At 44.4% G+C, this 63163-nt stretch overlaps 2 protein-coding genes across 4 annotated transcripts; both read left to right on the forward strand.

Annotated features, from left to right (window-relative positions):
* Window positions 1–1112: 1112 nt before the first annotated feature.
* Window positions 1113–7116, forward strand: LOC110485944 (uncharacterized). Of its 3 annotated transcripts, XM_090196008.1 has the most exons (5): window positions 1128–1373; window positions 1725–1886; window positions 4770–4859; window positions 5226–5561; window positions 5972–7116. In XM_090196008.1, exons 2-5 carry the CDS (start codon window positions 1844–1846, stop codon window positions 6349–6351), a joined length of 849 nt encoding a protein of 282 aa, XP_090052134.1. In that variant the 5' UTR covers window positions 1128–1373; window positions 1725–1843; the 3' UTR covers window positions 6352–7116. The 3 variants fall into 3 exon arrangements, with proteins under 3 accessions (XP_021412876.3, XP_090052134.1, XP_090052135.1); XM_021557201.3 differs by lacking the exon at window positions 1725–1886 and having other exon boundaries at window positions 1113–1373; XM_090196009.1 differs by lacking the exons at window positions 1128–1373; window positions 1725–1886 and adding an exon at window positions 2263–3779.
* A 42575-nt stretch (window positions 7117–49691) lies between these two features.
* Window positions 49692–60544, forward strand: LOC110485943 (E3 ubiquitin-protein ligase TRIM21). Its single transcript, XM_021557200.3, has 3 exons — window positions 49692–49858; window positions 53393–53477; window positions 56910–60544. The coding sequence occupies exon 3, from the start codon at window positions 56912–56914 to the stop codon at window positions 58586–58588; it is 1677 nt and encodes a 558-aa protein (XP_021412875.3). The 5' UTR covers window positions 49692–49858; window positions 53393–53477; window positions 56910–56911; the 3' UTR covers window positions 58589–60544.
* Window positions 60545–63163: the final 2619 nt, after the last annotated feature.

Raw genomic sequence — 63163 nt, forward strand, 5'->3', positions numbered from 1 at the left:
CTGACGGGCACTTTGGAGTGATGAGCGTAGGTGTGTGTCACGCTAACGAAGAGGGTGATTGTTTTTTTTTAAACTCAGGAAACAATGTGGCATGAACATTCGCTAATGAAATCTCATCTGTCTAGCTGTGTGATAAAAGATGATTCAAGCTAAAAGGGTTCAAATGTGTTTTTGAACTTCGCAAACTCTCGAAAAACGTTTAGAACACACAATCTCAAAAGGTTCTGTTACTGCAGGATCATTTGCAGAACATCTGTGTTTTCACCCTTGTTCTACAACATTAATAAGTGTATGAGTTACTTGAATATGCTGGCTGTAAAGATTCAGACAAAACACCGTCATAAACTTTTTGTCAGGATTTGGCCAGGGTTGTTCCGGTTTTGGTCACTAGATGCCCCCATTGTGCTTTTTGACCCTTTTGTTTTCCCTTGTTTCCAGTTATTATTTGCACCTGTGCCTCGTTTCCCTTGATTGTATTTAAACCCTTAGTTTTCCTCAGTTCTTTGCTCTGTGTTTGAATGTTGGCACCCAGCCCCAGTGATGCTGTGAACATGTGTTACTCCTGTTGGACTCTCTTGTGGTACTCTGTTTTTGTTCTTGTTTATTTCTTTTTGATTATCTTTTGAGTCTTTTTTCTGCTGTACCTACCACCTTGTGGATGTACCCTTTTTGACTTGGAGGATTACCTTTGTTCTCTTGGAATTACTTTTGATGTTGTGGATTTATATTTTTGCCTGAACTTTCCTTTTTACTTTATTAAAACACCGTCTCAAGTACTGCTGTGTCTGCCTCATCTTCTGGGTTATGCCGACTATTAGTGGCTCAGTTTGCTAAGTGACTGTTTCTCACACCGGAGACCCGAGTTCGTAACCGGGTCCTGACACTTTTATTACCTAGTATACAGAAACATTCTATCCATTTGACCACGTCTAAGCGATGACATTAAAAAAAGTTAATACTGAAACCTATCAAGTGAAATCACTTCATTCTCATGAATAAGCCAATCACGTGAGTGGGAGTGATATCTGCAACAACACTCTCACCCCTTGATGTTGGCACCCAATCAGAGGAACAGCTCCCATTACAACTTCATATGCTAGTTTCTCTTGACTTAGCATTAACTTATCACACTCTCTGCTACACACACACGTTCTCTCACTCTCTTTCAGAAGAGCTGCAAGAGGTAGTTATGAGACACACCTTTCTCAGAGATAAGTACAGCAGCCACACAAAGCCTCCTTACTTAATCATTAACGACCTTGGTATGTAAAGAAACCTACAAGGAAATGGGAGGACTAATTTTAGCAGGGGCTCAGAAGGTATCAGACAGAGTTACTCAAAGAAGCAAGGGACAAGCACGTCTTCATATTGGGGTGAGTCAAGTTATGCTACTGTATCTGTCAGACCTATGTCACCAGCAATATAACTTATCTAGCTGTACTTTTAATGGCCCAGTGCCCTCAAAAACTTGATTGTCCTGTGTTCTATATAGACTGAGTGCACGAAACACCTGTTCTTTCCATGACAAACTGACCAGGTGAAAGCTATGATCCCTTCCTGATGTCACTTGTTAATTAAATCCACTTCAAATCAGTGTAGATGAAGGGGAGGAGACAGGTTAAATAAGGATTTTTAAGCCTTGAGACAATTGAGACATGGATTTTGTATATGTGCCATTCAGAGAGTAAATGGCCAAGACAAAATATTTAAGTGCCTTTGAACAGGGTAGGTGGCAAGCACACCGGTTTGTGTCAAGAACTGCAACGCTGCTGGGATTTTCACGCTCAACAGTTTCACAGTCTACCACCCAAAGGACATTCAGCCAACTTGTCAAAACTATGGAATGGGATGGAGTTTTGGCCTTTCCATGGTGACATCAACATGTGGTAAATTAGTTAATAGACCAATAAGAAAGACTGTTCCAAACCTCTCTGCCAATAACAGCTAGTTTTCAGTTTCCCACTCAGACCACTCCCAGACAGTCCTAACAACATTTTTGCTTGAGAAATTGCTTTTTGCTAAGAAGCTATTTTTGTTTATTGCTTTGAACTGAACAAATTGGAAGGACACATTTTACATAAAGTATTTCATGGAAATGATAAATGAGCCCCATTGAGCACAAATTAAGGCCAGTCTACACACCACATGAGGAACAGAGTTTTACTGTGTGTGTGTTGCAAATGTATTTCTTGCACTTGATGCATATGTACTGTGTCTTCCTGTCCTTCTTGGGTTCATACGCATTGCAGCACTTCTTCTTGTTGCTACAGGCTGCAATCTAGAATGATAAACACTTAGTTCAGGAATTTTACAAACATCTCACTCACTCACATATAGTTGCAGCAGGCCAAGTCAGACACACAGGCAACAACATCACTCACAGTAACTTCCGGTATTGGAGTTGTTGGTTCTGTGGGTCGGGTGGATCGGGCATCAGCATCCTCCTCCTGAATCTTCCTCACGATGGCTGCATAAGCTGGGGTCCTTGGGATATGTTGCCTCCTCTGGATTTGAGGTCTTACCAATGCCTTACTCTTCGAGAAAGAGCCGTCTCTGCACATTCCCTCTGTTCCAATCTGGGTTTAAAGCGATCCAGATGACAAAGGCGTTGTACGCCGAGATGTCCAAGATGTTGAAGAATATTACAAGTGTCCAGCGTAGGGTTCTTCTTTTTCAGCTGTGGCCACAGATTCTCCCATCCCTATGCAGCGTACTCATGAGTACCAGATTTTTGCCTTTCTTTGTCACATAGGACACTAGGGACGTGTCGGCCGTGAACACAAACTTAGAGGAATTGATAGGACTGCTCCGTGTATTAAACAGCTGAGGTGGGAGCCCTGGCTTGTTTTTTCGTATTGTTCCTACCATCGCACGCTACCTCTTGAAGCTCCTGTCCCAGCTTGTGCAAAGTAAAAAAGTTATTGCATGTGATGTTGTGGCCCGCATCCCTTGGCTCTTCTCAGGGGCTCCTCCATCCGGCTTCCCGGGTACACTTGCAAGTTCCACGCATATGATGAAGCAGCATCACAGGCAGCCCAGATCTTGATTCCATATTTTGGGGGTTTAGGCAGTGTGTATTGCCTGAAGGGCAGTAACGTTGGGCCCAGGGTTGTAAAACAGGGGAAGGCGGTCCACCCACTTGTCCCACACTGACCTGATTGCAGCTAGCTTTTCTCTCTGCCGCCGAGCTGGTCTGATGTCTCAGTTATCAAAGCAGATAATCCTGGAATTTATGTGGAAGTTTTCCGGAGACATTGTTGCACTGAAAAGTTCTCCGGCAGTTTCTGCATCCCACAGGGATTCTGTGGATTCCCCATTGGATCTGAAAACACCAGCAACGTTAAGAAACCCAAAGTATGCATGTAAATTAGTTTGGTCCATCTTCCATCTCTCTCCAAAAACACGCCTTCCCTTCAAATGAGTGCAGTCCAGAATGATTTCCTGGATGGTGTCTGGGATGAGCAGTTCAAAAGAAGACTTTATGTTCTGCACATGAGTAACCACCATCCGTGTCGGCCCTGGTTGCATCCATTTGCAGCCGTGCGGGGTGGCTCATTCCTTGGGCTAGAAGAGCATCCAATTTCATCCATATTTCTCCTCCTGCTGGCTGCTGGTTGCTGACGGGCTGGCTGAGGGTCAATCTCATCCTCTTCTTCCAACTCACTGTCAGATTCCGAAGTGAATTCTTCATCTTCCAAAGTGGAAGACGGTCCTTCCACACTAGCTTCTCTCTCTGCAAAAATTATTTCTAAGGCCCTCTGCCATACTGATTGATTGTGGTAAGGAGCCCCACATGCAAAGCTATTTATTTGTGTCCCTTCCCCAATTTGCACCTGGCTGGGGTAGATTGTGGGAAAATACTGCATTTTTCCAATGTAATGAAATGTATTGTAATAGCACTGTGCATGTTCCCACAAGACATTGTAGTTGCACACCCTACAAAGGGTAAAGAGTGTGGGACAAGTGGGAGACAGCATCAATAACCTATCTGTCTCCCTGCCGATGTTGAAACAGCAGGCCCAGGGAGGAGGAAGACCGAGTGAAGGCACACAGTATTTTCTACATGTTTTCACCTACACACACTTTTATTAGCCTCGGGTCCAGTGGTCCCAAACACCACATATGTAATATACACTACCAGTCAAAAGTTTGGACACACCTACTCATTCCAGGGTTTCTTTTTTTTGCTATTTTCTACATTGTAATAATAGTGAAGACATTAAAACGATGAAATAACACACATGGAATCATGTAGTAGCCAAAAAAAAGTGTTAAACAAATCAAAACAGATTTTATATTTGAGATTCTTCAAAGTAGCCACCCTTTGCCTTGACAACAGCTTAGTAGACATTGAAAATGGGTCCCACAGACCCGAGCGATACTGAGATCAACATGGGCTGCATTGGACCTTTAAGTAAAAACTATCGGTCTGTGAAGCAAAATATTACACAGTGCACTCCGCTTATAAGAACGATTTAAGACTCCGTAGGACAGAAACATTCTGATACAATGTACAGGTATTGGATCTTAATTTGAACCAGTTTGCTACAGCAGGAAAATGATCAAATACACTATGTTTTACATTTCTTGCAATGCAGGAAAGTTCTCCTGCAACAGGATCCTACATCTGTACGTCTCTTGAAAGGATCAATCAGTTAAATGAATAAGTGCACTGTGTTTGCAACAGGTGAAGGTGAATATCAGGTAGACTGGGTGAGAGTGACATACTAGTGTAACATGACCAATGTGTAACTTGTGTGCGTCTATAGGAGATCAAGTCAAGAGAAACAAGATGGACCTGCTAACCCAGCAAACGGTGATGCTTTGGCTCTCTGTTGCTCGCACACTCACAACAGCAGGTAAGCAACTATAGGCACCCTGGTCCTCGAGTACCCCCAACAGTACACATTCTCATTGTAGCCCTGGACCAGCACAACCAGTCAATCAACAAGTTATCTTTACAAGCTGAAGTTTGTAACTTGCAGTACTAATACACAGCTGACCATAACTACACAGTTTCTGAAATTATATACTGTAGATGATTTGTATTTCATGTGGATGGGTCTTTGGTACTTGCCAATACAACAATGTAGCTTGGGCCCCCACACTAGTAGGCTCATAACACAAAATGGAATGGCTCGAGTCAGGAACGAACATTAGTTGAGCACAGTCATTCCAAGAGAGCTAAGTGAAGAAACTAACTCCAATATCTCCTTAATCCACAGAGCTGGTGAAGCTAAGCACTGTTGACTCTGTCATTGTGCCATGTCACCAGCGTGTAACCCTCCGATGTGGCATCACCACATTACAGGAGGGGCTGTCGATCAAACATCTGGCCTGGGTCCGCCAGGACGGCATGCACCTGTGTGACGTTAACGGAACTGGAGTGACCGGGACCCACTCAGGGAGCACACCTAGTACCATGGAGTGTAGTTATACCCCGCAGACACAGCTGACCCTGACTCTGCTGCAGGTACAGCCACTGGAGCGGGGAAAGTACTTGTGCAAGCTACGCTCCAATCACGGAGTAAAGGAGGCCACTACAACGGTGGAGCTGCAAGGCGAGTGTCCTAGCCCATTCTCACTCGTGTAATACTGTCATAACCTAGACATCTGTCATGCATGTAGTCTAATGCCATTGACCAGAGGATGGTGGGAGGAGCTATAGGAAGACTGGCTCATTGTAATGGCTGGAATGGGATAAATGGAACGGTAGTCATGTTTGATTCTGTTCCATTAATTCCATTCCAGCCATTACGTTACAATGAGCCAGTCCTCCTATAGTGGACATAGCTAATGGACATTGCCAAACCACCAGGAAGTACAAGGGACTTTACTGTGCCTCAACTGAGCAAAATGTATGACTAATGGTGTCAGGGGGCTTACGGAATTGTATTGCACCATTTCAAGAACTCTCCAACCTCAGCCATATACTTTGTGTTTAATTTTGTTTTAATCTGTTTCCATTCAGAGTGCTACAGGGAGGCCCAGCCCAGTGTCAGTGATGAGGGCCCAACCTGCCGCTTCACTGGGGTCTACCCTGATGGAGAGGTGCACTGGTTCCAGGGACCCAACAACGTGACTGGGGACTCTACAATCAACACTAAACAAGTGGAAGATGGAGCGTCATTGACTATAACTAGTTCCCTGAAAAGAAAGACTGTCTCTGGGGAAGGGGCCTACAACTGCTCCCTGTGGATCCCCAGTACCGGAGCCTACCTGACCAGCAGCTTAGTGGTACCAGAGCATAGTAAAGCCAAGGTTGTGCAGCCCAATGCCAGTGGGGCAGGGTCCATTGGTCCTTTGTGGAAACCTTTTCTATTCCTCCTGAGTACTCTCTTCCTGGTGTGATGTCTTGAAAACAAACATTGACAAGCAAGTGGATCATTTAATAAGAATATAGAAGAGCCATTGTGTGAGGTTCCTTTCATGGTCCAAAGGTTTCCTTGGCTGCGTAGAACAAGGAAATGATAACCTGAGGCTGGTAACCTGCTGCAAATCAACCTATTGTGAACGCACCCTTGTTGGTCTGCCAGTGCCCGATGTTAATTAGATTGTTAATTAAAAACAGCAAATGGCAGTAGAAACAATAACAAAGCTTACTTCCTTCCCGTTTCGGTGAAAAGCTGAGGGATGGGGCCGGAGAAATGTAACCACTCTCAAATTCATAGACAGTGCTTTGGATGCATGGCCTGACCATCCATGATATCAAAATAATTAGTTTTAACAATGTTTTGAGGCTATATAGTGTTTTATTAAATTGGAGTTAAACAAGCTTCTGATGGTGTAAGACAGTTGCACTAAGCTCATGAGGCATTTGTAAGTTATATTCTTCAAGAATGAATGTGTACATATATAACATTTAAAAAATGATGTAACAACTACTGATTGCCCCTTTAAGGGCGTGACCTTTTGTAGAAAAGCATTCCTGTTTGCGTTAATCAGAGATCCCCTTACTGTTCGGCGTGCTTTGGGCGGACAGGAGCGGTGGTTTAATTGGGTTGATTTTCTACGTTTGATTGAATGTGAGTTGTGCGAGAAACGTATTGTTAGTAATGATGTCTGTGAGGTGATATTCCTGCTTAGGATGGATGTAAATAAATGGCTGCGTCCTGATTATTGTCTGAGTCCCATGCTCCACTCCTTGATACAAAGAACCGGTGTATTTTAGATTTAGTCCTGAGGACCTCCTCTCGCCAATAACAAAAAAAAAGTGATGTAGGACTTGCTACAGGAATTGAACATTTGTGTAAACTCTCCCGCACTACATGTGGCGTAGTCCGGTATCCCTAGTTGGGAGGTGTTACATCTCGGCGGATAGTCTGCAGCGATGGACATGGCTCTACCTGTTCAGCGGTTGCGCTGTTACAATGTGCAAGAGGGCCGTTTCTCTTTTGTGTATCCCCTGTGTTCTGCTGGCAAGGTGGTCCCAGGTTCTCAGCCGTTGCTGGAGTGCAAGAGCCCAAGATGGTTCCAACGGGGGGGCAAGGTGCACCAGGGCCATCGCACGTTAAGTAGACATTTTAGAATGTTTGGGCATTACTGCTTTTAAAACATTAGTCACAGGAGCTCCAATGATGTCATAGGGGGGATTTTTAGCTCTTCTATGAATTGATTTCTCACTGATCTTTGCATGCTCTCACAAATGCCTTGCCTTAATGGATTGCTAATTGCCCTTTATTGATTGGGTGTGTGTGCTGTGACTTGGGAATTTGCTGTACTTAATTGTATCAACTTTTTAACCACCCTTCCTGTGATTGGAGCTTCCCTGAACTAGGCTCTTTCATTGCAGTTCACGCCCTCTGCCTCCTTTTATAACCTGTGGTGCACCTGTGTTCAGTGGCAAGCACCTCTGGCAGTGTGGAGAGCAGAGGGTACAAGATTCAAGCTGTAGTACAATGTCTGAAGCTAGCTCACAGTGGAGTCCATCCTGAACATAGTTTGCCCTGCATTCATTGTTGTCGGCTATCTTTTTTTTGCTAGTAGGGCCACTCCCTCTCCAGATAGATTCCTTATGAGGATGAAATGATGTAACCTATTGCTCTTAAAGAGACAGTGATGTGATTGTAGTCCTAGGTATTATAATTGTCTTGTCGTGCACAAGTCACCATCCGGGTATTTATTGCTATTTATACTGGTAAACAAAAACTGTAGTTTTTTAAAAATGTATCTTCAAACGGTCCATTACATTTATGACAGGCCACCTATTGAACAATTCCCCCTCATTAACAGGAACTTTAGTCTGGTAGTTGTGCCATTTTAGATATCCCTAGTCAGCATGTGTTCAATATACACTGGGTGTACTAAACATTAGGAGCACCTGCTCTTTCCATGACATGGACTGAACAGGTGAAAGCTGTACACATGTATCGATGTCACTTGTTACATCCACTTCAATCCATGTAGGTGAAGGGAAGGAGACGGGTTAAAGGGTGTTTAAGCCTTGACCCATGGATTGGGAATGTGTGCCATTCAGAGGGTGAATGGGCAAGACAAAATGTTTAAGCGTCTTTGAATAGGGTATGGTAGTTAGGTGCCTGTCGCACCGGTTTGTGTCAAGAAGTGCAACACTGTAGGGTTTTTTCATGCTTAGCAGTTTCCCGTGTGTATCAAGAATGGTCCTCCACCCACCAGAACATCCAGCCAACTTGACACAACTGTGGAATGTTTCTGACACCTTGTCGAGTCCATGCCCTGATGAATTGAGTCTGCTCTGAGGGCAAAAAGGGAGTGCTACTCAATATTAGGAAGCTGTTCTTATTGTTTAGTACACAGTATACTGCACGGCTAATATCTGAGCAAGGCTGGCTGTGCGTGCATATGATAAATTACCTTGTTTGCATCTTAGATCTAAAACACAATAATGTTTAGGAGATACAGAATGCAAAATATTTTATAATTAAAGAAATACAGGGAATACCCCTGGGCAAACCAGACAACTGTGTTGAATGTTGATCTGTCTCTTGTTGCCAAATGCTGCCCTCTGCTGGAGTTTGTCTGCTGCTGCAATTGTGGCCAACCTCACTCTCAGTATGTGTGATCAAAATACGCTGACCAAATAAGAGTTTACTGTAAGAAGGGAAATAGATGGTCTGGGATATACCCCTAAATAAGAACCTCTCTCCATATCTCATCTGGCCCTTATGCCATGTTCACGTGCTAGTCGGAACTAGGAAACAAAAAAATGTCAAATTGCTAACGGGTTGGATTTATACAAGTGCCTCGATCATCCAGTTAGCATGTTGAAAATGTCTGTGAACGTGCCATTAGTATGGTGTCCAAAAGTTATCTACACACAGTGACCCATCTCACCCTCTTGGGCTAAGTGCATTGTTTCTCCTAACCTTTGGAGCCAAACATTTTAAACAAGGTTTTTTGTGAGGCTTTTCCAGTCTGCCCACTTTGCTCAAATGGTCCAGTTAAAGTCAGCGCTAGACGGGGTCTGTGCTTTTAGTGAGACAGGTTAAAAATGCCATCTGTCAAGACTGGAATATTACACACACCACACCTTATAGTCACTGAGGAACCTAATAGTTCCTCATGACAGGTGTACTTGGTTATAATTGGGGCTCCTGAGTGGCCGTGATTGGGAGTCCCGTCAGTCTGAAGTACATGTCAGCTATCAGTGTAATCCTCATATAGACATTAACACTCTGCATGCTAAAGGCTTAAGTGGTTCCTGTATGTGGTTAATATTTGAAAGTCCACCTGATTTTAAAATGTACAGTCATTTTTTAAATTGTATGTATTGAACCTTTTATTTAACTAGGCAAGTCAGTTATTAAGAATAAATTATTATTTACAATGACGGCCTACACCGGCCAAACCCGGGCGACACTGGGCCAATTGTGGAACCAGGGTTTCTGTCGTGACGCGTCTAGCACTGAGAGGAAGTGCCTGAGCTTGCGCCACACGGGAGCCCCATAAATAACAACAATCATCATCCAATTCCGTTAGTAAGCGATGTTATCAATGTACATTTAATGTCTGTGTGTTTTCATTCTCAACTGTCGGAAAGACTTGGTGCTATCGAATTCAATGTTCCACATGCAAAAAAAACAACCGAGGCTATTCAAATCAAGACATCATCATCATGATAAATTATGATTTACACTGCTGACTAAACTCTGGCGTGGAGCTGAGACCAGGCTTTGTGGAATCCAGCTCCGTCAATACTTCAAAACATTTCAATTAGGAAACGCCCACCTCCGTACCTATGTTTGTCGTCTTTGGTTGCTGAAATCTATACTTTTTCGATAAACGTTAATCAAATACCACCAACTGTTTCCTTGTTGAGATTCAATTGGCACATGCATTTGCCCTGAGTTGCCATCTCAGAGTAAAAGCAATGTGCAAACAGTCAGTGGCTGTATTTGATGTGCGTTGCGTCATTTAAGTATTGACCTTGTGCGAATCGATAGTCCGAGCTAGATTCCACAAAGCCTGGTCTCGGCTCCACACCGTTGGTGATGTTCATAAACTTCCTTCACCATGGAGTGGAGTTCAGTCCACTACTACTGAAATGTTTCTTTGTGGTTAATTTCTGTTCAGAGTAAGAGCAGCATTTCAACCACTTCCCCTTTCCACCACAAGAGGGGGAGAGTGACACACCAACTATGAGAGATCGTGAGTATCGGTTTGCCGGAGAAAATTCAACCACACAGTGTACCAGGACTGCAATCCTCTTACATATAGTGTGCGTACCAAATGGCACCTATTCCCTATGTAGTGCACTAGTGAATATTCACCATATCATCTCTTAGCCGTGATTAGAAAATGCCTCAGGAGTGCAAGGAGAGATGGAAACGAACATACCACAGAGGAATCATTTCAGTCAGCGTGTCACACACCCACATAATGGGCCCCTCACCAGTGGTGGCTGGTGGGAGGAGCTATAGGAGGACCGGCTCATTGTAATGGCTGGAATGGAATTATTGGAACCGTGTCAAACACATCAAATGTATGGAAACCACATTTGACTCCGTTCCATTCCAGCCATTACAATAAGCCTGTCCTGCTATAGGTCCTCCCACCAGCCTCCACTGATCCACCACAGTACCATGGGGGGCCTATTCAATCAAAACTAATAACTGGTTTCCAGGTTTAAAAATAACGTATTTTCTTTTCGTGCGTGAAAACACCTTTGCAGCATGCTGTAAGAAGAATGACGTGTTTGACTGGAAAGAGCTCCTGTGGATGCCTGTCATCCTACAGTCCGTTACCATGACAAACCACTCACTGTGATTTGACACTGGATAACCCCCTTCCTAACTATCTGAAACGTCTTGCTCGTCTTGTTACATCACCACACTAGCGTTTGTTTGAAGATGTTCCGGATCCCTCTCTTGAAAACGCTACAAACCCAAGCCAGCAGAAAAAAAGGTGGAGTGAGAGAGTTCAGAAGTGAAGTGGTTAGCCATAGGAACTCTGTCTCAAAACACACACGCATACACACGTGTTTTATCTCCATCCCACACACACCCAACCCAGGGAACACAGTGGGGAATGCAGCCCCGTTGCCATGGGGACCAGAAGCCCTCTGATGGCTCTCTGCCACACGCACAAACACACAGAGAGGGGCCGTGTGTTCCTCTCCCTGGCCAATTAGTCTAGCCACTGTTATCTCCCCTCAGAGTGGTTTACATTACAGCCTTGACAGCCTGCTGGCCGATGGTCAGGTGATCTGTCCTATCCACAGCTGGCCATATCAACATGGTGAGGACGGCCATTCTGTCAACACAGGCCTGGGATTTATGTAAAGAACAGGTAAGTGGGTTACCTAACGCTAAAATGGCAGTTGGCTTTGGGACTAATTGCTTTGGGAATAAATAAAAGAGAGAAGTGACATTGATTTGTTATTGTAAATGGGCCTACAATTATCATGACACAGTTTCTCTCCAGATTATTATGGCCTTCAAAGAGCAAAGAAAAATAAGTCAAAGTTCAATGAAAGGGCATAATGGAAATGGGGAAGGTTTTATGTTGTGAACCTCATAGGGATAGCTAGACTTTATTATGTGTACTCTATGCAGACCGAAGGAGAATTCATATATTCTGTGCTTGTATAACGCTATAGCTCTGGAAATCAATAATGTGAATAACATCGCAGAACGGAGTCGTGCTGGAGCTACTTTGATGTGAACAGCAAGGCGTTGAGACTCTAGCTCTGCTTGACACCGGAGGTTGCAGTGTAAGAATAGGGAAGAAAATCTTCCATCCAACCAAAAAGCTTCATTGTACTGAACCCTCCGTGCTCTGTTGACACCATCCTCCTTCGTACCGTTTGACATAATTCAAGACGAGCAAGATCGCAAAGGCAAAAGTCATTTGTAGATACAGAAACAAGAGCAACACAATTGCGTAAGACTTGTATAACAGACACAGATGGCTATATCTCCCAGCTTCCAGAGTGAGGACAGATGAGAGGCGTGCTCTGTCCTCGAATCCCCATGAGCAGCACACAAATGCATTACTCTTTCAAATCCTCATTTCCGATGGGACAGTGTTTCATTTTACAGAAGACCCATCAGGCACGACAATGTCCGAGCACCATGGAGCTGTACCATAGGGCCAGAAACACGAGGCCTGCCTAATGAATACCACCCAGAGTGACTGTCGACAACATTTGGCACAAGCTGTTCAAAATCCTGAATGTCACCTCAACTCAACTCCCAGAATAAGTGGATGTACCTCAAACCCCCATTCACACCAAGCTGTCTGAGATTGTCCATCTTCTCGTTCCCTCATTGGAACAGAGATGTTTGTCCTAGTCTGGTTGCCACGCCCATTTTAACCCATCTACATCATTTGGATCAGAGTGTTAGGCGATAGAATTAGAACTGGAGTTCCGTGGTGTGAGTGAGCTGTCAGTTAGTACAGTTAGTACAGCATGTACATGTGTGCTTTGTTGCCACGGGAGACAACACACGGTTGGCCAAACTGTAATGCGGGGTTGATGATACTGCTCTGTCTGCATTTTTCATCTGATATGTAACATGCATATCCTTCTATAAGCATTATTTGTCATGTGATTGGTTTAAAGCCCCCATGCAGTCTTTGTAATTGTATTTTTAAATCATTGTATGTGTGTTAATTTAATGAAAATTACTCAAAAACATATTTTGAATCATTTATTTCCCTGAGCTTCCTTTGGCCATTCAAATGCTTTGTCTGCTCGTGTGGGTGTTTGGAAACAAATTTGAAGATATTTACATATGTAGCCCTGATTGGCTGATAGGATGATCTAGAGCCCACCCCCTTACCCAGATGAACAATTCTTCATCTATTATAATCAGATCACTTTGTGGTGTGAGGACAGCTCTTACGCAAAAATGTTTAACTGAACTGCCCCTTTAAGAATGACGCAATTGAGATAACGCCAATGAATTGTCTGACTATTGACAATGTAGTGCATTAGCTCCAGTATAGTTCTAGGATTGTGTTATTATATTGGAGTTTCTTATCTACGGTGACTAACGTGTCACCGCCACAGCCTGCCTTGCAACGTGTTATGATTTATTTCTGCAGCAGCTGGGCACACATGGCATGATTCAGGTTAAGTGCCAGGCTGAAGGATGCCCATCATGCCAGGAGGTCAACACCAGTAGTATCCACACTGGCCACACACTAAAACACGGACAAAGTAGACTAAACACTGTGTCCACAATAACACAAGCGCACCAACACAGTAACACTCCCATGAGTGCAAGTAGGGCAACACCAGTAGTATCCACACTGGCCACACACTAAAACACAGACAAAGTAGACTAAACACTGTGTCCACAATAACACAAGCGCACCAACACAGTAACACTCCCATGAGAACAAGTAGGGCAACACCAGTATACACAGTGTCCACACGGACACTACCACTAACATCACTATGGGTTAGACTAACACTAACCTACTTACACAGTAACACACTGGAACACAGAAGCACAGAATCCACTGCAGTTTACTGGGTTGATATTGGATGGGTTGACAGCTGTCCAGTGTGGATGCCTCTCTGCTATTCTGGGTCATAAACATATGACAATGGGAGCAAGTCATCATTCAAATCTGTTTTTAGTTCAAATAAATAAATAAATAGTTATCTTGTGTAAGGAAATATGTATTTCTAAAAGAAAGGATTTACATCTGTTGTCCTTGGATGCAGACCAAATTGTCATATGCTCAAACCTTCTACGAATCATATCCAAATCTCTTGTTTACAAGTCCAGCTGTAGCATTCCACGTGTACCTCCACCTGCTAATGCACTGAACGATCAGGTCTTTTCTGTTGTCTCTCAAACTGTTTTGATCAATGCGATACAGATCACTGGAGGTTGGTGGCACCTAAACTGGGGAGGACGGGCTCGTGGTAATGACTGGAGAAGAATCAGTGGAAGGCTATCAAATCCATCATTATGAGACGCTCTCCCCTCAGCAGCCTCCACTGGTGCAGATATACGATTTAATATGAATAACGAAGAAGCTTATTGCGTAATTGTGCAGAACGCGCATGGCAATGACTGAGTCCAGTAAACAGCAAGCCTCATGGTTACAATCTCTACGTATGCATTAACCGAGGCTGAACCAAGCGCCATTCAAATCCAATACTTGGGCTGCATTGATCCCGTATGAATCGATACACCTGCTCTGCACAGTAACTGTTGCTGCACACTAACACACAGACCCTTGAGAACACGGGCGCACGCGCTCTTCACAGCAAGATAGACAATTAATGAGCTCATATCAAACAGCATCACTCTACCGCTCCATTGAAGAGCAAACTTCTAGATTCATCTTGCCTCAACAATTCCCCGTTCCAAGAATAATTGACCAAACTATGACGAATCTACAGTCATGTATGTCTGTGGCTTTCTGCTCCTTCTAATCAAAGTCCTCTTCATGTGGGCAGATGAGTCAATAGTCCTGCCGGTGCTGGCTTGAATGGGGACATGTGATCAATGTATACACAGAGTACACAGAGAATAGGGTTGCAGATGGATCTCGTTAGGGGAGACCCCCACACCTTTCCAATGCACCACTGCTTCGGCCATTTCCTCCTCATCGAAGGGGGAGGCGGTAAAGTAACCTATGTTGCTGTGTTTATGTAACACCTGGCAACCCAGCCCTCCTCCCCCTCCTCACATTCTAGGTTGTCTTGCGAGCATTGAGAGCATATGCCTCTGGTATTGTTGTATTTATACTCCAGACTCTCCTCCATTAGGCCTGAGTGCTCTGCAGCACAACATAGGACTTTGAAGGGAGATAGGGTATGCGAGAGAGAGAGAGAGAAAGAGAGAGATGAAGAGTTTACTGTTCATTTTTGATTGTTTACTTCACTTTGGTAAATTATCTATTTCACTTGCTTTGGAAATGTAAAACATATGTATCCCATGACAATAAAGCCCTGAATTGAATTGGAGAGAGAGAGAGAGAGAGAGAGAAAGAGAGAGAGAGAGAGAGAGACAGAGACAGAGGGAGAGAGAGAGAGAGAGAGACAGAGGGAGAGAGAGAGAGAGAGAGAGAGAGAGAGAGACAGAGAGAGAGAGAGAGAGACAGAGAGAGAGAGAGAGAGAGAGAGAGAGAGAGAGAGAGAGAGAGAGAGAGAGAGAGAGAGAGAGAGGACTGTGCCAGTCACTATTATAAAGAGTAAGTGGGACAGGCCTAGATAGATAGACTTCAGCCAGTTTAGTAACAGTCATCTGAGGCTGCAGAGGCAGTAACAGAGTTAGAGTTTCTCAACCTCTGAGTGCTCCAATGGTTGCATCATTTTGATCCAGTCCAGCACCAATGCACATGATTCAATTAATCAAAGGCTTGAAGATTAGTTGAGTAGTATAGCCTACACTAGCAGTCAATGTGTGGTGTTCAATGTAGGCCTAAATTCCATGAGATTTTGAAAATAATATGCAGGACTTGACATTAACCTGTTTATCCACTTGTCCTTCAGACAAGGGAGGTGACAAAAATGTTTTTGTGTTGTTTGATGCAAAAAAACACTTTACAAAATAAAATGCATTATTATTCCCATACCATTATTACAGAGAATCTGACAAATTATGCTACGTTCTGCCTACTGGCTACTTAGCTTATTCAAGCGTGTCTCAAAATACAACACTGCCCCTTTAAGACAAAAAAAGCTCTTTACCTGACTTACTTTTCAAATTTGTCTAGGAAGCAATCACTCCCCTATTGCTGACAACAAATTATCTATAACTGGGATAATAACTCACTAACTAGCAAAGGATATGAACAAAATGTGCACGCATCTATTCAAGACCACAGCTGTAAACACAGTCCAGTTCAAAGTAAATGGCACAGATCCATATCTGGCAATGGTCTATTTGCATATAAGCCTACTGCAGCTCTGATTGGTTTTGCAGCACAGGTCTGTGTAGAGTTGGGGCTGAGTTATGCACAATAGAATTGTAGTTCGATGAGTTCTTTTGTTTTGGTAAGTTGCATTGAAATGTGCTAATATTGCGTTGATTCGATCACATTTGCCACAGTAAAGGGAAACGTTGATAGTGTTAACTAACAGGGAAAACTCTAGAAAGTTGAGGGAAGTTCAATCTCGTGCCTCTCTCAGTGGTCTGATAGTTCTGTTCTCTGTGCAGAGTTGCTTGGCAGTCTCAGGCTACTGCGCGCCCATTGGAAGCAATTTGGCCTTGGCCTGCTATGTAACCCAGAACACGGACACACCGTCTGTTCCTTTTGACACTGGATTTGTGGAAACACAGACACATTAAGCCTTCCGACTGTCTGCAAACACAGACTAGAAACGCACAATGCGTTTGGAAAGAGAGACAACACGAGCCAGCAAGGCGCCAGGAACCCAAATCTGGTTAAATCAATATTCCCACCGGACCATTGAGAACCAATCTAAATATTGATTCATCATTTCGGTTGTTGTCTCCTGTTCCAAATATGTACAGGACCGGGCACAGTGTCAATGCAAATCGACTTCCTCATGATCAAATATCAAACGTTGACATGAGGTAATATTGGTCCGGGGGTGAGATAATACATGGCTTTAGAGAGACCATCAGTCATGAGTCCTCGTTTGATCCATGGAAAGAGTGAACAGCTGAGAGAACAGCTGACGGTCTATATCTCAAGCCTTTGTCTCAACTGTTATTCAGTTCCAATGTTATTTTGTTCTCTCATGTGCTGACTGAGAATAAGTATGCATAAGCATTGTACAGCAAAAGTCACATTTATAAATCAATAAACATGTTAGTCCAAAAGGTGTGAAAATATATAATTGATGGCTGAGCATAAACTGGATTAAAACAGATATCATAGCTAGTGGATGTTGATAATATTAGTACCAAGGGATGAGTAGCTATAGCTTAGCTTGTTAATTAATCATCTGAACTACAGTAACGGGCATTGTACTGGAAGTTAAAATGCAAGCACACAGTCAGGAAAATGAAAGACTGCTTAATCCTGCATTAGACACATTGGGTGTTTTTCAAGTGGCACCCTATTCCCTGTATAGTGCACTACTTTTGACCAGGGCCCATAGGGAATAGGATGCCATTTAGGACCATCAATGTCCTAAAAGGACTCAAAGCAACAAGCCCCAATTGATTTGAACAAATAAGGACATACGGTGCCATTGGGAACATTCAGCCTGCAGGTTGGGCGACAGCTAAGGACAGCTAAAGGACAGCTGAGGGGGTTTCTGGTTATTGGGTTGCAATGACCGTCTTCAAAAACGTTTTAGGCACAATCAATCAATCAGCACCCCGCTCCTCTTCCTCAAAATAGTTTGAAGCAATCAGATTGAATTAGAGAAAGGCATCGGATAGGAGAGCACACTCAAAAGATCGTAGCAATAACAAGCTGTTCTTTCAGCATTTTTTAAGCGAGATCTCAGCAGTGCTCACTATTGAGTTTTATTGACAGTTGACGTTCAGCTCAGCAGTCAAATGTGACTGATGTTTTAGAAAATGCACAGTGGTGGTGGGTGGATAGGGGTGTGTGAGTTTCAAAAGATATATATATTTCACCTTTATTTAACCAGGTAGGTTAGTTGAGAACAAGTTCTAATTTGCAACTGCGACCTGGCCAAGATAAAGCAAAGCAGTTTGACACACACAACAACAAAGAGTTGCACATGGAATAAATAAATATACAATCAATAATACAGTAGAAAAATCTATATACAGAATGTGCAAATGAGGTAGGATAAGAGAGGTAAGGCAATAAATAGGCCATGGGGGTGAAGTAATTGTCAGGAGGTCTATGTGTAGCTGGTGTATAGGAGTCAGGCGCAGGACAGCAGATACAGTGCCTTGCGAAAGTATTCGGCCCCCTTGAACTTTGCGACCTTTTGCCACATTTCAGGCTTCAAACATAAAGATATAAAACTGTATTTTTTTGTGAAGAATCAACAATAAGTGGGACACAATCATGAAGTGGAACGACATTTATTGGATATTTCAAACTTTTTTAACAAATCAAAAACTTTAAAATTGGGCGTGCAAAATTATTCAGCCCCCTTAAGTTAATACTTTGTAGCGCCACCTTTTGCTGCGATTACAGCTGTAAGTCGCTTGGGGTATGTCTCTATCAGTTTTGCACATCGAGAGACTGACATTTTTTCCCATTCCTCCTTGCAAAACAGCTGGAGCTCAGTGAGGTTAGATGGAGAGCATTTGTGAACAGCAGTTTTCAGTTCTTTCCACAGATTCTCGATTGGATTCAGGTCTGGACTTTGACTTGGCCATTCTAACACCTGGATATGTTTATTTTTGAACCATTCCATTGTAGATTTTGCTTTATGTTTTGGATCATTGTCTTGTTGGAAGACAAATCTCCATCCCAGTCTCAGGTCTTTTGCAGACTCCATCAGGTTTTCTTCCAGAATGGTCCTGTATTTGGCTCCATCCATCTTCCCATCAATTTTAACCATCTTCCCTGTCCCTGCTGAAGAAAAGCAGGCCCAAACCATGATGCTGCCATCACCATGTTTGACAGTGGGGATGGTGTGTTCAGCTGTGTTGCTTTTACGCCAAACATAACGTTTTGCATTGTTGCCAAAAAGTTCAATTTTGGTTTCATCTGACCAGAGCACCTTCTTCCACATGTTTGGTGTGTCTCCCAGGTGGCTTGTGGCAAACTTTAAACAACACTTTGTATGGATATCTTTAAGAAATGGCTTTCTTCTTGCCACTCTTCCATAAAGGCCAGATTTGTGCAATATACGACTGATTGTTGTCCTATGGACAGAGTCTCCCACCTCAGCTGTAGATCTCTGCAGTTCATCCAGAGTGATCATGGGCCTCTTGGCTGCATCTCTGATCAGTCTTCTCCTTGTATGAGCTGAAAGTTTAGAGGGACGGCCAGGTCTTGGTAGATTTGCAGTGGTCTGATACTCCTTCCATTTCAATAGTATCGCTTGCACAGTGCTCCTTGGGATGTTTAAAGCTTGGGAAATCTTTTTGTATCCAAATCCGGCTTTAAACTTCTTCACAACAGTATCTCGGACCTGCCTGGTGTGTTCCTTGTTCTTCATGATGCTCTCTGCGCTTTTAACGGACCTCTGAGACTATCACAGTGCAGATGCATTTATACGGAGACTTGATTACACACAGGTGGATTGTATTTATCATCATTAGTCATTTAGGTCAACATTGGATCATTCAGAGATCCTCACTGAACTTCTGGAGAGAGTTTGCTGCACTGAAAGTAAAGGGGCTGAATAATTTTGCACGCCCAATTTTTCAGTTTTTGATTTGTTAAAAAAGTTTGAAATATCCAATAAATGTCGTTCCACTTCATGATTGTGTCCCACTTGTTGTTGATTCTTCACAAAAAATACAGTTTTATATCTTTATGTTTGAAGCCTGAAATGTGGCAAAAGGTCGCAAAGTTCAAGGGGGCCGAATACTTTCGCAAGGCACTGTATGAGTAAATAAACGTATTTACTCAACATATAATAAATACAATTCAAAAACAGAGCCCACAATAACGGACCTTCCTACATAGAAACAATCACTCACAAACAAACATGGGGGAACAGAGGGTTAAATAATGAACAGGTAATTGGGGGATTTAAACCAGGTGTGTAAGACAAAGACAGAACAAATGGAAAATGAAAAGTGGATCGGCGATGGCTAGAAGGCCGGTGACGTCGACCGCCGAACGCCGCCCGAACAAGGAGAGGGACCGACTTCGGCGGAAGTCGTGACAGTAATTACAATATAGTAATTAAACACTGGAATGGTAGAATGTGCAGAAGATGAATGTGCAAGTGGAGATACTGGGGTGCAAAGGCACAAGATAAATAAATAAATACAGTATGGGGATGAGGTAGATTGGATGGGCTAATTACAGATGAGCTATGTACAGGTGCAGTGATCTGTGAGCTGCTCTGAGAGCTGGTGCTTAAAGCTTGTGAGGGAAGTAAGAGTCTCCAGCTTTGTGAGATTTTTGCAGTTCGTTCCCGTCATTGGCAGCAGAGAACTGGAAGGAGAGGCGGCCAAAGGAAGAATTGGCTTTGGGGGTGACCAGTGAGGTATACCTGCTGGAGCGGGTGCTACTATGGTGATCAGTGACCTGAGATAATGCGGGGCTTTACCTAGCCGAGACTTGTAGATGACCTGTAGCCAGTGGGTTTGGCGACGAGTATAAAGCGAGGGCCAGCCAACGAGAGCATACAGGTCGCAGTTGTTCGGGTCTTTGGCATCATTCAACTGAAGACTGTTATTTTATCAAATTAATTCTCTGTAATTATTTTTACATGATTAACCTAATCACGTAAATGTAATTAACTAGGAAGTTGGGACACCAAGGACAATATTCAGATTACAAAGTAATAATTTTCCTAATATAACTTGCAGATATTTTAATATCTGATTAATTAGTCTTCTAATTAATGAATGATTCTTTACCTCACATTAATCTCATTCATTGTTGGCACGAACCCAGTCTTCACTATGAATCATCCATACACCAATTGTCTAAATCATTTATTTATTAACTAACTAAAAAATCACAGAAATGCTTATACAAACAGTAGTACACATGGTTACAAGGAAATGATAGGGGAGGTACCCTAGTGGGATAAACCGATATTATGGCTTGGTGAACAAAAGGGAAGTGGGTGTAGACTGAGAAAGGCGGGAATTACGCAAATGAGTCACCACACACTTGATAATTATATTATTTGAAATGCTAATCCTTTGCACTTGAACGATCACTCATTCGGGAATAATTGCAATCAATATATATATATTTACGCTCAGTGTGTCGTCGTGATCTCTGTTGGAATCGTCCGTCTTTCTGTTGGAAAGTTTGTCCGCCCTCTCTCTGTCTTCCGTGGTTAGATGGATAGTTGAGCGTCCCATTCAGAAATGTTCTTATAGAATAGATGTTTCGGTGGTTGTCGGTCCTCGCATTCACGGGTACATAATTTCTAGCTGCAGACTAGTAATTAGTATCGAAGAGTAGCTCTTATTCTGTCGGATCGATAGTCTCAGAGTTTAACCACGTGGTATGGTTAAAAGATTCAGCAACCATTACAATCTTAGCTCCGTCGATGGTCGAAGTACACATGGTCTCTACTCAAACCTTAGCTCCCTCTGTGATCGAGGTACTGGTCTGCTAGGAAATTCCCAATGTGGGGGTTATATCCAGAACAGTATGAAAGGGTTGTCACATGACGCCAGATCAATGTCTGTGCTCATGGGATGGGCCTATGACTTAGTTAAACTCCAAAGGGAATTGGAGTTTCCTTCATTAACTTCTTTGGGACTGGGGGGCAGTATTGAGTAGCTTGGATAATAAGATGCCCAGAGTAAACTGCCTGCTACTCAGGCCCAAAAGATAGAATATGCATATACTTAGTAGATTTGGATAGAAAACACTCTGAAGTTTCTAAAACTCTTTGAATGATGTATGTGAGTATAACAGAACTCAAATGGTAGGCAAAAACCTGAGAAGAAAATCCAACCAGGAAGTGGGAAATCTAAGTTTTGTAGTTTTTCAAGTCATTGCCTATCGAATATACAGTGTCTATGGGGTACTATTGCACGTCCTAAGGCTTCCAATAGATGCCAACAGTCTTTAGAACCTTGTTTGAGACTTCTACTGAGAAGGGGGAGAGAATGAGAGCTGTTTCAACCAGGTGTCTGGCAGAGTGCAATGAGCTCAGTCTTGCGCGAGCCCGTGAGAGTTAGCTGCATTCCATTGCATTTCTAAAGACAAAGGAATTGTCCGGTTGAAACCTTATTGAAGATTTATGATAAAAACATCCTAAAGATTGATTCTATACATCGTTTGACATGTTTCTACGAACTGTAATACAACTTTCTGAACTTCTGCCTGGACTTGCCCGCGCCTCGTGAGTTTGGATTTGTGAACTAAACGCGCGAACAAAAAGGAGGTATTTGGATATAAATTATGGACTTTATCGAACAAAATGAACATTTATTGTGGAACTGGGATTCCTGGGAGTGCATTCTGATGAAGATCATCAAAGGCAAGTGAATATAATGCTATTTCTGACTTTTGTGACACCTCTCCTTCTTTGGAAAATGGCTGTATGTTTTTCTGTGGCTAGGTGCTGACCTAACATAATTGCAAGGTGTGCTTTCGCCATGAAACCTTTTTGAAATCTGACACAGCGGTTGCATTAACCTCTCTGATCTCCCAAACCCGGATCCGGTATCGTGACTACAGCCTCAAGCTCATTACCATAACACAACGTTAACTATTCATGAAAATCGCAAATGAAATGAAATAAATATGCCATCTCTCAAGCTTAGCCTTTTGTAAACAACACTGTCATCTCAGATTTTCAAAATATGCTTCTCAACCATAGGAAAACAATAATTTGTGTAAAAGTAGCTAGCTAGCGTAGCATTTAGCGTTAGCATTAGCGTTAGCATCCAGCACGCAACATTTCAACAAAAACATAAAAGCCTTCAAATAAAATAATTTACCTTTGAAGAACTTCTGATGTTTTCAATGAGGATACTCTCAGTTAGATAGCAGATGCTCAGTTTTTCCAAAAAGATTCTTTGTGTATTAGAAATAGCTCCGTTTTATACATCACATTTGGCTACCAAAAAAACCAGAAAATTCAGTCCTCAAAACGCGAACTTTTTTCCAAATTAACTCCATAATATCGACTGAAAACATGGCAAACGTTGTTTAGAATCAATCCTCAAGGTGTTTTTCACATATCTCTTCAATGATATATCGTTCATGGAAGCATGGTTTCTCCCCTCAATCAAATGGAAAAGTACAAGCAGCTGGCAATTGCGCACCGAATTCCACGCAGGACACCAGGCGGACACTTGGAAAATGTAGTCTCTTATGGTCAATCTTCCAATGATATGCCTACAAATACGTCACAATGCTGCTAACACCTTGGGGGAACGACAGAAAGTGTAGGCTCATTCCTTGCGCAATCACAGCCATATAAGGAGACAATGGAAAACAGAGCTTCAGAAATTCTGCTCATTTCCTGGTTGACGCATCATCTTGGTTTCGCCTGTAGAATGAGATCTGGGGCACTTACAGACAATATCTTTGCAGATTCTGAAACTTCAGAGTGTTTTCTTTCAAAAACTGTCAAGAATATGCATAGTCGAGCATCTTTTCGTGACAAAATATCGCGCTTAAAACGGGAACGTTTTTTATCCAAAAATGAAATAGCGCCCCTAGAGATCAAAGAGGTTAAGGAGAAGTTTATCTATATTTCCATGAATAACACTTGTATCTTCTATCAATGTTTATTATGAGTATTTCTGTAATTTGATGTGTCTCTCTGCACGGATGTTTGTTGAGACAATGCATTTCTGACCATAACACACCAATTTCAAATGAGGTTTTTGGACATAAAGATTAACTTTATCGAACAAACACACATTCATTGTGTAACATGAAGTCCTGTGAGTGCCATCTGATGAAGATCATCTAAGGTTAGTGATTCATTTAATTGCTATTTCTGACTTTTGTGAGGGCTCTCCTTGGCTAGAAAATGGCTTTATTGTTTCCTGTGACTAGGTGCTGACCTAACATAATCGTTTGGTGTGCTTTCGCCGGTAAGCCTATTTGAGATCTTTAAAATGGTGTACAATACTTGTATTTTACACATATCCCAAAAAAGTTAAACAGTTTAAAATCACATTACATAATTTCACAAATAGTTGCATCTTTACTCATTCATTTTATACAACAATTAGATGCAAGCCTCACAACTGAGACTCTTGTATAAACAGAGTTATGGTAATGTGGCTGTATTGTCTCTCATGAGTTTCACAAACATTAAACGAAATGGACAGGTCGTAGCTAGATTTTCCACTGACCGTGTACATATTCTCCAAAACATGGACATTGTTCAGTTCTCAAGTTCTGTGACGTGGAAGAGGTTCCTTTGTTCTCCTGTGAAACTCTCTCTCTATATACTGCATGGCCATGAGGAGAGAGACTCCTCTAGGAATTTATGACCTGCGATAACAGAGCCGGGGTGTAGGAGAAAGAGAGAGGTGGTGAGAGGGAGAGAGAGAGGGGGATGGTGCTCGCTGTACCCAAAGAGGGCCACGTCCTGACACAGTGGTGGGTAGTATATGGGGCTTTGGTGACAAAATGGATGGCACTGTGATAGACTGCATCCAATTTGTTGAGTAGAGTGTTGGAGGCTATTTTGTAAATGACATCGCCGAAGTTGATGATTGGTAAGATGGTCAGTTTTACGAGGGTATGTTTGGCAGCATGACTGAAGGATGCTTTGTTGCGAAATAGGAAGCTGATTCTAGATTTCATTTTGAATTGGAGATGTTTAATGTGAGTCTGGAAGAAGAGTTTACAGTCTAACCAGACACCTAGGTACATATTCTAAGACAGAACCGTCCAGAGTAGTGATGCTGGACGGGCATGTAGGTGCGGGCAGCGATTTGTTGAAGAGCATGCATTTAGTTTTTCTTGCATGTAAGAGCAGTTGGAGGCCACGGAAGGAGAGTTGTATGGCATTTAAGCTCATCTGGAAGCGAGTTAATTAACACAGTGTCCAAAGAAGGGCCAGAGGTACAGTGGGGCAAAATAGTATTTAGTCAGCCACCAATTGTGCAAGTTCTCCCACTTAAAAATATGAGAGAGGCCTGTAATTTTCATCATAGGTACACTTCAACTATGACAGACAAAATGAGAAAAAAAATCCAGAAAATCACATTGTAGGATTTTTTATTAATTAATTTGCAAATTATGGTGGAAAATAAGTATTTGGTCACCTACAAACAAGCAAGATTTCTGGCTCTCACAGACCTGTAACTTCTTCTTTAAGAGGCTCCTCTGTCCTCCACTCGTTATCTGTATTAATGGCACCTGTTTGAACTTGTTATCAGTATAAAATACACCTGTACACAACCTCAAACAGTCACACTCCAAACTCCACTATGGCCAAGACCAAAGAGGACACCAGAAACTAAATTGTAGACCTGCACCAGGCTGGGAAGACTGAATCTGCAATAGGTAAGCAGCTTGGTTTGAAGAAATCAACTGTGGGAGCAATTATTAGGAAATGGAAGACATACAAGACCAGCATGTGGAGGATGTGGAGGCATGCTGATGACCTTTCACCCTTGAGGAGGGATGGTATGGGGTGGATGATTGGTATGGACCTGCTTCAATACTCCATAAACTAAATCTCCCTTGCATGGCGTTGGGGACAGGTGGTAGAAGGGGAACAGGTGCAGCTACTGTAGATGGGCATGGTAGAGTGGTGGCAGAGGCTTTTGTCTGTCTCCTGGGCCGATGACAAATGTGCAGTGTTTTTGCACAAGGGAAGGGCAGGACAGACGCACTCTGAACCTCAACCCAGACTCACCCCTGACTCACCCCTGATTTAAACACAGATTAGTTCCACAGGGATTACAAACAAGCAGCACTATTACAACTGCTAAAAACTGTAGACACCATTAAGACGCCATTAGGCAACGATAGCATGAATGTGGATGGAAGGAGATGCACAATAAGCTTAAGGTACTGTGTCTCGGCCCAAACTTGGCATTGTAACCTTGGCATTGTAACCTTGGCATTGTAACCTTCTCTTAATGAAGGTTAGTCCCAATGAAGCTCAGTTGGTAGAGCATGGCACTTGCAATGCCAGGGTAGGCTTGATTACCAACAACGACGAGACGGCCTACAGGGAGGAGGTGAGGGCCCTCGGAGTGTGGTACGGCAACTGCTCCGCCCACAACCGTAAGGCTCTCCAGAGGGTAGTGAGGTCTGCACAACGCATCACCGGGGGCAAACTACCTGCCCTCCAGGACACCTACACCACCCGATGTCACAGGAAGGCCATAAAGATCATCAAGGACAACAACCACCCGAGCCACTGCCTGTTCACCCCGCTATCATCCAAAAGGCGAGGTCAGTACAGGTGCATCAAAGCTGGGACCGAGAGACTGAAAAACAGCTTCTATCTCAAGGCCATCAGACTGTTAAACAGCCACCACTAACATTGAGTGGCTGCTGCCAACACACTGACTCAACTCCAGCCACTTTAATAATGGGAATTGATGGGAAATGATGTAAAATATATCACTAGCCACTTTAAACAATGCTACCTAATATAATGTTTACATACCCTACATTATTCATCTCATATGTATACGTATATACTGTACTCTATATCATCTACTGCATCTTTATGTAATACATGTATCACTAGCCACTTTAACTATGCCACTTTGTTTACATACTCATCTCATATGTATATACTGTACTCAATACCATCTACTGTATCTTGCCTATGCCGCTCTGTACCATCACCCATTCATATATCTTTATGTACATATTCTTTATCCCCTTACACTTGTGTCTATTAGGTATAGTTTTGGAATTGTTAGCTAGATTACTTGTTGGTTATTACTGCATTGTCAGAACTAGAAGCACAAGCATTTCGCTACACTCGCATTAACATCTGCTAACCATGTGTATGTGACAAATAAAATTAGATTTGATTTGATTTGTGGGTTCGATTCCCATGGGGGACCGGTATGAAAAGAGAATGAAAATGTATCTGCTCACTACTGTAAGTTGGTCTGGATAAGAACGTCTGCTAAATGACTCAAATGTAAATGAACTGTCAACTGGCTGGAGGTAAAAGTTGCCCCACAACCCTCTAATAGAGATCACTGCTCTCACTGCAGCACAACAACCAGGCAATTACATGCAATTCTGGTAATAACATGGTGTGATGGCACAGCACGAGCAGCAAATGTACAGAACAAATAAATGATAATCATTTGCAAACCCAGGCTGCTTTCAAAGGTCAAGTAAGGGAGGAGGACATATGAAAGTGAAGCACAAGGGTTATTCCCTAGTCCATTTTCAGAGTGGTGCCCCGGTCAGCTTTGCTCTGTACATAGAAACAGTGTTGTTTACCCTGCCTCTGCTCTCTGTTCAATCATCATTTGAGCTAATGAAGGGGATGTACTCCAGGTTGACACAACCTCTCTCTCTCTTGCCAGATGGGTTTGTGTTTCACTCTGCCAATTCACTTGCCCGTTTAAGGAGCTGGCTTGGTGCTTCTGGCATCGCCATGGAGACTGGCGAGAGAGGTGAGATGAAAGGATAAAGGAGGGAGAGTGTGCCAAATGTTGTGTAAAAGCCTGTATCAAAACACACATGGACTTAGACACTATGAGCACAACCAAGACAGTGATGTGAACACTGAATTTTCATTGATTTCAAAACAAATCAAATCAAATGTTATTTGTTACATGCGCCGAATACAATAGTGAAATGCTTACTTACAAGCCCTTAACCAACAATGCAGTTAAGAAAAAAAGTGATAAGAAAGTATTTACTAAAATAAACTGAAGTAAAAAATAAATAAAAAATAATAAAATAACAATTTAGTGAGGGTATATACAGGGAGTACCAGTACAGAGTCAATGTGCGGGGGCACCGGTTAGTCGAGGTCATTGAGGTAATATGTACATGTAGGTAGAGGTAAAGTGACTATGCATAGATAATAACAGAGAGTAGCAGCAGCGTAAAAATGGGGGTGGTGGGGGACAATGCAAATAGTCATTTGATTAGCTGTTCAGGAGTCTTATGGCTTGGGTCTGTATCTCTAAACAAAACATTATTCAAGGATCTCCTGAGTGGCACAGCGGTCTAAGGCACTGCTTCGCAGAGCTTGAGCCGTCACTACAGATCCCGGGCTTTGTCGCAGCCAGCCGCGACTGGGAAACCCATGAGGTGGCGCACAATTGGCCCAGCGTCGTCCAGGTTAAGGGAGGGTTTGGACGGACGGGATATCCTTGTCCCATCGGGCACTAGCTACTCCTGTGGAGGTCCAGGAGCGTGCATGCTGACACGGTCGTCAGTTGTACAGTGTTTCCTCCGACACATTGGTGCGGCTGGTTTCCGGGTTAAGCGAGCAGTGTGTCAAGAAGCAATGATGCTTGCCAGGGTCGTGTTTCAGAGGATGCATTGGATACCACGAAAAAGGGGGAAAAAGTAATAATATATACTCTAGCATATAGTTGGGAATAACAATCCTGCACTTTCAAGTCTGACACAAAACTTCAATCCCATGAACAATTTATTGGATGTATGCCGTGGTGTGCTTTCCAATGACTGTGTAGCTACAATATAGCTGAAATCAGCTATTTCTGAGGCCACAGTTAAAATATCCTCTGGTCAAGGACAGAAAGAGAGCTATTCAAAGTCAACCGACATTCAGTTTGAAATTTCACCAGTATCCTTGAGCATCCACCACCTGCACTCATGACCCTCAGTTCAAAAGCCACTGTAACTCAAAATACAGTTTTGAGTCTACAGCAGAGGGTTTAAATGGGATTTCGCTTTGAAGGTGTCTACTATTTGTCTCAAATCATCCCTGACCTGTTAGGTATGAGTTATATGATATTATAAACTGGGTGAGCCCTGAATGCTGATTGGCTGACAGCCGTGGTATATCAGACCGTATACCACGGGTATGACAAAACATGTATTTTTATAGCTCTAATTGCATTGGTAACCAGTTTATAATATAAATAAGGCACCTCAGAGGTTTGTGGTATATGGCCAATATACAACGGCTAAGGGCTGTATCCAAGCAACCGCTTTGCGTCGTGAATAAAAACAGCCCTTAGCCGTGGTATATTGGTCAAATACCACACCCCCTCGTGCCTTATTGCTTAAATATAAACTATCATTACCAAAGGTATGTGGACACCTGCTTGTCGAGCATCTCATTCCAAAATCATGGGCATTAATATGGAATTGGTCCCCCCCTTTGCTGCTATAACAGCCTCCACTCTTCTGGGAAAGCTTTCCACTGGAACATTGCTGCAGGGACTTGCTTCCATTCAGCCACAAGAGCATTAGTGAGGTTGGGCACTGATGTTGTGCGATTAGGCCTGGCTCGCAGTTAGCGTTCCAATTCATTCCAAAGGTGTTCGATGTGGTTGAGGTCAGGGCCCTCTGCAGGCCAGTCAAGTTATTCCACACCGATCTCGACAAACCATTTCTGTATGGACCTTGCTTTGTGCACAGGGGCATTGTCATGTTGAAACAGGAAAGGGGCACCCCCAAACTGTTGCCACAAAGTTGGAAGCACAGAATCTTCTCGAATGTCATTGTGTGCTGTAGCATTAAGATTTCCCTTCACTGCAACTAAGGGGCCTGAACCATGAAAAACCCCTGACCATTATTCCTCCTCCACCAAACTTTACAGTTCACATTATACATTGGGGCAGGTAGCGTTCTCCTGGAATCCGCCAAACCCAGATTTGGGCCGTCGGACTGTCAGATGGTAGAGCGTGATTCATCACTCCAGGGAACGCATTTCCACTGCTCCAGAGTCCAATGGCGGCGAGCTTTACATCACTCCAGCCGACACTTGGCATTGCGTATAGTGATCTTAGGTTTGTGTGCAGCTGCTCGGCCATAGAAACCCATTTAATGAATCGCTTGTGCTGACATTGCTTCCAGAGGCAGTTTGGAACTCGGTAGTATCATGACACAAGGCGAGACCAAGATGCAGACACAGGAGGCAGATGGTTGGAGTCTTACAGTGTTTATTAATCCAAAAGGAGTATGCAAGAGAATGGTCGTGGACAGGCAAAAGGTCAAAACCAGATCAGAGTCCAGCAGGTACAGAGTGGCAGACAGGCTCGTGGTCAAGGCAGGCAGAATGGTCAGGCAGGCGGGAACGGAGTCCAGAAACAGGCAAGGGTAAAAACCAGATCAGAGTCCAGCAGGTACAGAGTGGCAGACAGGCTCGTGGTCAAGGCAGGCAGAATGGTCAGGCAGGCGGGAACGGAGTCCAGAAACAGGCAAGGGTAAAAACCAGATCAGAGTCCAGCAGGTACAGAGTGGCAGACAGGCTCGTGGTCAAGGCAGGCAGAATGGTCAGGCAGGCGGGTACGGAGTCCAGAAACAGGCAAGGGTCAAAACCGGATCAGAGTCCAGCAGGTACAGAGTGGCAGACAGGCTCGTGGTCAAGGCAGGCAGAATGGTCAGGCAGGCGGGAACGGAGTCCAGAAACAGGCAAGGGTAAAAACCGGGAGGACCAGAAAAAGGAGAATAACAAAAAGCACAAGAACGGGAAAAACGCTGGTTGACTTGGAAAAACATACGAGACGAACTGGCACAGAGAGACAGGAAACACAGGGATAAATACACTGTGGAGACAATCACATGGACAAGTGAAACAGATCAGGGCGTGACTGTTACGGTGAGTGAATGAGGACCCAAAAGCTAATTAACTTAAACAGAGCTTCTTTAATAACCAAACATAGGTAGGCTCAGATAGACCGGCAGATTCCGACAGGACAGGACAAGGTTACAGCAAACATGACGATAGTCTGGTTCAGGCATGAAACACAACAAACAAGAATCCGACAAGGACAGGAACAAAAACAGAGAGAGATATAGGGGACTAATCAGAGGGAAAAGGGGAACAGGTGGGAGAAGGGGTGACGAGGTAGTCAAGAGGAGACAAGGAACAGCTGGGGGAAAGCGGGGGAGAAAAGGTAACCTAATACGACCAGCAGAGGGAGACAGGGTGAAAGGAAAGGACAGAAAGACACAACATGACAATACATGACAGTACCCCCCCACTCACCGAGCGCCTCCTGGCGCACTCGAGGAGGAAACCTGGCGGCAACGGAGGAAATCCTCGATCAGCGCACGGTCCAGCACGTCCCGAGAGGGAACCCAACTCCTCTCCTCAGGACCGTACCCCTCCCAATCAACGAGGTACTGGTGACCACGGCCCCGAGGACGCATGTCCAAAATCCTGCGGACCCTGTAGATGGGTGCGCCCTCGACAAGGATGGGGGGGGGGGGGGGGAAGACGAGCGGGGGCGCGAAGAACGGGCTTGATACAGGAGACATGGAAGACCGGGTGGACGCGACGAAGGTATCGCGGAAGAAGAAGTCGAACTGCGACAGGATTAATGACCCGAGAAATACGGAACGGACCAATGAACCGCGGGGTCAACTTGCGAGAAGCCGTCTTAAGGGGAAGGTTCTGAGTGGAGAGCCAAACTCTCTGACCGCGACAATATCTAGGACTCTTAGTTCTACGCTTATTAGCAGCCCTCACAGTCTGCGTCCTATAACGGCAAAGTGCAGACCTGACCCTCTTCCAGGTGCGCTCGCAACGTTGGACAAAAGCCTGAGCGGAGGGGACGCTGGACTCGGCGAACTGAGATGAGAACAGCGGAGGCTGGTACCCGAGGCTACTCTGAAAAGGAGATAGCCTGGTCGCAGACGAAGGAAGCGAGTTGTGGGCGTATTCTGCCCAGGGGAGCTGTTCTGACCAAGACGCAGGGTTGCGAAAAGAAAGACTGCGTAAGATGCGACCAATAGTCTGATTGGCCCGTTCTGCTTGACCGTTAGACTGGGGGTGAAAGCCGGAAGAGAGACTGACGGAAGCCCCAATCAAACGGCAAAACTCCCTCCAAAATTGAGACGTGAATTGCGGACCTCTGTCCGAAACAACGTCTGACGGAAGGCCATGAATTCTGAAAACATTCTCGATGATGATTTGTGCCGTCTCTTTAGCAGAAGGAAGCTTAGCAAGGGGAATGAAATGAGCCGCCTTAGAGAACCTATCGACAACCGTAAGAATAACAGTCTTCCCCGCTGACGAAGGCAGTCCGGTGACAAAATCTAAGGCGATGTGAGACCACGGTCGAGAGGGAATGGGAAGCGGCCTGAGACGGCCGGCAGGAGGGGAGTTACCGGACTTAGTCTGCGCGCAGACCGAACAAGCAGCCACGAAACGACGCGTGTCATGCTCCCGGGTGGGCCACCAAAAACGCTGGCGAATGGAAGCAAGCGTACCCCGAACGCCAGGGTGGCCGGCTAACTTGGCAGAGTGAGCCCACTGAAGAACGGCCAGACGAGTAGGAACGGGAACGAAAAGAAGGTTCCTAGGACAAGCGCGCGGCGACGAAGTGTGAGTGAGCGCTTGCTTTACCTGCCTCTCAATTCCCCAGACAGTCAACCCGACAACACGCCCCTCAGGGAGAATCCCCTCGGGGTCAGTGGAGGCTACTGAAGAACTGAAGAGACGAGATAAAGCATCAGGCTTGGTGTTCTTAGAGCCCGGACGATAAGAAATCACGAACTCGAAACGAGCGAAAAACAGCGCCCAACGCGCCTGACGCGCATTAAGTCGTTTGGCAGAACGGATGTACTCAAGGTTCCTATGGTCAGTCCAAACGACAAAAGGAACGGTCGCCCCCTCCAACCACTGTCGCCATTCGCCTAGGGCTAACCGGATGGCGAGCAGTTCGCGGTTTCCCACATCATAGTTACGTTCCGACGGCGACAGGCGATGAGAAAAATACGCGCATGGGTGGACCTTGTCGTCAGAGAGGGAGCGCTGAGAAAGAATGGCTCCCACGCCCACCTCTGACGCGTCAACCTCGACAACGAACTGTCTAGAGACGTCAGGTGTAACAAGGATAGGAGCGGATGTAAAACGATTCTTGAGGAGATCAAAAGCTCCCTGGGCGGAAACGGACCACTTAAAGCACGTCTTGACAGAAGTAAGGGCTGTGAGAGGAGCTGCCACCTGACCGAAATTACGGATGAAACGACGATAGAAGTTCGCGAAGCCGAGAAAGCGCTGCAGCTCGACGCGTGACTTAGGGGCGGGCCAATCAATGACAGCTTGGACCTTAGCGGGATCCATCTTAATGCCTTCAGCGGAAATAACAGAACCGAGAAATGTGACGGAGGAGGCATGAAAAGTGCACTTCTCAGCCTTCACAAAAAGACAATTCTCTAAAAGGCGCTGGAGGACACGTCGAACGTGCTGAACATGAATCTGGAGTGACGGTGAAAAAATCAGGATATCGTCAAGGTAAACGAAAACAAAGATGTTCAGCATGTCTCTCAGGACATCATTGACTAATGCCTGAAAGACAGCTGGAGCGTTAGCGAGGCCGAAAGGAAGAACCCGGTATTCAAAGTGCCCTAACGGAGTGTTAAACGCCGTCTTCCACTCGTCCCCCTCCCTGATGCGCACGAGATGGTAAGCGTTACGAAGGTCCAACTTAGTGAAAAACCTGGCTCCCTGCAGGATCTCGAAGGCTGAAGACATAAGAGGAAGCGGATAACGATTCTTAACTGTTATGTCATTCAGCCCTCGATAATCTATGCAGGGGCGCAGAGACCCGTCCTTCTTCTTGACAAAAAAAAACCCCGCTCCGGCGGGAGAGGAGGAGGGGACTATGGTACCGGCGTCAAGAGCTACAGACAAATAATCCTCGAGAGCCTTACGTTCGGGAGCCGACAGAGAGTATAGTCTACCCCGGGGGGGAGTGGTTCCCGGAAGGAGATCAATACTACAATCATACGACCGGTGTGGAGGAAGAGAGGTGGCCCTGGACCGACTGAACACCGTGCGCAGATCGTGATATTCCTCCGGCACCCCTGTCAAATCACCAGGCTCCTCCTGTGAAGAAGAGACAGAGGAAACAGGAGGGATAGCAGACATTAAACATTTCACATGACAAGAGACGTTCCAGGAGAGGATAGAATTACTAGACCAATTAATGGAAGGATTATGACAAACTAGCCAGGGATGGCCCAAAACAACAGGTGTAAAAGGTGAACGAAAAATCAAAAAAGAAATGGTTTCGCTATGATTACCAGAAACAGTGAGGGTTAAAGGTAGCGTCTCACGCTGAATCCTGGGGAGAGGACTACCATCCAGGGCGAACAAGGCCGTGGACTCCCTTAACTGTCTGAGAGGAATGTCATGTTCCCGAGCCCAGGTCTCGTCCATAAAACAGCCCTCCGCCCCAGAGTCTATTAAGGCACTGCAGGAAGCTGACGAACCGGTCCAGCGTAGATGGACCGACAAGGTAGTGCAGGATCTTGAAGGAGAGACAGGAGTAGTAGCGCTCACCAGTAGCCCTCCGCTTACTGATGAGCTCTGGCTTTTACTGGACATGAAGTTACAAAATGACCAGCAGAACCGCAATAGAGACAGAGGCGGTTGGTGATTCTCCGTTCCCTCTCCTTAGTCGAGATGCGGATACCTCCCAGCTGCATAGGCTCAGCTCCCGAGCCGGCAGAGGAAGATGGTAGTGATGCGGAGAGGGGGGCAACGGAGAACGCGAGCTCCTTTCCACGAGCTCGGTGACGAAGATCAACCCGTCGCTCAATGCGAATAGCGAGTTCAATCAAGGAATCCACGCTGGAAGGAACCTCCCGGGAGAGAATCTCATCCTTTACCTCTGCGCGGAGACCCTCCAGAAGACGAGCGAGCAAAGACGGCTCGTTCCAGCCACTGGAGGCAGCAAGAGTGCGAAACTCAATAGAGTAGTCTGTTATGGATCGATTGCCTTGCCATAGGGAAGACAGGGCCCTGGAAGCCTCCTCCCCAAAAACAGATCGATCAAAAACCCGTATCATCTCCTCCTTAAAGTCCTGATACTGGTTAGTACACTCAGCCCTTGCCTCCCAGATTGCTGTGCCCCACTCACGAGCCCGTCCAGTAAGGAGAGATATGACGTAGGCGACACGAGCAGTGCTCCTGGCGTAAGTGTTGGGCTGGAGAGAAAACACAATATCACACTGGGTGAGGAACGAGCGGCATTCAGTGGGCTCCCCAGAGTAACACGGCGGGTTATTGATTCTGGGCTCCGGAGATTCGAAAGCCCTGGAAGTGGCCGGTGGATCGAGGCGGAGATGGTGAACCTGTTCTGTGAGGTTGGAGACTTGGGTGGCCAGGGTCTCAACGGCATGTCGAGCAGCAGACAATTCCTGCTCGTGTCTGCCTAGCATCGCTCCCTGGATCTCGACGGCTGAGTGGAGAGGATCCGAAGTCGCTGGGTCCATTCTTGGTCGGATTCTTCTGTTACGGTGAGTGAATGAGGACCCAAAAGCTAATTAACTTAAACAGAGCTTCTTTAATAACCAAACATAGGTAGGCTCAGATAGACCGGCAGATTCCGACAGGACAGGACAAGGTTACAGCAAACATGACGATAGTCTGGTTCAGGCATGAAACACAACAAACAAGAATCCGACAAGGACAGGAACAAAAACAGAGAGAGATATAGGGGACTAATCAGAGGGAAAAGGGGAACAGGTGGGAGAAGGGGTGACGAGGTAGTCAAGAGGAGACAAGGAACAGCTGGGGGAAAGCGGGGGAGAAAAGGTAACCTAATACGACCAGCAGAGGGAGACAGGGTGAAAGGAAAGGACAGAAAGACACAACATGACAATACATGACAGTGACAGGTAGTCAGTGTTGCAACCGAGGACAGACGATTTTTACGCACTTCAGGAATCGCCGGTCCCATTCTGTGACCTACCACTTCGGGGCTGAGCCATTTTTCTCCAAGATGTTTCCACTTCACAATAACAGCACTTACAGTTGACCGGGGCAGCTCTAGCAGGGCAAACATTTGACGAACTGACTTGTTGGAAAGACGGTGCCACGTTGAAAGTCACTGAGCTCTTCCGTAAAGTCATTCTACTGCCAATGTACATCTATGGAGATCGCATGGCGGCTGAGCCATTGTGTGCTCGGTTTTATACACCTATCAGCAATGTTTGTGGCTGAAATAGCCGAATCCACTCATTTGAAGGGGTGTCCACATACTTTTGTACATATAATGTAAATCATTTGCATATAAATGTGTCTTGGATATGCGGCTGAGAATTATAATTTATCAAATCAATTGTCGTCGCCCAGTGACACCTGCTTTTGTCATAGTGACTTGTTTTATATTCTCTCTCATGCAGAGGATTGGTGTGTGTGCCCGCGCACGCTCACGTTCATGTGTTACGTGAAGTGTGCACCTTCTGTGTGTGTGTTGTATTGATAAGGGGCTGTCCTTGCAGGGCAGGACAATGCAAGGCAGCCACCGTTTGTCTGTATTGGCAGCAGCAGCAAGGACAAAGCTGACCATCTTCGCTACTGTAATCATGTGGAGCAGTACAATATATTTGAATTACTATCGAAGGGGGTTGGGGGGGAAATTACAGACAAACACACATACACACACACACACACACACACACACACACATACATACACATACTCATACACACACACTCATACACACACAGACACACATACACATACACACACACACATACACACACACACACACACACACACACACACACACACACACACACACACATACATACACATACTCATACACACACACACATACACACACAGACACACACACACACACACACACACACATACATACACATACACACACACACATACACACACAGACACACATACACACACACACATACACACACACACACACACACACACATACATACACACACACACACACACACACACACACACACACACACACACACACACACACACACACACACACATACACACACATACACATACACATTCACACACACACACATACACACACACACACACACACACATACACACACATACACATACACACACTAAGGGAAATGATCTTCTACTTCTGAGCACAAAAGCTCTGTCTTATGAAACAACCTCTCTATAATTGGACATATGAATCTCACGCTCATCTCTGTCGTTACTGCATGAGAGATGTGGCAGTCTTATGGTAATTCCCCACTCACCAGTCTAATTATAGAGAGTCTTGTTATACACTCAGCTGTGGACTTTGACAGTGGTGGAAAAAGTACCTAATTGTCATACTCAAGTAAATGTAAAGATACCTTAATAGAAAATGACTCAAGTAAAAGTGATAGTCACCCAGTAAAATACTACTTTAGTAAAACTGTAAAAGTATTTGGTTTTAAATATACTTTAGTATCAAAAGTAAATGTAATTGGTAAAATATACTTAAGTATTGAATGTCAAATTCCCTATATTAAGCAAACCAGATGGCCCCATTTGATTTATTTTGTATTTATTGATAACCAGGGGCATACTCCAACACTGAGACATAATTTACAAAAGAAGCATTTGTGTTTAGTGAGTCCACCAGATCAGACGCATTAGGGATGACCAGGGATGTTCTCTTGATAAGTGCATGAATTTCACAATTTTCTTGTCCTGCTAGCCATTCAAAATGTAACGAGTACTTTGAGTGTCAGGGAAAATGTATGACGTAAAAAGTACATCATATTCTTTAGGAATGTAGTGAAGTAAAAGTAGAAGTTGTCAAAAAATTGAAATAGTAAAGTAAAGGACAGAGACGAACGAAAACTACTTAAGTAGTGCTACACCGCTTGGTGTGTGTGTGTGTGGAAGATGGAGGATATCCTCCCACTCCTCTGCTTCTTGGATCAAAGCCTGTTGAACTTGGAGTGGGCCAAAGTCGTCAGAACCTCAAGTAGGGCACAAGAGCCCTCTCCAGAGAGATAAACAGAAAGTAAGGCACTACGAGGAAGGTAGGGCACACGAGGGCCCACTACAGAGGGAAAGACAGAAAGTAAGGCACTACGAGGAAGGTAGGGCACACGAGGGCACTCTCCAGACAGATAAACAGAAAGTAAGGCACTACGAGGAAGGTAGGGCACACGAGGGCCCACTACAGAGGGAAAGACAGAAAGTAAGGCACTACGAGGAAGGTAGGGCACACGAGGGCCCACTACAGAGGGAAAGACAGAAAGTAAGGCACTACGAGGAAGGTAGGGCACACGAGGGCACTCTCCAGACAGATAAACAGAAAGTAAGGCACTACGAGGAAGGTAGGGCACACGAGGGCCCACTACAGAGGGAAAGACAGAAAGTAAGGCACTACGAGGAAGGTAGGGCACACGAGGGCCCACTACAGAGGGAAAGACAGAAAGTAAGGCACTACGAGGAAGGTAGGGCACACGAGGGCCCACTACAGAGGGAAAGACAGAAAGTAAGGCACTACGAGGAAGGTAGGGCACACGAGGGCCCACTACAGAGGGAAAGACAGAAAGTAAGGCACTACGAGGAAGGTAGGGCACACGAGGGCCCACTACAGAGGGAAAGACAGAATGTAAGGCACTACGAAGAAGGTAGTGCACACGAGGGCCCACTACAGAGGGAAAGACAGAAAGTAAGGCACTACGAGGAAGGTAGGGCACACGAGGGCACTCTCCAGACAGATAAACAGAAAGTAAGGCACTACGAGGAAGGTAGGGCACACGAGGGCCCACTACAGAGGGAAAGACAGAAAGTAAGGCACTACGAGGAAGGTAGGGCACACGAGGGCCCACTACAGAGGGAAAGACAGAAAGTAAGGCACTACGAGGAAGGTAGGGCACACGAGGGCCCACTACAGAGGGAAAGACAGAAAGTAAGGCACTACGAGGAAGGTAGGGCACACGAGGGCCCACTACAGAGGGAAAGACAGAATGTAAGGCACTACGAGGAAGGTAGGGCACATGAGGGCCCACTACAGAGGGAAAGACAGAAAGTAAGGCACTACGAGGAAGGTAGGGCACACGAGGGCCCACTACAGAGGGAAAGACAGAAAGTAAGGCACTACGAGGAAGGTAGGGCACACGAGGGCCCACTACAGAGGGAAAGACAGAAAGTAAGGTACTACGAGGAAGGTAGGGCACACGAGGGCCCACTACAGAGGGAAAGACAGAAAGTAAGGCACTACGAGGAAGGTAGGGCACACGAGGGCCCACTACAGAGGGAAAGACAGAAAGTAAGGCACTGCGAGGAAGGTAGGGCACACGAGGGCCCACTACAGAGGGAAAGACAGAAAGTAAGGCACTACGAGGAAGGTAGGGCACACGAGGGCCCACTACAGAGGGAAAGACAGAAATGGGCCAAAGACATCCACCTATTAACCTTGGATATGCTGCTATCATTCCCTCCCTTTATTTCTCTCTCCCTCTCTCTTTTACTCCTGTGCTCATGCAATAAACCGTAATGCTTGGGTAGCAATTAGATATATTTTATCGAACAGATTTAATTAGAAATGATATGGTAGAATGTAATACATAGTGATAACCTATTAAAATTACTTGATGGTTTATTTAAGATTCACTAAAACAGAAGAAAAAAATGTCAATGTTAAGATTTAATGAATGGCCTCTTACGACTAATAGTGCATTTTATGAAGGCTTCATAAAGCATTTATGTAGGCTTCATAAGCACTACAAAATGGGTCACAAATGATCTAGAACTGTATTCCATGCTCTATAAAATATTAATACATGTGAACAAATAAATGGATGGTTATGTCACACAGTTGAGCCGCATTGTGAATCTTTATAGAGCGTGATATACGGTTATTGTTGTGCTTATGACGTCTATATGAAGGCATCATAAGACACCCTTCAAATAAAGTGGGTGTCCCTGCTTTGTTTGTCATATAGTCATATAGTCACTACATGGTCTAGGAACACCCGCAATAACATCTGCTAAATATGTCTATGTGACCAATACAATTTGATTTGATTTGATTTGACACATCATGCATTATTATTTTGAGTTAGAAGCTCTGTTATCGTTCATATCCAGTCTTAATGCTAACCTGTATTGAGTGAAGGAGAGTTCTGTGGTTCTCTGTTTGACATGCAAATGTGGAGGCTCTCATTGGACCTGTGTAGAACAGTGAATCGATGTGGCAATTAGTTTGTGTTGTAATACTCTTGAAAAGCCATGGAAACCAGTCCCTGCACAGTCCCTGCACAGTAGAGCTCAATATCCGTGTCAGAGATTGGGGAGAAGGAGAGAGAGAAAGAGGGGGATATACAAATCAAATCAAAGTTAATTGGTTTACGTACACAGTTTAGCAGATGTTATAGCGGGTGCTGTGAAATGCTTATGTTACTTGTTCCTAACAATGCAGTAAAATGTCAGTCCAGTACACAAATAATCATAACTTATTGCAAAAAAGTAGACAAAAATTACACCTAGGAGAGGAGGAGTGAAGGGAATGTGATGATGAATTTTTGAGCTGCCATGGGTTTCTCGCTAATGTCTTTCTGAGATAAGACATTCCAGGGTTATCAAAGCCACGGGGGGGGGGGGATGAGGTTTAGGAGGGAGATGTATTCTAATGTGAGTGACATGCACACGGATGCTCTCCTGTTGATCAGAGCTAGGGCCACGACTGAAATGGCATCCTATTGCCACTTCAGAAACACCCCTGGCCTTTTGATGGCAGTAAGGGATCAAGAGGTGCTTTCAAGGGGATACGTGAACAACAGGAGGATGCATCCCTTCAATAAAGAAAAGGGTGATTACAGTTTCTCTCAGTCACTTTGGTGCATTTCTTAGATCAAAAGTGCAATTCTTGATACTACTTGTACAAATTCCAAATCATCTAGTCACTTGTGCACATCATTAAAGCAATTTCTTATTCCTTTGAACAAATTGCAATTGATAATGTACAAGTGTCAGCTTTTTTCCACATTATCAATTGCTCATGTCATGTTGATCAAAATATAGTAGATGGTTCTCTGTTGAATAGTCTTACCCCTCAAAACATCCAGGCATTGGTTCCTTGCATAAGCCATTACATGCAAAATTGTTGAACTATTTGTCATAAACTGTCAAGCATAGTTTTACACATTTCTATTAGACCTTTTGTACAAAAACGTGAATTGATGAATCGTGCAGGTGAAATTGACCCTTATTCATGAAGGAATGTAAAGTGTTAGTTCAACCAACAATCAACCAGTTGTCTAAATTGCTCAAAGGTGCATCTCATGAAGAATCAATTGGCAAGCATATATAGACAGACACAGGGTTGCAATTTTCCAATAATGGATGGACCAGGAAACGAACAGGGTCAACAGCCAAGAGGAGGAAGAAGAGGAGCAAGGATGCGTGGTAGAAGGCAAAACAGAGAAAGAGGCAGAAGAGGACATAAGGGCCACTATTGTAGACCATGTTGTCAATCATGGCCTTACAATGGCTGAGGCGGGTCGAAGGGTGCAGCTGAATATTGGGAGATCAACCGTGTCCTCAATAGTTCAAACGTTTCGAAGAGAGAACAGGTATGTCCACCAATGTACAGTGCACTGTTACTGTATATAAGCAGTATACTGTATACTTCCTACAGGCTTCATATTACAGTAGTCCACTTGTATTTCACAGCATACAGAAATATACTCTATACAGATACATACTGCACCTTACATGCACCCACCTGTATGTTTTACAGTAAAATGTGTGTTCGCATAGTTTTTGTCTTTGAAAGTGTGCGATGCATCACTGCATTTTTCCCCACATAGGACTGCAAGATTACCTCAACCCGGTGGCAGAGGACGCCTTTTCACACCTCAACAGGAGGAGGCTATTTGCACCATGGTCCGAGCAAACAATGCCATGAGACTCAGGGAAATACAAAGGACCATTATAGAAGACAATGATGTCTTTGAAAACATCTATACGGTTAGCATCTCAACCATCGACAGGGTGCTGCATAGAAACCAGATGAGTATGAAACAGCTGTATCGTGTACCATTCCAAAGGAATGAGGACAAAGTTAAGGAGCAACGGTACCAGTATGTACAGTTAAAACATATCTATGTAACTACTTTACAACAACATTTTATAGTGATACATAGTACAGTAAGCATAAACTGCACACATTTCCATTGCTGTGGAAGGAACATGCAATATATGTACATTTTGTCACTCTTCCTTACCAAAACAAATTCAACTGTGTGTTCTGGGATATAGCTTATAATGGAGTTTGAATCAAGTGAACCCTCTCACAACTTTGTATACGTGGATGAGGCTGGCTTCAACCTGACCAAATGCAGAAGGCGGGGTCGGAATATCATCGGTCACAGAGCTACTGTGGATTTGCCAGGCCAACGGGGAGGAAATATCACCATGTGTGCTGCTATTTCATGGCATGGTGTCCTAACCCATATCCCTCTTATAGGGCCATACAACACCCAGCATCTACTCAACTTTTTAGAGACTCTCTACAGGGCTCTCATCCCTGATGATGAGAGGGGTCTGTTTAGAGAGGATTTGCCAAAGTATGTGGTCATTTGTGACAATGTGAGTTTCCATCGATCAAACATCATAATTCAATGGTTTGTGTCCCACCCGAGGATGCTCATAGAATTCCTCCCACTTTATTCACCATTCCTTAACCCAATTGAGTTATTTTCAGCATGGAGGTGGAAGGTGTACGATCGTCAGCCACACACACCGATGACCCTGCTGGCTGCAATGGATGCAGCATGTGAGGACATCACAGTAGACGCCTGCAGAGGATGGATAAGGCATTCCAAAAGATTCTTTCCACGTTGCATTGGAAGGGAAAATATCCGGTGTGATGTGGATGAGCATATGTGGGCCGACAGACAGGAACGTCTGGATGTGTAGAGACAGCACAACAGTGTTGCGGGAAATGTTGTGCCTTAGGGGTGGTTTCCTGTGTTTCTTTCTAATTTAGTTTTTTTTCCTTTGTGCCCTTGGGTTGTCCAGTCTCTTTCAATCAATAACCCACATACAGTAATATGTAAATAGTACTGTTGAAATTGATATATGCCATAGAAGTGCAGCCTTGTGCATTTTCAATGCAGTAACTGTCATCCAAACTGTAGCCTAAGTTTACATTAGGTAATACTGTCAAAGTACACAGTTACATTGACAACATGCCTAAACATTTTAACGGCCTTGTTCGTGAACAATGACTTATCATTCTGATGACACTGACATGATCATTGGCTTGAATATTTACTTTTGAGAGATGTACTAAGGATTTTTAGTGACTGACTAGCTTTAGAAACATATCTATTGTATATTGCAGTTTGTACAAATTGTTCTGAGAAATGCACTTATTATTTTGCACATGTTAGGGATGATGTGAAAAATGCACCAAAGCGACTGAGAAACTGTAATTAATTTAATCTTGTAGAATACCTGACTGGTTTGTCTAATTATTCCATGACGGAGCATGCAGAAATAAAGTCCACTAGAGAAGGGAGATAATATGGTAATTGGTAATTGGTTAACCGAGAACTATATTGCAGTGATTATATCCGCAGGGGTTACCTTTTCCCTATGTAGTGCACTACTTTTGACCAGGGCCCTATGTTAAAGAGAATACTGTGCCATTTGGGACGTAACCCGTGACTCAAGCCCATACATGAAGATAGCCCTGTGTCACAGCAGGCAGCTGAGCTATCACTTCCCCTGGCTCCTTCTGAAGTCTTTACACCACCATGTTCACACCCAGATCACGTTCCCCTGAACCAATTGAAAAGCAATCCGCTCACAGGTCTTAGCAGCCTACTCTGTCTCTTTACAAATTAGATCTACATTTTCCACAGACACCCCTAGTTCCTCTCCAAAGGATGCCTTCCTAGCGCAAAGGTAAGAAAGGTCATTCCAGAGCCGGCTCACAAGTGGATGTACAGCTATTACTGTTATCTCTCAGATTGATTTCCATCTGTGTATTGGCACATGGGGCCTGATTGCTTCTATTTGCGTAGGGACAAATGGAGTGACATGAGGGATGGGGCCTTCATTGTCGCACGGATCCGCTGTGGCTTTTTGCCAATCATTGAAATGCCATAGTGAAGCTCTTCATCACGTTGTGACAGGTGGAGGGACAGGTGTGATTGGAGAATGAGTGAAGGGCTGATGAAGAGGATTGTAATAAACACGGAACTAGAATGATTAGATTTCTATGGTAACTTTGAGAGGGATGGAGGGAGAGATACAGTAAGATACAGCATACAGTTGGCTAATTCAACTTTAATTTGTCTGAGGTGCTCACAGAGACAGGTGGGATTGATGAATAAGTAAAGGGCTGTAAGAACTTTGAGATGGAGGTGGGTTGGACCGCAATAGAGCAAACAGTTGACTAATTCAATCCTCCGCCAGGCATTTTTCCCTCTTAGGCCTTAACCACATGATGGAGAGAAGTCTCACAAAGCCCTGATCAGAGCCACAGTGGAGAGCAATGTTGGTGAGAGGGAGGAGGGATGGGGGAGCAACAGCAGCACTCATAGATAAGACAGAGGGAGACAGATACTGTATGTAGGTGAGGGGAAGCAGGTAGATGGATGAGAATGATTTACTGGGACTGTGAGATAGATAGATAGATAGATAGATAGATAGATAGATAGATAGATAGATAGATAGATAGATAGATAGATAGATAGATAGATAGATAGATAGATAGATAGATAGATAGATAGATAGATAGATAGATAGATAGATAGATAGATAGATAGATAGATAGATAGATAGATAGATAGATAGATAGATAGATAGATAGATAGATAGATAGATAGATAGATAGATAGATAGATAGATAGATAGATAGATAGATAGATAGATAGATAGATAGATAGATAGATAGATAGATAGATAGATAGATAGATATAGATAGATAGATAGATAGATAGATAGATAGATAGATAGATAGATAGATAGATAGATATAATAGTATTTGTCATGTGTGCTGAACACGACAGATGTAGACCTTACAGTGAAATGTTTACTTACAAGCCTTAACCAACAGTGCAATTTTTAAGTCAGGGACACAATGCAGATAGTCCGGGTAGCCATTTGATTACCTGTTCAGGAGTCTTATAGCTTGGGGGTAAAAGCTGTTGAGAAGCCTTTTGGTCCTAGACTTGGCGCTCTGGTACCACTTGCCATGTGGTAGTAGAGAGAACAGTCTATAACTGGGGTGGCTGGGGTCTTTGACAATTTTATGGCCTTCCTCTGACACCGCCTGGTGTAGAGGTCCTGGATGGCAAGCAGCTTAGCCCCAGTGATGTTCTGGGCCATACTCACTACCCACTACCCTCTGTAGTGCCAGTCAGGATGCTCTCGATGTTGCAGCTGTAGAACCTTTTGAGGATCTGAAGACCCATGCCAAATCTTTTCCGTCTCCTGAGAGGGAATAGGTTTTGTCGTGCCCTCTTCACGACTGTCTTGGTGTGTTTGGACCACTCTAGTTTGTTGGTGATGTGGACACCAAGGAACTTGAAGCTCTCAACCTGCTCCACCACAGAAGAGAATGGGGGTGTGCTCGGTCCCCCTTTTCCTGTAGTCCACAATCATCTCCTTTGTCTTGATACCATTGAGGGACAGGTTGTTGTTCTGGCACCACCCGGCCAGATCTCTGACCTCTTCCATATAGACTGTCTCGTCGTTGTCGGTGACCAGGCCAACCACTGTTGTGTCGTCTGCAAACTTAATGGTGGTGTTGGAGTCATGCCTGGCTATGCAGTCGTGGGTGAACAGGGAGGATAGGAGGGGACTGAACAAACGCCCCTGAGGGGCTCCAGGGTTGAGGATCAGCGTGGCAGATGTGTTGCTACCTACCCTCACCACCTGGGGGTGGCCCGTCAGGAAGTCCAGGATCCAGTTGCAGAGGGAGGTGTTTAGTCCCACGATCATTAGCTTATTGATGAGCTTTGAGGGCACTATGGTGTTAAACGCTGAGCTGTAGTCAATGAATAACATTCTCACGTAGGTGTTACTTTTGTACAGGTGGGAAAGGGCACTGTGGAGTGCAATAGAGATTGCATCATCTGTGGATCTGTTGGGGCGTTATGCAAATTGGAGTGGGTCTAGGGTTTCTGAGATAATGGTGTTAATGTGAGCCATTACCAGCCTTTCAAAGAACTTTATGGCTACGGATGTGAGTGGGTCTGTAGTCATTTAGGCAGGTTGACTTAGTGTTCTTGGGCACAGGGACTATGGTGATCTGCTTGAAACATTGGTATTGCAGACTCAATCAGGGACATGTTGAAAATGTCAGTGAAGACACCTGCCAGTTGGTCAGCACATGCCCGGAGCACAAGTCCTGGTAATCCGTCTGGCCCAGCAGCCTTGTGAATGTTGATCTGTTTAAAGGTCTTACTCACGTCAGCTACGGAGAGAGTGATCACACAGTCAACCGGAACAGCTGATGCTCTCATGCATGCCTCAGTGTTGCTTGCCTCGAAGCGAGCATAGAAGTGATTTAGCTCGTCTGGTAGGCTTGTGTCACTGGGCAGCTCACGGCTGTGCTTCCCTTTGTAGTCTGTAATAGTTTGCAGGCCCTGACACATTCGATGAGCGTCAGAGCCGGTGTAGTACGATTCAATCTTAGTCCTGTATTGGCGCTTTGCCTGTTTGATGGTTCATCATAGCATGTTGTCTTCTAAGCTTCCGGGTTAGAGACTTTGAAAGCAGCAGCTCTACCCTTTAGCTCAGTGCGAATGCTGCCTGTAATCCATGGCTTCTGGTTGGGGTACATACGTACAGTCACTGTGGGGACGGCGTCCTCAAAGCACTTATTGATGAAGCCAGTGACTGATGTGGTGTACTCCTCAATGCCATTGGAAGAATCCCAGAACATATTCCTGTCTGTGCTAGCAAAACAGTCCTGTAGTTTAGCATCTGCTTCACCTGACCACTTTTTTTATAGACCGAGTCACTGGTGCTTTGTGCTTGAATTTTTGCTTGTAAGTAGGAATCAGGAGCAGAGAATTATGGTCAGATTTGCCAAATGGAGGGCGAGGGAGAGATTTGTACGCGTCTATGTGTGTGGAGTAAAAGTGATCTAGAATTTTTTTCCCCTTTGGTTGCGTATTTAAGATGCTGGTAGAAATTATTTAAGTTTCCCTACATTAAAGTCCCTGGCCGCTAGGAGCACCGCCTCTAGGTGAGCGGTTTCCTGTTTGCTTATTTCCTTATACAGCTGACTGAGTGCCGTCTTAGTGCCAGCATCCGTCTGTGGTGGTAAAAAACAGCCACGAAAAGTATAGCTGAGAACTCTCTTTGCAAATAGTGTGGTCTACAGCTTATCATGAGATACTCTACTTCAGGAGAGCAAAATCTAGAGACTTCCTTAGATTTTGTGCACCAGCTGTTGTTTACAAATATACACAGACCCCCCCCCCCCCCCCCCCCCTTACCGGAGTGTGCTGTTCTATCTAGCCGGTGAAGTGTATATCCCGTCAGCTGAGTGTTATCCATGTCGTCATTCAGCCACGATTCAGTAAAACATAAAATATTACAGTTTTTGATGTCCTGTTGGTAGGATATTTGTGATCGTACCTCGTCTAATTTATTGTCCAATGATTGTACATTGGCAAGTAAGATTGATGGCAAGGGCAGACTTGCAGACTTCCCACTCGCCGGTCGGCGGATCCTTACGAGGCACCCCGCCCTGTGTCCTCTATACATGCGTCTCTGTTTGATCTGGTACCCAGCATGGTGCCTGTTAACCCTCTTCCCCCGCTGTGAGGACACACAGCCGCTGGTCGGCCAACCCTGTGGGGAGTGCAGAAAATCGTTCTAGATGTTTAATCTCTTTTTAAGCTTGGTTTAAGGCGTGCTGTTGGTGAACCTTGTTGTCAAAGACGATATGTTTCATAAGAGAAAATGCTGTGTGACTTGAGTCTTATTCCCAATGGTGGTCCAAATTCGTCAGTATTTTGCAATCTATCTCACCTCTTTTGGGTTAGATCATTGGTTGCCAGTTGCATAATTCAGAATGCATTTACCTATGTATTTTCTTTCATCTAATTTGTGAAGCCAATGCACATATTTACAGTGCAATTCCATACAGCTGTAGTGTAAACTATGGGAACATTGAAAATGGGTCAAGAAGGAATTAAATTGTACTTCATACAAATCATTCTGATTTTTTATTCCTTCCTGACAAATTATTCAATGGCACAAAGTCTGCCTCATGTGAAAGCCAGCTGAGTGTTGAGTACTGAGTGTGGGGGCGCATTTAGTCAGCAGCATGCTTTCATTAGCATTCATTACTCTGGGAATGGGTTGACTAGTCAAGCTGCTTTCTGGGTAAGAGGACACCTCTGCTCCACTTGGCATCCTCTTACCAAGTCTCTTCAGTCAGTGTGCCACCTACACACACACACGTGCGTGTGCACACACACACACAACCTTAGCACACCTCTATGTTCAAGGTGCACAAACTGTGGTTGGACACCACGCCCTTTATGTGATTGAGACCATTCACCTGACTTTCTTTTTGCCATTTTCTGATACCACAGGGTTAATAAAGTGGCCCTGAAGAAGGAGGTGGGAGTCACTAATGACTTTTCAACCTGGCAGGTCCCATTTCTCATCCTAACATATCAACAATAGGATATTTACAGATTTTTGGCCTAAAATAATAAGCAGTCATTTTGACAATGTGGATTTTACTATGGCATGTGGCCAGTTGACAGTAATGATGGTGAGACAAGGCATCTGGCTGTGTCTTTTGGTTCAACTCCAAAACTTTCAGTGGGAATGGATAAGGCTCTGGGCTATTGGAGAAGAACAATGAAGGAGGAATGAAGGTAATAGAATAGCGCAGTGTTCAGAGAAACACAACTGTTGCCTTCTTAACAGCCATTGGACGAGTCAAAAATCCAACTTCGTCAGTGACCTGCTGACCTAACAGTGGTTCAACTCGTGGTCCAGTGAACCAGACTAAGACCAGCACAGTACGACCAGAGCGAAAGAGACACAGCAGCATAGATTAGCATACACACACAACCCATATTTTCCATTTGCTGTGCAAGCCTGAGTCACAAGAACTGACGTTAGTTCCGAAGCAACAGAGGGTTGTGTGTGTGAGATACCTTGGCCATTAGGCACCACTCATGTAATAAAATATGAACTACAGTCTGCATGTTCCATACCAGTACATTTGAAAAAATGGATTACTATCCTATGATTGATTGTTGGTAGAATGTCTTTGGATTGAAAAAAACGAGTAATTCACTCCTCAAAGACTGAGTATAGCCAGTGCTCAACTTAGGTTCCGGTACTCATTTTGGGTGCCAGTACTGTTTCAAATCAAATCAAATCAAATCCAATCCAATCATCATCATTTCCATAGACCTGCATGGGGTTCTTGGTCAAGAACACCAGTTCACAGGCATGTTCCAGTCATTGCTTAGACTGCCCCATCCTTGTCAGCTAATTATTTTCCTCTTCTACCTCCTCTACCTGAACTCTTCATCGTGTTGTCTCTGCCCAACAGAACTATGTCATTAAACCTTGTTCTTTAGGTCCTTTGCTGTTTTCTTTTTACATTTAAAATGCTGTTGTTTAACCAGATTTTCCCCCCTATATTACAGTTTTGGTGTAAAAGGGTAGGCCTTCCCTCATCGTTTAAAGCTGCTTTTCATACCTGAAAGGGGAAGCCATATTGTGACTGGTGCAAAAGGGTTTTTAAAGAACCGGTACATTGATATGGCAGAATGGCATGAGATATGAATGGTTAACTTCACTAGCAGGAAATACAGACTTAAAGTAAAGCATTGCAATGCAGGTATTCTGTCACTTGACTGACGGTACGGAAGATCAGAGAGTTGATAGAAGTGGAATGTAACACATCTTGTCTCATTTTGTCTTATCTTCAGAGGTTTCCTACACAGCTGCACTACTAGGACTCAGAGTTGCGGAGAGAGCAGTGTCTACACAGACACATTCATACACACAAGCGAAGGTGAGTAAAGAGTTAGTCACAGCCCTTTCTGTGTCCTCACCTGTTTTAACTTGTTTGTCTTTAGTATTTCTTTGTATACATTTTGTATACAAAAATGCGGAAACATACCCTACAGTTTCAATATGTTCCATTTCAGCTCAATGTGACTAACTACTCTAAATCTGAATTAATTTACAGTTGTTACTACTTTATATACAGTGACTTCAGAAATAATTCACACCCCTTGACTTTTTCCAAATGTTGTTGTGTTACAGACAGAATTTTAAATGGATGTCAAAGTGGAATAATGTTTATAGAATGTTTTACAAATTAATAAAAACTGAAAAGCTGAAATGTCTTGAGTCAATAAGCATTCAGCCCCTTTGTTATGGCAAGCCTAAATAAGTTCACAAGTTGAAATGTGCTTAACAAGTCACATAATAAGTTACATGGACTCACTCCGTGTGCAATAATTGATTTTGATTGATTTTTGAACGACTACCTCATCTCTGTACCCCACACATACATTTAGGTTTTAGACATTTAGTAGAGCGACTGACTAGTGCATTCGATAGCTAAGGGAGACAACCACATTACCAGTCATAGTAAGTCAATTTTTCTAGATTTTTTTTGCAGATCAGCAATGTCTCCAGATAGGTAGGTGAGTGAGACATGGTCACCATTTCCATTGATACAGGGTGTCTTTGGGTAAATAATATTTACCCCTTTCTCACCTGGGCACACCAGCCATTAGGGAGCCTGGTTCACAACAGCACAGTGTTGTGTTGACCCTCTGTTCTGCTGATCCACTGACCACTGCTCTTTTCACAGCATTAACACAGGGGGCTGCCTTCTATTCAGTGCAGCCGTAGTGTTAATTCCTGGTTAAATGAGGCGGTGTTGGAGGGCCTGTGTTGTGGCGGTATTGAGAGTGGGTTCACCGTTCTCTGCCCTTGTACATCGCGTTCATATTGTTGTGGCTTTTTCAGGCCAGTATTGAGGTTTGGGAGTCAGGAATCAGGGATGCAGAGAACAAGTTGGAGCAGTTATTGAGTTATTTTATTTTATTTATTAGGATTAGTTGTCATGTCTGCTTTTAGTGGATTTTTACAGAGAATTTCAGAAGTGGGGCCAACAACCATACACGCACGCAAACACACACACACACACTCGCATTTTTTGACGAAACTTCTTTAATGAATTTTTATGTGCATGCCAATTGTGATCACTTTCCCCCATAAGTACAACAATCTGACTGGTATGATTAATACATTACAGTGTGAAGGACAACATATGACATCTGACAACATATGACATCTGTTCACTGAGAAAAACATATATTAATACACTGCAATGCCAATGGACTGCAAGAGTAACTCTATTCAAATGTCTCCTTTGACCGACTATTATATTACTTCAATTCGTTATCAGTAAACGGCCATCTATTGTATGGAAATCCACTTTAACTTGGTGGTTCTGACTGCATAAAGGACTCCTGACAGCCTCACCAAAATACATCAAGCACCTGTCAGTTTAAAGGCAAACTGACAAAGTCGTGCTGAAATACATCAGACTGTATGGTGATGGTAGAGTATAAAGGGGAAGGAGACTGGAGACTGTAGGTTTTATTATCTGAGGTGATGTCAAACTGTGCATGAGCAGCAAACAAAGGAGAATTTCTTACAACCAGGTTAGGACAGTGTTCAAGCATTCCCACGACGGGGGAGGCCTACTGCAGAAAAAAACATTGTTCTTGCACCTTTCATGAGGTAATCAAAACAGGCTTAGCCAGAATATTTGAACTGACAATTGTAGCTATGTGGATCCTGTACAGCGTTGTAAAACTCAACTAACTGAAAAAACATTTTTGCATAATAGCTACAAATGCAAAGAGGAAGTGTTTTCCACTAAGCTGCGAAAAAAAAAATCAAAAACAGAATACTTCCTCCCTCAGCACTCAACCTTCTTTCCCCTTATTGATCAGGATCTTCACTCCTTCACCTTCAACCATGCTTCACCTCCAACTTCACCTCCAGCCACATGGGTTACATGTTCAAGCCTGGAGTGAAACTCTGGACAACCTTTACTCCACACACAGAGACGCATACAAAGCTCTCCCTCGCCCTCCATTTGGCAAATCTGACCATAATTCTATCCTCCTGATTCCTGCTTACAAGCAAATATTCAAGCAGGAAGCCCCAGTGACTAGATCAATTTAAAAAAGTGGTCAGATGAAGCAGATGCTTAGCTACAGGACTGTTTTGCTTGCACAGACTGGAATATGTTCCGGGATTCCTTCGATAGCATTGAAGAGTACACCACATCAGTCATTGGCTTCATCAATAAGTGCATCAAGGATGTCATCCCCACAGTGACAGTACATACAGTGGAGAGTATTTGATACACTGCCAATTTTGCAGGTTTTCCTACTTACAAAGCATGTAGAGGTCTGTCATTTTTATCATAGGTACACTTCAACTGTGAGAGACGGAATCTAAAACAAAAATGCAGAAAATCACATTGTATGAATTTTAAGTAATTAATTTGCATTAATTACTACCTCAAAGGAGATTATTGTGGAGTACTGGAAAAAGAGGACTGAGCACGCCCCCATTCTCATTGACAGGGTTGCAGATGAGCAGGTTTAGAGCTTCAAGTTCCTTGGTATCCACATCACCAACAAACTAACATGGTCCAAGCACACCAAGACAGTCGTGAAGAGGGCACAACAAAACCTATTCCCCCTCAGGAGACTGAAAAGATTTGGCATGGGTCTTCAGATCCTCAAAAGCTTCTACAGCTGCACCATCGAGAGCATTCTGACTGGTTGCATCACTGCCTGGTATGGCAACTTCTCGGCCTCCGACCGCAAGGCACTACAGAGGGTAGTGCAAACCTCTATACCAGGTGGTGTCAAAGAAAGGCCCTAAAAATGGTCAAAGACTCCAGCCACCCTATTCATAGACTGTTCTCTCTGCGGCAAGCGGTGCCGGATCGCCAAGTCTAGGTCCAAGAGACTTCTAAACAGCTTCTACTCCCAAGCCATAAGACTCCTTAATATCTAATCAAAAGGCTACCGATACTATTTGCAATGCCCCCCCCCCCCCTCCTTACACCGCTGCTAATCTCTGTTATTGTCATCTATGCATAGTCACTTCAATAACTCTACCTATATGTACATACTACCTCGACTAACCGGTGCCCGCACACATTGACTCTGTACTGTTACCCCTCTGTATATAGTCTCACTATTGTTATTTTACTGCTGCTCTTTATTTACTTGTTACGTTTATCTCTTATTCTTGTCCATATTTTTTGAAACTGCATTGTAAGTAAGCATTTCACTGTGAGGTCTACACCTGTTGTATTCGGCGCATGTGACTAATAAAGTTTGAATTGATTGAAATTACATAAGGGTGTGATCTATGAATGGTTACCTTCGCTAGCAGGAAATACAGACTTAAGCATTGCAATGCAGGTATTCTGTCACTCGACTGATGGTAAGGAGAAAGAGTTGATAGAAGTGGAATGTAACACATCTTGTCTTATCTTCAGACGTTTCCTACACAGCTGCACTTCTAGGACCAGAGTGGCGGAGAGAGCAGTGTCTACACAAACACATTCATACACACAAGCGAAGGTGAGTAAAGAGATAATCTCACATCCCTTTCTGTTTTCCAAACCTGTGTTTACTTGTTTGTCTTTAGCAAAAAAACGAATTTCTATATAAAATCCTAAAACATACCCTACCGTTTCAATATGTTCCACATCAGCTCAATGTGACTAACTACTCTAAATGGGAATGAATGTACAGTTATTACTACTTTATATACAGTCCCTTCAGAAAGTATTCACACCCCTTGACTTTTAAGTTGTGTTGCAGACAGAAGTGTATGTTTTTAGAATTGTTTTACAAATCAATTACATATGAAAAGCTGAAATTATTATTCGTATCCCACAGCTGTTCGCTTCGCTAGTTAAATCAAATCAAATCAAATGTATTTGTCACATACACATGGTTAGCAGATGTTAATGCGAGTGTAGCGAACTGCCTGTGCTTCTAGTTCCGACAATGCAGTAATAACCAACGAGTAATCTAACTAACAATTCCAAAACTACTACCTTATACACACAAGTGTAAAGGGATAAAGAATATGTACATAAAGATATATGAATGAGTGATGGTACAGAGCGGCATAGGCAAGATGCAGTAGATGGTATCGAGTACAGTATATACATATGAGATGAGTAATGTAGGGTATGTAAACAAAGTGGCATAGTTTAAAGTGGCTAGTGATACATGTATTACATAAAGATGCAGTAGATGATATAGAGTACAGTATATACGTATACATATGAGATGAATAATGTAGGGTATGTAAACATTATATTAAGTAGCATTGTTTAAAGTGGCTAGTGATATATTTTACATCAATTCCCATCAATTCCCATTATTAAAGTGGCTGGAGTTGAGTCAGTGTTGGCAGCAGCCACTCAATGTTAGTGGTGGCTGTTTAACAGTCTGATGGCCTTGAGATAGAAGCTGTTTTTCAGTCTCTCGGTCCCAGCTTTGATGCACCTGTACTGACCTCGCCTTCTGGATGATAGTGGGGTGAACAGGCAGTGGCTCGGGTGGTTGTTGTCCTTGATGATCTTTATGGCCTTCCTGTGACATCGGGTGGTGTAGGTGTCCTTGAGGGCAGGTAGTTTGCCCCCGGTGATGCGTTGTGCAGACCTCACTACCCTCTGGAGAGCCTTACGGTTTTGGGCGGAGCAGTTGCCGTACCAGGCGGTGATACAGCCCGACAGGGTGCTCTCGATTGTGCATCTGTAGAAGTTTGTGAGTGCTTTTGGTGACAAGCCGAATTTCTTCAGCCTCCTGAGGTTGAAGAGGCGCTGCTGCGCCTTCTTCACGATGCTGTCTGTGTGGGTGGACCAATTCAGTTTGTCTGTGATGTGTACGCCGAGGAACTTAAAACTTACTACCCTCTCCACTACTGTCCCGTCGATGTGGATAGGGGGGTGTTCCCTCTGCTGTTTCCTGAAGTCCACAATCATCTCCTTAGTTTTGTTGACGTTGAGTGTGAGGTTATTTTCCTGACACCACACTCCGAGGGCCCTCACCTCCTCCCTATAGGCCGTCTCGTCGTTGTTGGTAATCAAGCCTACCACTGTTGTGTCGTCCGCAAACTTGATGATTGAGTTGGAGGCGTGCGTGGCCATGCAGTCGTGGGTGAACAGGGAGTACAAGAGAGGGCTCAGAACGCACCCTTGTGGGGCCCCAGTGTTGAGGATCAGCGGGGTGGAGATGTTGTTACCTACCCTCACCACCTGGGGGCAGCCCGTCAGGAAGTCCAGTACCCAGTTGCACAGAGCGGGGTTGAGACCCAGGGTCTCGAGCTTGATGACGAGTTTGGAGGGTACTATGGTGTTGAATGCTGAGCTGTAGTCGATGAACAGCATTCTCACATAGGTATTCCTCTTGTCCTGATGGGTTAGGGCAGTGTGCAGTGTGGTTGAGATTGAATCATCTGGAGTGGGTCTAGGGTGTCAGGTAGGGTGGAGGTGATATGGTCCTTGACTAGTCTCTCAAAGTACTTCATGATGATGGAAGTGAGTGCTACGGGCGGTAGTCGTTTAGCTCAGTAACCTTAGCTTTCTTGGGAACAGGAACAATGGTGGCCCTCTTGAAGCATGTAGGAACAGCAGACTGGGATAAGGATTGATTGAATATGTCCGTAATCACATCAGCCAGCTGTTCTGCGAATGCTCTGAGGGCGCGGCTGGGGATGCTGTCTGGGCCTGCATCCTTGCGAGGGTTAACACGTTTAAATGTTTTACTCACCTCGGCTGCAGTGAAGGAGAGTCCGCATGTTTTGGTTGCGGGCCGTGTCAGTGGCCCTGTATTGTCCTCAAAGTGGGCAAAAAAGTTATTTAGTCTGCCTGGGAGCAAGACATCCTGGTCCGTGACTGGGCTGGTTTTCTTTTTGTAATCCGTGATTGACTGTAGACCCTGCCACATACCTCTTGTGTCTGAGCCGTTGAATTGCGATTCTACTTTGTCTCTATATTGACGCTTAGCTTGTTTGATTGCCTTGCGGAGGGAATAGCTAATATTATCTAGTTAACATTGAACCTGGATGGTTAGCTCCCAGCATATTCATGCAGGGTAGTAACGACATGATGTTCATTGTCGTTTAACTAGCAAACGTTAGCTGGCTGGCTCGTTAGCTAACGTTACATTCACCGTGTGATCTTACACGTTCTTTACCTAGCTTGGTTCATTGTTTACCTAGCTAGATAGCTACATGTCTTAAGCTAAAGTGTACAGCGCATTGAATATGGGCGGTGTCAGTAAAGGTCTGCAAAAAAGCGCAATAAAATTGTTGCTAGCAGAGCTGGTTAGGCTGTTTTCATGTTATCCATAGGTAAACAAATCATCGGCCAGAGCGTCAAGTGTGCGCTCTGAACGCTCCGAGGGAGAAACGAGAGGGGTGTGGGTAAAGCTTAAGAGGGTGTGAACGATGCTAAATGGGTGTAGACAAAGAGGAGCTCTTCACTAGATACCAAAACATTTTCTCAAAAGTGCTTTCAAAGCAGAATTACTTTCCCTTTGTTCCTCAACAATGCAGTATATGATATAGCATTTTGTAGCTCTGAGTCTCCACTTTTATCCAATTGTACAATCCGGGTGTGCAAACCTCTTAGTGACTTACCTAGAAAGACTCACAGCTGTAATCGCTGCCGAAGGTGATTCTAACATGTATTGACTCAGGGGTGTGATAATTGTGTATTTCATTTTCAATACATTTTCTAAAATGTCTAAAAACAATGTTTTCATTTGGTCATTATGGGGAATTGTGTGTAGATGAGTGAGAAACAAATATATTTAATCAATTTTTTAAGTCAGGCTGTAACATAACAAAATGTGGAATAAGTCAAGAGTTATGAATACTTTCTGAAGGGCACTGTATGTTTAGTGAGCAAAGATATTGAAGTTGACTCATTCCAATAACTGATTTAGCCTATGTTTTGGGGGTTCTTTATAGTTTATATTCTGTATGTGTTCCAGATATGGCATCCCCCAGCAGTCTCCTGTCTGAAGAGCAGTTCCAGTGCTCTATCTGTCTGGATGTGTTCACTGACCCAGTCTCCATCCCATGTGGACACAACTTCTGCAAGGCCTGTATCAAAGGATACTGGGATAGCACAGGCCTGTTCCAGTGTCCCTTGTGTAAGCAGATATTCCACATAAGACCTGAACCGGATGTCAACAGAACACTTAGAGGAGTTGCAGAACTTTTTAAGGGATTGATAGTGAGAGACAGAGAGGATTTCGCTACAGAGCCTGGAGAAGTGGTCTGTGATGTCTGCACTGGCAGGAAGCGCAAGGCTCTGAGGTCCTGCCTGGTTTGTCTGACCTCGTACTGTGAGTCTCATCTGGAGCCTCATCACATAGCCCCAGCCCTGAAGAAACACCAACTGATCAACCCTGTAAAGAACCTTGAAGACAGGATGTGTAAGAAGCACAACAAACTCCTTGAGCTGTTCTGTAGGACTGACCAGATATGTGTGTGTCAGTTTTGCTCTGAGACTGACCACAAGGCTCATAACAGCATACCTCTGGAAGAAGAATGTGACCAAAGGAAGGCTCAGCTTGGGAAGACAGAGGCACAAGTGAAGCAGATGATTCAGGAGCGACTGCAGAAGGTTAAGGAGATCAAACACTCAGTAGATCTCAGCAAAAAACACACTGAGAGGGAGATGTCTGACACAGTACAGATCTTCACCGCTTTAGTTCACTCCATTGATAAATGTAAGGCTGAGTTCATTTGTGTGATTGAGCAGAAGCAAGAAGCTTCAGAGAAGTGTGCTGAAGGTATCATTAAAGAACTGGAGCAAGAAATCACTGAGCTGAAGAGGATAAGCTCTGAGCTGGGGCAGCTCACACACACCAAGGACCATCTCCAACTCCTCCAGAGCTCCCCATCCTGGTGTCTCCCTGTAAAGTCCAAGAACTGGTCGGAGATCAATGTTCAAAGCCACCTGCACATGGGGTACATGAAGAGAGCTGTATCTCAGCTGGGAGACAAACTGACGAGTGAGGTAACGAGATTTCATAATGAGATGGAGAACGAGCTGAAGAAGTTGTGTGAAGCTGAGATTAATATTCTGCAGTATGCAGTGGATGTGACTCTGGACCCTGATACAGCATATCCTGAACTAATCCTGTCCGTGGATGGGAAACAAGTGAGGTGTGGGGACCAATCACAGAATCTCTCAAATAACCCAAAGAGGTTTACTTATATATACAGTGTCCTGGGGAAGGAGGGCTTCTCCTCAGGGAAATATTACTATGAGGTACAGGTGAAGGGCAAGACTGAATGGGATTTAGGAGTGGCCACAGAATCCATCAATAGGCAGGGGTGGTTACCACTGAGCATTGAGGATGGAGTCTGGACTTTGGGGCTGAGCACAAATAATTACTATGAGGCTAATGACCCCAAAGTACAGCTGAGCCTGAAAAAGAAGCCCCAGAAGGTGGGGGTGTTTGTAGATTATGAGGAGGGTCAGGTCTCCATTTATGATGTGGATGCCACTGCCAGATCTCACATCTGCTCTTTCACTGGCCACAAATTCACAGAGAAACTCTATCCATACTTCCACTGTGGGTATCCTGATGGTGAGAGAAACATTGCCCCTCTGGTCATCTCTCCTGTCAGTCAGATGACTGGCCCAGTGCCACATTAGGGATGCATTTTGTTACGTTACAGATTTATTCTAAAATGGATTTCAAAAAAATATCCTCAATCTATACACAATACCCCATAATGACAAAGCGAAAAACAGGTTTGAGATTCTAAATTGAGCTCGGATGCATCCTGTTTCCATTGATCATCCTTAAGATGTTTCTACAACTTGTTTTGAGTCCACCTGTGCTAAATTCAATTGATTGGACATGATTTGGAAAGGCACACATATGTCTATAGAAGGTCTCACAGTTGACAGTGCATGTCAGAGCAAATACCAAGCCATGAGGTTAAAATAATTGTTCGAAGAGCTCCGAGACAGAATTGTGTCGAGGCACAGATCTGGGGAAGGGTACCAAAACATTTCTACAGCATTGAAGGTCCCCAAGAACACGGTGGCCTCCATCATTCTTAAATGGAAGAAGTTTGGAACCACCAAGACTCTTCCTAGAGCTGGCCGCCCAGCCAAACTGAGCAATCGGGGGAGAAAGGCCTTGGTCAGGGAGGTGATCAAGAACCCAATGGTCACTCTGACAGAGCTCCAGAGTTCCTCTGTGGAGATGGGAGAACCTTCCAGAAGGACAACTATCTCTGCAGCAATCCACCAATCAGGCATTTATGGTAGAGTGGCCAGATGGAAGCCACTCCTCAGTAAAAGGGACATGAAATCCTGCTTGGAGTTTGCCAAAAGCACCTAAAGAGTCTCAGATCATGAGAAACAAGATGCTCTGGTCTGATGAAACCAAGATTGAACTATTTGGCCAGAATGTCAGGTGGTGGCTGCATCATGCTGTGGGGATGTTTTTCAATGGCAGGGACTGGGAGACTAGTCAGGATCGAGGAAAATATGTACGGAACAAAGAGATAATGGATGAAAACCTGCTCTTGAGTGCTCAGGACCTCAAACTGGGGTGAAGGTTCACCTTACACCAGGACAACGACCCTAAGCACACAGCCAAGACAACACAGGAGTGGCTTCAGGACAAGTCAATGAATGTCCTTGAGTGGCCCAGCCAGAGCCCAGACCTGAACCAGATCGAACATCTCTAGAGACGTGAAAATAGCTGTGCAGCAACACTCCCCATCCAACCTGACAGAGCTTGAGAGGATCTGCAGAGGAGAATGGGAGAAACTCCCCAAATACAGGTGTACCAATCTTGTAGTGTCAGACTCGATGACTCGGTGTTTCAACAAAGTACTGAGTAAAGGGTCTGAATACTTATGTAAATGTGATATTTCAATTTTTGTTTTGTTTTTACATTTGCAAAACATTTAAAAATAATAATATTTTTGCTTTGTCATTATTGTTATTGTGTGTAGATTGATGAGGGAAAAATCAAGTTAATCAATTTTAGAATAAGGCTGTAATGTAACAAAATGTGGAAAATGTAAAGGGGTCTGAATACTTTCTGAATGCACTGTATACTCAGGAGGTGGAAAAAGTGCCAAATAAAAGTAAAGATACCTTCATAGAATTTGACTCAAGTAAAAGTGAAAGTCACCCAGTAAAATACTACTTGAGTAAAAGTCTAAAAGTATTTGGTTTGAAATATACTTAAGTATCAAAAGTAAAAGTATAAATCATTTCAAATATTTCAAATTTAGTGAGTCTGCCAGATCAGATGCAGTAGTGACGTTCTCTTGATAAATGTATAAATTGGACCATTTTCCTGCTAAGCATTCAAAATGTAACAAGTCATTTTGGGTGTCAAGGAAAATGTATGGAGTAAAAAGTAAATGATTTTCTTTAGGAATGTAGTGAAGTAAAAGTAAAAGTTGTCAAAAAAAGAAAGTAAAGTTAAGTACAGATACCCCCCAAAACTATTTAAGTAGTACTTTAAGGTATTTTTTACAGTAGTATACTACTGTATAGTAGCTAATCGCCTGGTAAAAATGTATGATTACAACTGTTACTCTAATTTATTATGTGAAAATAAAGAACAAGTACTTCCCTAAACTGTGTGTGTTGATCAGTCTCTGTGTGTTGGATCAATGGCTGTAATAGAAAATGCCAAAGGAGTGTGGGGAACAGCATTCCTGGCATTGTTAATTGAACTAATCTGATCTGGTCTGACAGGAACAACAGGCAGGTGTGTGTTCCAGCAAACACCTTTTCACATCCAGTAATTCAGGCAGACTACTTGAACACATTTTGTGATGAAATGCATAGGCCTAAGTGATTTATGTAGATTCTGAGCTCCTTTTCATAAACATGATAATCTCAGGTCATATGCAGGTAGTACAAACCTGGGTCAAATGTACATTTGCTATTTCAAATACTTTAGGTGCATTTTTGCCTTGCCAATAGGAATAGTTCCAAAAGTGCCAAACTGCCCACCTGAAACACTGAATCTTAGCTAAATCAATCATGCCTCAAGTATTTGAAAGAAAATAAATATGCCGGTTATTGACTCAGGCCTAATGTGGCTTTGTGCCAGGCTCAAGTTACAGTATATGACTACTCTGACCACACCTCATCTAACTGACCCATAATTTGACATAAAAAAACACCTACTGAATCTGACATATCAATGCACTATGTGCCCACACTATACAGTAGAATGTCCTAGATGCGGTTGTTTGCAGTAATGACAAAGCTAAATAGCAGTGCACCAATTACTAATAATTCCACACACATTAGAATGATAATGGTTCAGTTCCACCATTAAGTGAACTGTGGTGAAGGTGACCCATCTGTCAAGCCCACTTAATAAGGCAAATGTAATTATAATTCAGACAAAGACAAAGACATTAGATGTGCGTTTCTGGGTCAGAGCCTACATGTTTGTAACGGATTTCCTCCTCTTCGTCTGAGGAGGAGTAGCAAGGATCGGACCAATACGCAGCGTGGTAAGTGTCCATGATACTTTAATAATCACTGAACACGACAAAATACAAAAATAACAAAGTGAATGAAAACGAAAAACGAAACAGTCCTGAATGGTGACACAAACAACAAAACAGGCAACAATCACCCACCAAACACAGGTGGGAAAAGGCTACCTAAGTGTGATTCTCAATCAGAGACAACTAACGACACCTGCCTCTGATTGAGAACCATACCAGGCCAAACACAAAACACAACATACAAAAAGGAACATAGACAACCCACCCAACTCACGCCCTGACCATACTAAAACAAAGACATAACAAAAGAACTAAGGTCAGAACATGACAGTACCCCCCCCCCCCCCCCCCCCCCCAAAGTGCGGACTCCGGCTGCAAAACCTGAACCTATAGGGGAGGGTCTGGGTGGGTGTCTGTCCGCGGTGGCGGCTCTGGCGCGGGACGTGGACCCCACTCCATTATAGTCTTTACCCGCTTCTTAACCCGCCTCTGTGGTGCCTTTCGCCGCCGACCTCGGACTGGGGACCCTAGCAATGGGTCCCGAATGGACGGGAGATTCCGGCACCACCGGACAGGCGGGAGAATCCGGCAGCGCCGGAGTGAAGGGCGACTCTGGCAGCACCGGACCGGCCGGAGACTCCGGCAGCTCCGACGTGAAGGGCGACTCCAACAGCTCAGGACAGACGGGAGGCTCTGGCAGCTCAGGACAGACGGGCGACTCTGGCAGCTCAGGACAGACGGGCGACTCTGGCAGCTCAGGACAGACGGGAGAATCTGGCAGCTCAGGACAGACGGGAGACTCTGGCAGCTCAGGACAGACGGGAGACTCTGGCAGCTCAGGACAGACGGGAGACTCTGGCAGCTCAGGACAGACGGGAGACTCTGGCAGCTCAGGACAGACGGGAGACTCTGGCAGCTCAGGACAGACGGAAGACTCTGGCAGCTCAGGACAGACGGGAGACTCTGGCAGCTCAGGACAGATGGGAGACTCTGGCAGCTCAGGACAGACGGGAGACTCTGTCAGTGCTGGACAGGCGGGAGCACCTGGAGGAAGGAGACAGAGAGACAGCCTGGTGCGTGGGGCTGCCACCGGCCTGATGTGTGGAGGAGGCACCGGATAGACCGGACCATGGAGGCGCACTGGAGGTCTCGAGCACCGAGCCTGCACAACGCTACCTGGCTGGATACTCCCCGTCACCAGGCCAGTGCGGCGAGGTGGAACAGACCGCACTGGGCTGTGCTGGCGAACTGGGGACACCGTGCGTAGGGCTGGTGCCATGTAACCCGGCCCAAGGAGGCGCACTGGAGACCAGATGCGCTGAGCCGGCTTCATGGCACCTGGCTCGATGCCCACTCTAGCCCGGCCGATACGAGGCGCTGCGATGTAACGCACCGGGCTATGCCTGCGCACCGGGGACACCGTGCACCTCACGGCATAACACGGTGCCTGCCCGGTCCACCTCTCTCCACGGTAAGCACGGGGAGTTGGCTCAAGTCTCCTACCTGACTTAGCCACACTCCTCGTGTGCCACCCCCAATACATTTTTGGGGCTGCCTCTCGTCCCAGCCGTGCTGCCTCCTCATATCACCGTCGCTCAGCTTTCGCTGCCTCCAGCTCTGCCTTGGGGCGGCAATATTCCCCATCCTTCTCCGTCCAGAATCTCCTCCCATGTCCATGAGTCCAGAGATTTCTGCCGCTGCCCGATACCACGCTGCTTGGTCCTTTTTT

Source organism: Oncorhynchus mykiss, chromosome 13 (genome assembly GCF_057628025.1).
Source record: "Oncorhynchus mykiss isolate SJ-2025 chromosome 13, ASM5762802v1, whole genome shotgun sequence".
Lineage (NCBI taxonomy): Eukaryota > Metazoa > Chordata > Actinopteri > Salmoniformes > Salmonidae > Oncorhynchus > Oncorhynchus mykiss.

Bases quoted from the DNA above. Each gene is read 5' to 3' on its own strand.
- LOC110485943 (XM_021557200.3), top strand. From the start codon at position 56,912: ATGGCATCCCCCAGCAGTCTCCTGTCTGAAGAGCAGTTCCAGTGCTCT.
- LOC110485944 (XM_090196008.1), top strand. From the start codon at position 1,844: ATGGGATGGAGTTTTGGCCTTTCCATGGTGACATCAACATGTG. The intron at 1,887-4,769 runs GTAAATTAGTTA...GTGCGTCTATAG, and splicing joins CATGGTGACATCAACATGTG to GAGATCAAGTCAAGAGAAAC. The intron at 5,562-5,971 runs GCGAGTGTCCTA...GTTTCCATTCAG, and splicing joins TACAACGGTGGAGCTGCAAG to AGTGCTACAGGGAGGCCCAG.